The sequence below is a fragment of the Artemia sp. Qi Xiang Cuo genome, chromosome 19 (assembly GCF_049724085.1).
Source record: "Artemia sp. Qi Xiang Cuo chromosome 19, ASM4972408v1, whole genome shotgun sequence".
Taxonomy (NCBI): domain Eukaryota; kingdom Metazoa; phylum Arthropoda; class Branchiopoda; order Anostraca; family Artemiidae; genus Artemia; species Artemia sp. Qi Xiang Cuo.
The window spans coordinates 12583153-12633814 of NC_142812.1; the positions used below are offsets into that span (position 1 = coordinate 12583153).

At 33.1% G+C, this 50662-nt stretch overlaps 1 long non-coding RNA gene across 1 annotated transcript; it reads left to right on the plus strand.

The window, feature by feature from the left end:
• The first annotated feature begins 11717 nt into the window (after positions 1-11717).
• Positions 11718-40646, plus strand: LOC148940512 (uncharacterized). The gene is made up of 2 exons (XR_016143369.1): positions 11718-11804; positions 37029-40646. It is a non-coding gene; the product is annotated as an uncharacterized LOC148940512 (long non-coding RNA).
• The last annotated feature ends 10016 nt before the right edge of the window (positions 40647-50662 follow it).

A 50662-nucleotide genomic window follows, 5' to 3' on the forward strand; every position in this document is an offset into this window, starting at 1 on the left:
TTGGTTTTTCTAAATGGCGTCATGTATTATGTTAGTACATCATATAAGCATTTCTTATGACATCACATATGGCATCATATAAGTATTTTCTTATATGATGTTATGCATAGCATTAATAAGATTGTCGAGTTTCCAATGCAACAGTTATTTATATGATATAATGTCAGTTGGAAGACCCAAAATAACTGCAACTGCAGTTGCAGTTACTATAAATGATGATTCTTTGGAACCAACAACTGAACTAACGTGTCAAAAATAAAAATGAAAAGAAAAGACACAAGCGGTTACAATATATGCAAAAATGACAATTAGAGCGTGTTAAAAATGAAAATGAAGAGCAGCGAGTTAATGAAAATAACCTGGACAGCGGGAATCAAAACGTTTCAAAATTGAAAATGATAACGATGATGATTGATTTATATATATATATATATATATATATATATATATATATATATATATATATATATATATATATATATATATATATATATATATATATATATATATATATATATATATATATATATATATATATATATATATATATATATATATATATATATATATATATATATATATATATATATATATATATATATATATATATATATATATATATATATATATATCAGTATATATATATATATATATATCAGGCTTTTAAAGTCAAGGAGGTACTGGATAAAATAGATTTTTCTTTCACTTCTTTCCGTACATGAAAGGGGCTGTCCCCTCCTCAACGCCTCGCTCTTTATTCCGTATATGAAAGGGGCTGTCCCCTCCTCAACGCCTCGCTCTTTACGCTAAAGTTTGACTGTCTCACAATTTTTTTTTTAAACAATAAAAAACTTTAGCGTAAAGAGCGAGGCGTTGAGGAGGGGACAGCCCCTTTCATATACGGAATAAAGAGCGAGGCGTTGAGGAGGGGACAGCCCCTTTCATGTACGGAATAATTTCTGTTCGTTTTAAGTTTTAATGTCGCTCCTTACTTTCAGTTTAAAAAACTTGTTTTTTTTATTTAATTTCTGATCGTTTTTTAGTTAATGCAGCTTTTATTTGCATAAAAATTTTACTTTTCTTTTGCTAAATGAATGTCTTTACAAATTAACTTACGTAACTAACTTCTATATTCGTATATTTTTCTTCTGGCAAAAATTCAAAGTTGCAGATTTTTGCAGATATGAGCTTGAAACCTATGTAATAGGGTTTTCTGATACGCTGAATCTGACGTTGTGATTTTCATTAAAATTCTTCCACTTGTAGGGGATGTTTCCCCCTCTTTAAAAAATCGAGTAAATTTCCTCAGGCTTGTTGCCTTTGATGAGTAATACTAAACTTAATAAAATTTATATATTTAGAATCAGCATTATAAACACATTCTTTTGATACATTTATTGACATCAAAATTCCGTTTTTAAAAGTTTCGATTACTATTGAGCCGTATCGCTTGTTTTTTTATTGTTTTTTTTTTATTACGTATATGTTATTAAGTATATGAGGGGGTTCTGCCCTTAGTCAATACCAAGCTCTTTACGTTAAAAGTTAAAAAAAAATTTGATTCACAAACCCCTGAATCACACAGGCCGTTTAATTAGAATAGATAGCTCTTTTGAAAGCACTAAAAAATAACTGTAGCTTAAAGAGCGAGGTATTGACTTGGAGGAGAACCCCCTCACATACGTTATAATTTCTGTTCGTTTTAAGTTCTAATATTCCTTCTTACATTTCAGTTGAAAAACTTTTTTTTTTATTTAATTTCTGCTCGTTTTTTAAATAATGCTTGGAAATCCGGCGCCCCCTTCATAGAAATGTCCCTTACCCCAAAGAAACATCCTCTACGGAAATATTCTCCAGAGTAACTCCCTCCTCTAGCCCCCCTCCAGAAAAAATCCTTCCTGAAAATGGTTGTATACTTCCCAATAACCAATAAATAATGCTGGCAAGTCCGGCGCCCCCTTCATGGCGATTTCCCTTCCCCCATGAAAACTTCCTTCATGAACAGATCCTCCAACATAACCCTCGACCCACCCATCCCCCCCACTAGCAGAAAAAAAACCACCTGAAAACATCTGTATACTTCCGAATAACCAATACTATATGTTAACAGTGGGTAAAGTTCATATCTTTTAGCCCTCCCTCTGGGTACTTCGGGGGATTAACAAAATGGCTATCTCAAAATTTTGATCGGGTATCTTTGGTAAAAAAATAAGCGTGGGAGGGGGCCTAGTTGCCCTCCATTTTTTTTGGTCACTTAAAAAGGGCACTATAACTTTTATTTTCATTTCAAAGTCGCCCACACACTATATTATCTCACCACGGTGTAGATACGATCACCCCTGGGTAAAAAAAAAAAAAAAAAAAAACAAACACACACACAAATAAACACGCATCCGTGATCTTTCTTCTGGCAAAAAATGCAAAATTCCACATTTTTGTAGATAGGAGCTTGAAACCTCTACAGTAGGGTTCTCTGATACGCTGAATATGATGGTGTGATTTTCATTAAGGTTCTATAACTTTTAGGGGGTCTTTCCCCCTTTTTTGAAAATCAGCCAAATTTTCTCAGGCGCGTAACTTTTGATGGGTAGCTCTAAACTTGATGAAAGTTATATATTTGAAATCAGCATTGAAATCTGATTCTTTTGATATATCTATTGGCATCAAAAACCCGTTTTCTAGAGTTTCGGTTACCATTGAGCCGGGTCGCTCCTTACTTACAGTTCGTTACCACGAACTGTTTGACTAATAAGAATACGCTCGGTTAAGATACATCTGATTTATTAAAAAATATTTCATCATTTAAGATATTTGAGTTTTATTTTCATTAATAAGAACACACTCGGTTAAGATACAGCTGAACTATTAAAAAAATAATTGATCATTTAAGAAACTTGAGTTTTATTTTTTACTAATAAGAACACAATCGGTTCAGATACATCTGATCTATTAAAGAATATTTGATCATTTAAGAAACTTGGGCTTTATTTTTGATTAATGAGAATACACACGGTTAAAATGCATACGATTTATTAAAAAATAAATGATTATTGAAGAAACTTGAGTTTTATTTTTGACTAATAAGAATACTTTCGGATAAGATACGTCTGATCTATAAAAAATATTTGATCATTTAAGATACTTGGGTTTTATTTTTGATTAATAAGAATACACACAGTTATGGTTCACCTGATTTATTAAAAATATTTGATTATTTAAGAAACTTGAGTTATATTTTTGACTAATAAGAATACACTTATTGTTTCATCAAAATAAATAAAAAACAAGTTTTTTTAACTGAAAGTAAGGAGCGACATTAAAACTTATAACGAACAGAAATTCTTCCGTATATGAAAGGGGCTGTCCCCTCCTCAATGCCTCGCTCTTTACGCTAAACTTTTTTATTGTTTTAAAAAACAGAGTTGTGAGAGAGTCAAACTTTAGCGTAAAGAGCGAGGCATTGAGATAGTTTTTTTGTTCAGCTTGGTCGAAAAATATAATAACTATGTCTTTGAGGATGATTAATCCCCCACAGTCCCCGGGGGAAAGGGTGCAAGTTATGAACTTTGCCCAAGGTTTACATATAGTATTGATTATTGGGAAGTATACAGACGTTTTCACTGGGGATTTTTTCTGGTTGTGGGGGGGTGTCGGGTTTTACGTTGGAGGATCTTTACCTGGGGGAAGGGACATTGCTACGAAGGATCTACCAGCATTATTTAAAAAACGACCAGAAATTAAATTTAAAAACAAACAAGTTTTTCATCTGAAAGTAAGGAGCAACATCAAAACTTGAAACGAACAGAAATTATTACCTATATGATTTGGTTAGGCCCCTAAACAATACCTCGCTGTTTACGCAAAAGTTTTTTTTTAGTACTTTTATAAGAGCTATTTATTCTAATTAACGGCCTCTGTGATTAAAGGGTCATTCTTAAAGAATTGGAACAAAATTTGAACTTCAGCGTAAAGACTTTAGATTTTAGCGTAAAAACTTTAGCGAGGTATTGACTATGGGGCGAACTCCCTAATATACGTAATAAAATATACGAATATAGAAGTTCCTTACGTAAGTTAATTCGTAAGTAACGTATATTTATTACTAATAAAAACGTTCGTAAATAAAATTAAGCAACTTTTGAGAAAGCCATTTAACCAAAAAAAAGTAAAATTAGTATTCAAGTTTCGTTTTAATTATTCATGTACGTTGAGCCAAAATCAAAACCTGCATTAATTCAAAAACGTTCAGAAATTAAATAAAAAAACAAGTTTTTTTTAACTGGAAGTAAGGAGCGACATTAAAAATTAAAACCTACAGAAATTATTCCGTATATGAAAGGGACTGTCCTCTTCTCAAGGCCTCACTCTTTATGTTAAAGTTTGAAGTTTGAAGTTTGAAGTTGTTAAAGTTTGAAATTTCTTACAATTTTGTTGGGTATATAGATAATTTGTTTCCGAGGCCCAATTTCTAATAATAAAAATAAGTCAATCCCAATTATAAAATATGACATCATAATACACCCTAGACCACAATTAAATATATGTACAATTTTCAGCACGTTTAGAAGAGTTAAAACATGAACGAGAAGTACGATGTCAGACGACCGTCTTAGTGGATTAAGTCTCATATCTGTCCATAAAGAAAAAGTAAAATCTGAAGAAGAAGCGTATGTCGAAAAAGTGATTATTTTATTTGCCATGAATCCTCGCCGTTTGAAATTTTCCTGAGTCTTGGTTTATTTTGAATGTAAATAATAAGTTTTGTCATTTTTATATCTGTCTTTGTTTGTGTCTGTACTCAGGTGTCAATATCATGATGATAAAATAGGAAAAATTGTCACAGTCCAGTCTACAATTTGAAATCCTTCTCAAGATTGCAACCGGCTTAATACGACATATTTTCGAACTTTTGCAAAAGCTTTTACGCAAATCCATAGCTGCTTAATCGACAGTATCATAGGCAGCGCAATAGCGCTGCCTAAGTAAATAACGATGTTGACACAATGTATTTTTTTTTTCCATACCAGGGCACTTCGTATCGAAGGAGTTGTAGAAACTTCGAAAAGGGCTCATTCGATTGGAAATTGGAGTGGCTAGTGCCCTTTTTAATAGTCGAAAGTGATTGGAGAGCAACTAGCTCCCCCCCACGCCCATCATTCCCCCAAACACATCTAATGACAATTTTAAGATAGCCATTTTGTTCAGCGTATTTAATTTCCAGATAGAAAATATGTTTCTGGGGAGGACACTCCCCCACAGCCCTCAGGGCGAGGGTTTTAAGTTATGCCCTGGGGGCATATAAGAACGATGTTGGCACAATGTATTATTTATTATTTTTTCCTTTAGAGCAGGGCACTTTGTATCGAAGAAATTGTCGTAGAAACTTCAAAAAGGGCTTATTCAATTGGAAATTGGAGTGGCTTGTCCCCTTTGTAATAGTTGAAAGTGATTGGAGGGCAACTAACACCCCTTCCACGCCCAACATTTCCCAAAACACATCCAATGACAATTTTGAGATAGCCATTTTCTTCAGCGTAGTTGATTTCAGATAGAAATTATGTTTTTGAGGAGGACAATCCCCCGTGATCCTCTGGACAAGGGGTGTAAGGAATGCCCTGGGGGCATATAAGAACCATGTTGGCACAATTTATAATTTATTAGTTTATTCCTTTTGAGCAGGGCATTTTGTATCGAAGAAATTGTTGTAGAAACTACAAAAAGGGCTTATTCAATTGGAAATTGGAGTGGCTTGTGCCCTTTGTAATAGTTGAAAGTGATTGGAAGGCAACTAAAACACCCCTTCCACGCCCAACATTTCCCAAAACACATCCAATAAAAATTTTGAGATGGCCATTTTGTTCAGCGTGATTGATTTCCAGATAGATTACTATATTTTTCAGGAGGACACTCCCCCACAGCCTTAAGGGCAAGTATTGTAAGTTATGCCCTGGGGGCATATAAGGTTTTTGTAGAAGGCGTTGTGGTAGAAACTTCAAAAAAGGCTCATTCGATTGGCAATTAAAGGACTAGTACCCTTTTTAATAGTCTAAAGTGATTTGAGGGCAACTAACCCCCCTCTCTCACCCACAATTTTCCCCAACACATCCAATAAAAATTTTGAGAAAGCCATTTTATTCAATGTAGTTTTAAGTTCTGGAAATTAGGTCTTTAAGGATGACAACCCCCCCCCCAGTCCTCAGGGCAAGGGTTGTAAGTTATGCCCTGGGGGCATATGAGGTTTTTATAGAACGTGTTGTCGTAGAAACTTTAAAAGGGATCATTCTATTGGAAATTGAAATGGCTAGTGCCAGTTTAATAGTCGAAAGCGATTGAAGGGCAAGTAACCACCGCCCCCTCTTACGCCCACCATTTCTCCAAACACATCCAATTAAAATTTTTAGATATTTATTTTGTTCAACGTAGTCAAAAGTTCTGGAAATTAGGTCTTTTATGATGATAACCCCCTCAGAGCCCTCAGTGCAAGGGCTGTAAGTTATACCCTGGGGGCAATTAAGGCTTATGTAGAAAGTTGTTGTAGAAATTTCAAAAAGGGCTCATTTGTTTTGAAATTGAAATTGCCCTTTTTAACAGTCAAAAGTGAGTGGAGAATAATAAACCCCCCTCTCACTACCACCATTTCCCCAAACATCTTCAATCAAAGTTTAGAGATAGCCATTTTGTTTAACGGAGTTCAAAGTTCTGGAAATTATGTATTTAAGGATGACAGACCCTCCAGAGACCCCAGGGCAAAGGTTGTAAGTTATGCCCTGGGGGCATATATGGTTTTTATGGATAGAGCTGTCATAAAAACTTCAAAAGGGGCTCATTCAATTGGAAATTGAGAGGGCTAGTGTCCTTTTTAATGTTCGAAAGTGGTTGGAGGATAACTACCCACCGTCTCAGGCGCATCATTCACCCAAACACATTCAATGAACATTTTCATATAGCCATTGTCTTCAACGTTGTTGAAAGTTCTGGAACTCAAGTCTTTGAGGATTACAACCCAGTACTTACAGCCAGGATTGTAAATTATGTCATGAGAGGATGGAAGTTTTTATTGAAAACATTGTCTTAGAACCTTCAAAAGGGCTCAGTTGATTGGAAATTGAAAGGGCTAGTGCTTTTTTTAATATTTGAAAGTGATTGAAGTGATGGGAGAGCTACTAACGCTCCTCTCACGCCCGTCATTTTCACAAACACATCCAATCAAAATTTTGAGATTGCCATTTTGTTTGACGTAGTTGAAAGTTCTGGAAATTATGTCTTAGAGGATGACAACCACCCTCATAGCCCTTAGGGTAAGGTTTTAATTTATTTTCTGGGGGCATATTAGGTGTTTATAGAAAGCGTTGTCGTAGAAACTCAAAAAAGGCTCATTCGATTGGAAATTGAAAGGCCTAGTGCCCTTTTTAATAGTCAAAAGTGATTGAAAGGTTTGAAATTCTTATAGTAAAGATCGATGTGGGTATAATGTATGATTTTGTGTTGTTGTTGTTTTTGTTTAGACCAGGGCACTTCGTATTGAAGGAGTTGTCTTAGGAACCTCTAAAAGGGCTCATTCGATTGAAAATAGAAAGGGCTGATACCCCTGGTAATAGTCGAAAAATGATTGGAGGGCAACTAATCCCCCTCCCATGCCCACCCTCCGATTTGCCTTTATGTTTAAAAACTAAATGTTGCCTTAAGTTTAAATCAAAACGCACTGTGTTAATGCTAATTCCCAATTAGGCATCTCAGCAGTATCCCAAGAATGAGTATCCCAAGAGGGTATTATGTTCAAAATTCGGGACTAATTCTACTCTTAAAATTTAACCAAGTCAAAATAGCGTAAGTGTTTCCAAGCTATCAAAGAAATTAAGTAGATTTTTTGCAAATGGTATCAAGTGTTTCATTTCACGTGAACTAGAGGATGTATGAAACGAAATTAAACACTACTCTTTGTGTCCAGATTTTTAAAAGGGTGTATGTTGTTAAAAATTGCTGAAAATTTTTCTCCAGTATACAAATAGCAGGCCAAACTATAAAGTCTTAAAAAAACAAAAAGATTTAAAGTATTATTTTCTTTATACCTGAAAAGACTTTGTCAACATAAAACGAACAGAAATTAATTAAAAAAACTTTTTCCACAAAATATGTTTTTCAAAGAAAAGTAAAGAACTCCATTAAACAAAAAATGAGCAAAAATAAAATAAAATAATTTATCAAGCATGAAACCACCGCAAATCAGCATCGATAAATAAATGAAACCCAAAACGAACAGAAATTACAATAAATAACCGAGTCAAACTCAAAACGAGCAGAAATTAACATAAATTGGGCTCAAAACCCCTATATCTTCCAATGGCCAGAAAGTAATTTGCACTTTACTGAAAAAAATACAACTGAATGTGCATTGTCAGTTTAATATACATATACTGATATTTAGTAATCAAAATATTAATATTATTTGATTTATTAAAGTTATAAAAGTAAAAACATTTATATTTTTTTTCAGTAAAGTGCAAATTATGTCCTGGCCTTGGGAAGGCATAGGGGTTTTGAGCCCAACTTATGTTAATTTCTGCTCGTTTTGAGTTTGATTCGGTTATTTATTGTAATTTCTGTTCGTTTTGGGTTTCATTTATTTATCGATGCTGAATTACGGTAGTATCACGCTTGGTAGATTATTTGATTTTATTTTCGCTCAGTTTTTGTTTAATGGAGTTCTTTACTTTTCTTTGAAAAACTTATTTTATTGAATTGCCCAATTATTGAAAATAATTGGGCTCAAAACCCCTATATCTTCCAATGGCCAGAAAGTAGTTTGCACTTTACTGAAAAAAATACAACTGAATGTGGATTGTCAGTTTAATATACATATACTGATATTTAGTAATCAAAATATTAATAGTATTTGATTTATTAAAGTTATAAAAGTAAGAACATTTATATTTTTTTCAGTAAAGTGCAAATTATGTCCTGGCCTTGGGAAGGCATAGGGGTTTTGAGCCCAACTTATGTTAATTTCTGCTCGTTTTGAGTTTGATTCGGTTATTTATTGTAATTTCTGTTCGTTTTGGGTTTCATTTATTTATCGATGCTGATTTACGGTAGTTTCACGCTTGGTAGATTATTTGATTTTATTTTCGCTCAGTTTTTGTTTAATGGAGTTCTTTACTTTTCTTTGAAAAACTTATTTTGTCGAAAAAGTTTTTTAATTAATTTAATACTATGAACATGCCGAACAGGGCATTATCGAAAATTGTCTTTTTTTCAATGGTTCTATAGTGACAATAGCTTGTCAACGAGTTTGACATAGTAGCTAACTGATTAAAACTCAAAAATAAAACTTAACTGATCAATGATATACTTACCTGTATTGTTTTTTACCCCAAAATTTATTTCTCCTCCACTCTCCGCTATTCTGGTATCTGCCCCACCCCCTGGAAAATTTTCTGTGGGCACCCTTTGCCTGTTGTGTCAATTTTTATGTAATTTCACGGCATCAAATTCAATTTTACGTCTAATTCAGGCAAACTAACCGAAATTGGAAGTTGCGTAGCAATCTGAAAAATTAGGTAATCACAGGTACGTGAGATTTGCTTTCCATGTGAATACGTTGAGTCAACGTTTTTATTATTGACGCAGTTTCGTTCAGGGTTGCCACCGGTGACACTTTAGTGTCACTTCTGACACTTTTTTTTTAAATAGCGCTTTCCGGGACACCTGACACTATTAAGACACTTTCTAGGAAAAGTGGCACTTTTTTTGCTAAGTAGCACTATTTTACAAAAAAAGAATTTTTTCAGACAAAAAACCTGAAGGAAAACTGTCAATACAGATATGCATCGATATCCTTTTTCTATCAGATTCTTAACTCCGCGCGCGGCAATTATTGGGTGCAAGAATCTTTCTGTGCGGTGAAAAACATAAACTTGTTTTTCTCTATCTGTGTGTGAGAAATTGTTATATTCTTATTCTTATAACTGATAAGCGAAGATCACCCTTACCGAAGTGATCTTCGGTACGAAATACTTGGCAATGAAGAGGACAGAGACAGACATTTAACTGCAATGTGGTGGGGAAGCCTTCAATTGTTTTCAGTTGTTTAGCTCAACTATTTTGTGTTGTTGCAATAATTTGTAGGCTAATAGACGATAAGTCGGTCAAGCAGTTTGCAATTCTCGAGTGGGTCCAAATTCAATTTTTGTGTTTTATTAGTTGAGGGTTGACTACAATTCAAAGAAGAAAAGAGCAAGAAAAGCTAAGAGTGTATTTTTGCGCCGCTATCTTAATAGCTGTTACTATGTTAACCATTCACTGGGCCAGTGACTGTTTAACTTTACGCGTCTTTTCATCGATTTCCGTGACTGGAGCTCTTGAAGCCCAGTGACTGAAAAGCTCACTTGTGACATCACAAAACGACTCAGCAACGCAAAAACATCCACTGAGCTCACTGGTGTCCCACAAGAATATCTAGTGACCTCTTCAGTGACTGGGCAAGTGACACGAATATGCACTCTATCATTTCCGTTCATATTTTTCATTTTTTTTCCTTGAACTCTTGGCAATGGACAAATGAATATTTATACATAACCATCATACTAAAACAAAACTGATACCAAAACTTCCATTATCTTAAATCCTATGCAATCATTAGCAAAATCACAATCTAATATCACTTTTTTTTCTTACTTAAATTTATGTTACATCATTACATAAATTGAATTTGGACACACTTCCTCATTTTAGTTATTTCATTCCCATTAATTTTTGATTGCAAATGTGCTTTCACGCTGATACTCATAATGCTCGTTTTTTATAATAAAGGTGCTTTCATATTGATACTTAAAATGCTAGTTGACTGTTCCTATTGCCCTAGTCCCTGGAGACATCGTAAAGAAAAATTTACCGGGAGTAGCAAGAGTTCTCGTGAAACTTATTCTATTCAGGTTGTGATAAACAGATTAGATGATATAGCTGTCAAATTGTTTTTTCACTAGTTTTTGCCAAATAAATTATTTGAAAGAGTTAGTGTCTGAACCAGTATTAGTTGTGTTTATCATACGGTCATCAATAGCTATGATCTATGTTCGTGGCATTCTCTTCAGCATTTTCGGAGAAAAGAAAAGTTTCAAGCACCTGAATGCACTGTAATAATCCAGATAGTCCATTTTATGGAAACACTGGATGAAACACTCTCAATGTAGACGAGCATTGCTGTCCCTTTTTTCCGTTTTCCCAAAAGAAAAAAAAACTGAAGGTTTTTCCTCTTTTCTTTTTTCGTTCCTTTTTCACGCTATGAACAAAGACTGCTCAGAAAAAAAGAGAAGAAAGAATTCTGTGGGACAAGTTCTCATTTTATACAGTAAGCACCATTTGTGTTTTAGCGGGTTTTAAGGAGGGGGGCTGGAAAGTTGACAATAGTGGAAGTGCTGCGCAAAGCCGGAAATCAGCATCGACTAAGTAAATCAAAACTTCTTTTTAATAGTCGATAGATGGCATTAGATCCGACATTTCATGTTGGAGAATTTAAAGATGCGGGAAACCACGCAGGGGTGATCCCAAGCGGATTGGCTAATATTTTCAATTTAAAAAGCTTGCTAACATGAGCGCGAGTGAAGCGAAGCGTCACAAGCGGCAAATTTTTGGAAAATGACACTTTTTATACAAAGTTGACACTATTTTGCTACCCAAACTGCTACCAAAAAAACCGGCTGAGTGACAACCGTGGTTCCGTTCAACAGTAGCAAATATCTAAGAGGGATAAAATATAAAAAGGAACATTAGGATTCGAATTGATACTAGGATTGTACTGATATAAAGTAAGCAAATTAGTAAATTTTTCACAGTTCATATTAGTAACTTGCGAATAAAGTAAACATACCACTCGATGCCTTTTTTTATGCTCTTTCCAAATATAATAATCATTTTTGCTGCAAATGAATTTTATCCCCATCCCTATATATACCTATTCAGGGTAGCCTATATATTTGCACATTAGGGGGGTGGGGATCAAAGTAATTTCTGATGCAAATGAGACGTAAGTTTAAACTTTACCCCCACCCCCTCCTGATATGCAAATATATACCCTGAATTGGTACATATAGGGGTGGGGGTGAAATTCATTTGTGGCAAAAATGATTATTCTATTTAGAAAGAGCATAAAAAAAGGCATCGAGTGGTATGTTTACTTACAAATCTTTAAATTGGCCAACCAGAATTTTAAGCCTAGGAGTCCAGCTGGACATAAGGAAACATATTGAGAAAACAATTTTTAGTCCATAATATGCAGAATAATCCTAGTTTATACATTTTTCGGGGGAGAGCCTTTATCTTCACTTCTTTCCTTGTTTTTCCAATTTTTCTAAGAAATTCATGAATTTCTTAGGACCTATATATTCACATAATATATACCCCCACCCTACTAATGTGCAAATATATACCTAGAATTGCATTCTCAATCTAAGTATAACACTCATTTGCATCACAAATGAACTTTACTCCCATATTAGCCATATGGTGGATATCCTACTTTATTCTAGATTAGTAGTTGAAAAGGGCATTTAGAAGTCAAATCGAGCGGCGGCAAAACTTTGAAGTCTAGGTTATCTTATTGATTACCAGTTGTGTAATTTTGTTAAAATCCTGGGAGGGGGGCAAAGTTGAACCCTATTTCCTTGAATCAAGTGAAAATGACAGTGAAGATTCAAAAAAGAGCCACATAGTACTAAGGAGGTAAAGATACACTAAAGAAATTGACCCGTTTCTGTGAATGTTTGATTGATGCAGGCATATCTTAGTTTTTACAAGATTTTTGAATAAACTAAATTTCAACTGGGAGGGGAGGGGGGGGGGGTGAAAAGGGGTTCATGGGAGGGGAAAGGGATGTTTGGCAAACCGAAGTCTGGGTAGTGCAGTTGCCCCTCCTGCCCCATAGCAAATTACGCCACTGTTGTCTACACCTTCCTAAAGTGTCATATACTAAAAATGACAGTTTTTAGTGGCATATCTGGAGTAACCAAAAGTTTAAAATTGCGCTTAGTCCTAAAAGCAAATATAAACAGTAATTGAATGACTTTATGATAATAATTAAGAAATAATATTGCTGTTATTGTACCAGATTTGGAAAACGGATCTTGAACCAAGATTATCAGATACCCAAACCCGTAAAATATTTCAGGTGATCATCGAACATTTGTAAAAAAACTGGGTATTTCAGGGAACCTGGACCCGAAGGCTGACACTCCTTGGTATATGTCTGCTCTCCCTCCTTGAAACTAAGACAAAACTCAAATTTCACTTAATTTGCTGGTAAATTTTTCACAGTTCATATTATTGACTTACAAATAAAGTAAAGGACATCCACCATATGGCTAATATGGGAGTAAAGTTCATTTGTGATGCAAATGGGTGTTATATTTAGATTGAGGATGCAATTTTAGGTATATATTTGCACATTAGGGGGGGGGGGGTATATATTATGCAAATACATAGGTCCTAAGAAATTCATGAATTTCTTAGAAAAATTGGAAAAACAAGGAAAAAAGTGAAGATAAAGGCTCTCCTCCTGCAAAATGTGTTAAATAGGATTATTCTGCATATTATGGACTAAAAATTGTTTTCTTAATATGTTTCCTTATGTCCAGCTGGGCTCCTAGGCTTAAAATTCTGGTTGGCCGGTTGGCTAATCTAAACATTTGTATATATATCCACTGTCAAATTAGCCATCTGGTGGTATCCCATATTATCCCATACCATATTATGGTATGGTATCCCATATTATGGCATATTATGGTAACATCCACCATATGGCTAATATGGGAGTAAAGTTCATTTGTGATGCAAATGAGTGTTATTTTTAGATTGAGGATGCAATTCTAGGTATATATTTGCACATTAGGGGGTGGGGATATATATTATGTGAATATATAGGTCCTAAAAATTGTAGAATATAGGACTAAGAATTGTCTTCTTAACATGTTTCCTTATTTCCAGCTGGACTCCTAGGCTTAAAATACTGGTTGACTGGTTGACTAATTAAAAGATTTGTATATATATACACTGTCAGAATAGCCATCTGGTGGTATCCCAAATAAAGTACGCTTCGATGATCAACTGTTTTAAATTGAGCCTTCAAACATCATTCTGTGATAAGCCCTGTTTGATAGTTATAATGGTGGCAATTAAGGGGAGCGGATGTCCTTGCCCTCTTAGTTTTTCCCCTGTCTAGAATTTGAAAAATACTTTTTTTAGTCATTTCATTTGAAAAGGCACTTGTTTTTTTCATTTGAAAAAACAGGGGAAACAGCCAAAAGTGCAATTTCTGGGAATATGGCAATTTCTGATGGCGTTATCAAGTCAAATTTATAAAAAGCAATTAGGTATAAAAATCAGCTTTTAAATGAGTCCTTAAACAGCTCTATTGTGCTCCAGTGCCCCGCTAGGGACTAATAAATTAAAAGAAAAGAAAAAAAGTGGCATTGACAGTTCCAACGGTGTACATGTCGTTTTGATCTATATATATATATATATATATATATATATATATATATATATATATATATATATATATATATATATATATATATATATATATATATATATATATATATATATATATATATATATATATATATATATATATATATATATATTCGCATAAAAAACCATCTAGATAGGTCTGTGAGGTCTGAGAACAACCGTTAAGAGCCTGAATTTTGGTTTTTATAAATGGTGTCATGTATTATGTTAGTACATCATATAAGCATTTCTTATGACATCAGATATGGCATCATATAAGTATTTTCTTATATGATGTTATGCATAGCATTAATAAGATTGTCCAGTTTCCATTGCAACAATTATTTATATAATATAATGTCAGTTGGAAGATCCAAAATAACTGCAGTTGCAGTTACTATAAATGATGATTCTTTGGAACCAACAAATGAACTAACATGTCAAAAATAAAAATGGAAAGAAAAGACACAAGCGGTTATAATATATGCAAAAATGACAATTAGAGCGTGTTAAAAATGAAAATGAAGAGCAGTGAGTTAATGAAAATAACCTGGACAGCGGGAATCAAAAGGTTTCAAAATTGAAAATTTTAACGATGATGATTGATTTATATATATATATATATATATATATATATATATATATATATATATATATATATATATATATATATATATATATATATATATATATATATATATATATATATAGTTGTATTTGGAAGACAACACATAGAAGTAGTTGACAAAATAAAGTATCTTGGTTTTATTTTCCATAGTAATGGTGGATGGAGCTCCCACATTAAAGAAGCGTTTAATAGGGGAAGAGCTGTAACATTTTCACTTTTCCGGAATAAAATTAGTGGAATAAAGAATTTGTCTTTGCATAAAAGGTTTTTTTTTTATCTAAGATGATGCCGATTCTCCATTACGGGGCAGAGATTTGGGGATATGGGAATGCTGTCCAGTAAGAAACTGTTCAGCTAGGTTATTTTAAGAGATTGTACGGGCTGAATAGAATGACCCATACTCAGTTTCTTAATGGAGACCTTGGACTGTGGTCTCTTAAAAGTTACAGAATGGTCCAAATTGATAAAATTTTGGCTAAGGGTTGTACATCTACCCAGTGATAGGCTACTGTTTTGCTGCATATGAAGAATTACTTCAGTTACGAAGGAAAAGATCTTGGGCTTTTAAATTCAAGGAGGTACTGGATAAAATAGGTTTTTCTTTCACTTGGAATGATGGCCTTGGACAAACTAGTCAACAATTACAGTTGGACAAGGAAGTAAAGCGGATGCTCGAGGACCAGAAGACACAGAAATAGGACGAGGAGATTAAGAATTCGGAAACTTTAAGATATTATAAAGGTGTTAAGATAGTATATGGGCAGGAATTCTATTTTAAGTTCAATTTATCGGCTAGATACCTTACCTATTGGATGCAGCTAAGATCTAATTGCCTTCCGATTTGTTCGAGATTGAAGGTTTTTCAAAGGAGGAATAGTGTCCCGGATGGCAGGTTTGCTTGCCCTCTTTGCCAAGATAAGGAGGAAAATTCAGAGCATTGTCTGAGTCGCTGTCGAGGTCTTTTGGGGGTAAGGGAAAATACGTAACCTAACCTAGGGACCTTTCTCCCCTAAACCCCAAAAAACTAACATTTTAAAATTTTAGATGTTATGAAAAAAATTTGGATGTTTTTTTTTTTACTAATACGAGCACGCTTGGTTAAGATACAGCTGATCTACTAAGAAATAATTGATCATTTAAGAAACTTGGGTTTTATTTTTGACTAATAAGAATAAATTCAGTTGAGATACATCTAATCTATTAAAAAATATTTGATCTATTAAGAAACTTGGGTTTTATATTTGGTTAATACTAATACACTCGGTTAAGATACATATGATTTATTAAAAAATATTTGATCATTTAAGAAACTTGGGTTTTATTTTTGGTTAATAAGAATACACTCGGTTAAGATACATCTGAACTATTAAAAAATATTTGATCTATTAAGAAACTTGGGTTTTATATTTGGTTAATACTAATACACTCGGTTAAGATACTTATGATTTATTAAAAAATATTTGATCATTTCAGAAATTTGGGTTTTATATTTGGTTAATAAGAATACACTCGGTTAAGATACATCTGAACTATTAAAAAATATTTGATCTATTAAGAAACTTGGGTTTTATATTTGGTTAATACTAATACACTCGGTTAAGATACATATGATTTATTAAAAAATATTTGATCATTTCAGAAATTTGAGTTTTATTTCTGATTAATAAGAATACATACAGTTAAGATACATCTGAACTATTAAAAAATATTTGATCTATTAAGAAACTTGGGTTTTATATTTGGTTAATACTAATACACTCGGTTAAGATACATATGATTTATTAAAAAATATTTGATCATTTCAGAAATTTGGGTTTTATTTCTGATTAATAAGAATACATACGGTTAAGATACATCTGAACTATTAAAAAATATTTGATCTATTAAGAAACTTGGGTTTTATATTTGGTTAATACTAATACACTCGGTTAAGATACATATGATTTATTAAAAAATATTTGATCATTTCAGAAATTTGGGTTTTATATTTGGTTAATAAGAATACAATCGGTTAAGATACATCTGAACTATTAAAAAATATTTGATCTATTAAGAAACTTGGGTTTTATATTTGGTTAATACTAATACACTCGGTTAAGATACATCTTATCTATGAAAAAATACTTAATCATTTAAGAAACTTGAGTTTTATTTCTGACTAATAAGAATACATACGGTTAAGATACATCTGAACTATTAAAAAATATTTGATCTATTAAGAAACTTGGGTTGTATATTTGGTTAATACTAATACACTCGGTTAAGATACATATGATTTATTAAAAAATATTTGATCATTTCAGAAATTTGGGTTTTATTTCTGATTAATAAGAATACATACGGTTAAGATACATCTGAACTATTAAAAAATATTTGATCTATTAAGAAACTTGGGTTGTATATTTGGTTAATACTAATACACTCGGTTAAGATACATATGATTTATTAAAAAATATTTGATCATTTCAGAAATTTGGGTTTTATTTCTGATTAATAAGAATACATACGGTTAAGATACATCTGAACTATTAAAAAATATTTGATCTATTAAGAAACTTGGGTTGTATATTTGGTTAATACTAATACACTCGGTTAAGATACATATGATTTATTAAAAAATATTTGATCATTTCAGAAATTTGGGTTTTATTTCTGATTAATAAGAATACATACGGCTAAGATACATCTGAACTATTAAAAAATATTTGATCTATTAAGAAACTTGGGTTTTATATTTGGTTAATACTAATACACTCGGTTAAGATACATCTGATCTATTAAAAAATATTTGATCATTTAAGAAATTTGGGTTTTATTTATGATTAATAAGAATGCAAACGGTTAAGATACATCTGAACTATTAAAAAATATTTGATCTATTAAGAAACTTGGGTTGTATATTTGGTTAATACTAATACACTCGGTTAAGATACATATGATTTATTAAAAAATATTTGATCATTTCAGAAATTTGAGTTTTATTTCTGATTAATAAGAATACATACGGTTAAGATACATCTCAACTATTAAAAAATATTTGATCTATTAAGAAACTTGGGTTTTATATTTGGTTAATACTAATACACTCGGTTAAGGTACATATGATTTATTAAAAAATATTTGATCATTTCAGAAATTTGGGTTTTATTTCTGATTAATAAGAATACATACTGGTTAAGATACATCTGAACTATTAAAAAATATTTGATATATTAAGAAACTTGGGTTTTATATTTGGTTAATACTAATACACTCGGTTAAGATACATATTATTTATTAAAAAATATTTGATCATTTCAGAAATTTGAGTTTTATTTCTGATTAATAAGAATACATACGGCTAAGATACATCTGAACTATTAAAAAATATTTGATCTATTAAGAAACTTGGGTTTTATATTTGGTTAATACTAATACACTCGGTTAAGATACTTATGATTTATTAAAAAATATTTGATCATTTCACAAATTTGGGTTTTATATTTGGTTAATAAGAATACAATCGGTTAAGATACAGCTGATCTACTAAAAAATAATTGATCATTTAAGAAACTTGGGTTTTATTTTTGACTAATAAGAATATAGTCGGTTAACATACATCTGATTTATAAAAAAAAATATTATCATTTGAGAAACTTGGATTATATATTGGGTTAGTAAGAATGCAGCTCGGTTAAGATACAGCTCATCTATTAAAAAATATTTGATCCTTCGAGAAACTTGGATTTTATTTTCGACTAATAAGAATACACACGGTTAAGTTACATCTGATTTATTAAAAATATTTGATCATTTAAGAAACTTGGGTTTTACGATTGATTAATAAGAATACACACGGTTAAGATACAACTAATTTATTAAAAAATATCTGATCATTTAAGATAGTTGGATTTAATTTTGGATTATTAAGATTACACAAGGTTAAAACACATATGACCTATTATAAAATATAGTTCATAATTACAGAAATTTCAGTTGAATCTTTGATTATTAAAATAACATACGGTTAAGATACATCTAATCTATTAAAAAATATTTGACCTATGAAGATACTTGGGCTTGTATTTTTGACTAATACTAATACACACGGTTAAGATACATCTGATTTATTAAAAAATATTTGATCATTTAAGAAACTTGGGTTTTATTTTTGACTAATAAGAATGCAAACAGTTAAGATACATCTGAACTATTAAAAAATATTTGATCTATTAAGAAACTTGGGTTTTATATTTGGTTAATACTAATACACTCGGTTAAGATACTTATGATTTATTAAAAAATATTTGATCATTTCAGAAATTTGGGTTTTATATTTGGTTAATAAGAATACAATCGGTTAAGATACAGCTGATCTACTAAGAAATAATTGATCATTTAAGAAACTTGGGTTTTATTTTTGACTAATAAGAATACACTCGGTTAAGATACATCTGATTTATAAAAAAAAATATTATCATTTGAGAAACTTGGATTATATATTTGGTTAGTAAGAATGCAGCTCGGTTAAGATACAGCTCATCTATTAAAAAATATTTGATCCTTCGAGAAACTTGGATTTTATTTTCGATTAATAAGAAGACATAAGGTTAAGATACATCTGATATATTAAAAATATTTGATCATTTAAGAAACTTCGGTTTTACGATTAATTAATAAGAATACACACGGTTAAGATACATCTGATTTATTAAAAAAATAGTTGATCATTTAAGAAACTTCGGTTTTATTTTTAATAATTAAAATTATACACTATTAAGAGACATCTTATTTATTAAAAATATAGTCGATAACTTAAGAAATCTCAGTTGTATCTTTGATTATTTAGATAACACACGGTTAAGATAGATCTAATCTATTAAAAAATAATTGACCAATGAAGATACTTGGGCTTTTATTTTTGATTAATACTAATACACTCGGTTAAGATACTTATGATTTATTAAAAAATATTTGATCATTTAAGAAACTTGGGTTTTATTTTTGGTTAATAAGAATACACTCGGTTAAGATACATCTGAACTATTAAAAAATATTTGATCTATTAAGAAACTTGGGTTTTATATTTGGTTAATACTAATACACTCGGTTAAGATACTTATGATTTATTAAAAAATATTTGATCATTTCAGAAACTTGGGTTTTATTTTTGGTTAATAAGAATACACTCGGTTAAGATACATCTGAACTATTAAAAAATATTTGATCTATTAAGAAACTTGGGTTTTATATTTGGTTAATACTAATACACTCGGTTAAGATACATATGATTTATTAAAAAATATTTGATCATTTCAGAAATTTGGGTTTTATTTCTGATTAATAAGAATACATACAGTTAAGATACATCTGAACTATTAAAAAATATTTGATCTATTAAGAAACTTGGGTTTTATATTTGGTTAATACTAATACACACGGTTAAGATACATCTGATTTATTAAAAATATTTGATCATTTAAGAAACTTGAGTTTTATGTTTTACTAATAAGAATACATACGGTTAAGATACATCTGAACTATTAAAAAATATTTGATCTATTAAGAAACTTGGGTTTTATATTTGGTTAATACTAATACACTCGGTTAAGATACATATGATTTATTAAAAAATATTTGATCATTTCAGAAATTTGGGTTTTATATTTGGTTAATAAGAATACAATCGGTTAAGATACATCTGAACTATTAAAAAATATTTGATCTATTAAGAAACTTGGGTTTTATATTTGGTTAATACTAATACACTCGGTTAAGATACATATGATTTATTAAAAAATATTTGATCATTTCAGAAATTTGAGTTTTATTTCTGATTAATAAGAATACATACGGCTAAGATACATCTGAACTATTAAAAAATATTTGATCTATTAAGAAACTTGGGTTGTATATTTGGTTAATACTAATACACTCGGTTAAGATACATATGATTTATTAAAAAATATTTGATCATTTCAGAAATTTGGGTTTTATTTCTGATTAATAAGAATACATACGGTTAAGATACATCTGAACTATTAAAAAATATTTGATCTATTAAGAAACTTGGGTTGTATATTTGGTTAATACTAATACACTCGGTTAAGATACATATGATTTATTAAAAAATATTTGATCATTTCAGAAATTTGGGTTTTATTTCTGATTAATAAGAATACATACGGTTAAGATACATCTGAACTATTAAAAAATATTTGATCTATTAAGAAACTTGGGTTTTATATTTGGTTAATACTAATACACTCGGTTAAGATACATATGATTTATTAAAAAATATTTGATCATTTCAGAAATTTGGGTTTTATTTCTGATTAATAAGAATACATACGGCTAAGATACATCTGAACTATTAAAAAATATTTGATCTATTAAGAAACTTGGGTTTTATATTTGGTTAATACTAATACACTCGGTTAAGATACATATGATTTATTAAAAAATATTTGATCATTTCAGAAATTTGAGTTTTATTTCTGATTAATAAGAATACATACGGTTAAGATACATCTGAACTATTAAAAAATATTTGATCTATTAAGAAACTTGGGTTGTATATTTGGTTAATACTAATACACTCGGTTAAGATACATATGATTTATTAAAAAATATTTGATCATTTCAGAAATTTGGGTTTTATTTCTGATTAATAAGAATACATACGGTTAAGATACATCTGAACTATTAAAAAATATTTGATCTATTAAGAAACTTGGGTTTTATATTTGGTTAATACTAATACACTCGGTTAAGGTACATATGATTTATTAAAAAATATTTGATCATTTCAGAAATTTGGGTTTTATTTCTGATTAATAAGAATACATACGGTTAAGATACATCTGAACTATTAAAAAATATTTTATCTATTAAGAAACTTGGGTTGTATATTTGGTTAATACTAATACACTCGGTTAAGATACATATGATTTATTAAAAAATATTTGATCATTTCAGAAATTTGGGTTTTATTTCTGATTAATAAGAATACATACGGTTAAGATACATCTGAACTATTAAAAAATATTTGATCTATTAAGAAACTTGGGTTGTATATTTGGTTAATACTAATACACTCGGTTAAGATACATATGATTTATTAAAAAATATTTGATCATTTCAGAAATTTGGGTTTTATTTCTGATTAATAAGAATACATACGGTTAAGATACATCTGAACTATTAAAAAATATTTGATCTATTAAGAAACTTGGGTTGTATATTTGGTTAATACTAATACACTCGGTTAAGATACTTATGATTTATTAAAAAATATTTGATCATTTCAGAAATTTGGGTTTTATATTTGGTTAATAAGAATACAATCGGTTAAGATACAGCTGATCTACTAAAAAATAATTGATCATTTAAGAAACTTGGGTTTTATTTTTGACTAATAAGAATATAGTCGGTTAAGATACATCTGATTTATAAAAAAAAATATTATCATTTGAGAAACTTGGATTATATATTTGGTTAGTAAGAATGCAGCTCGGTTAAGATACAGCTCATCTATTAAAAAATATTTGATCCTTCGAGAAACTTGGATTTTATTATTGATTAATAAGAATACACACGGTTAAGATACATCTGATTTATTAAAAATATTTGATCATTTAAGAAACTTGGGTTTTACGATTGACTAATAAGAATACACACGGTTAAGATACATCTGAACTATTAAAAAATATTTGATCATGTAAGAAACCTGGGTTCAATTTTCGAATACTAAGTATAGCTACTATTAACAGGCATTTGGTTTATAAAAAATATTTGTATATTAAAGAAATATGAGTTTTATTTTTGACTAACACATAACAAAATACTCGGATCAGACATAGCTAATCTCTTAAAGAATATTTGATCATTTAAGAAGCTTGGGCTTTATTTTTGATTTATAATAATACACACGGTTAAAATGCATCTGATTTATTAAAAAATAAATGATCATTTAAGAAACTTGGGTCTTATTTTTGACTAATAAGAATACTTTCGGTTAAGATACGTCTGAAAAAAATATTTGATCATTTAAGAAACTCGGGTTTAATTTTTGATTAATAAGAATACACACAGTTATGGTTCACCTGATTTATTAAAAATATTTGATCATTTAAGAAACTTGAGTTATATTTTTGAATAATAAGAATACACTTATTGTTTCATCAAAATAAATAAAAAACAAGTTTTTTTAACTGAAAGTAAGGAGCGACATTAAAACTTATAACGAACAGAAATTCTTCCGTATATGAAAGGGGCTGTCCCCTCCTCAATGCCTCGCTCTTTACGCTAAAATTTTTTATTGTTTTAAAAAACAGAGTTGTGAGAGAGAGTCAAACTTTAGCGTAAAGAGCGAGGCATTGAGATAGTTTTTTTTTGTTCAGCATAGTCGAAAAATATAATAACTATGTCTTTGAGGATGATTAATCCCCCACAGTCCCCGGGGGAAAGGGTGCAAGTTATGAACTTTGCCCAAGGTTTACATATAGTATTGATTATTGGGAAGTATACAGAGGTTTTCACTGGGGATTTTTTCTGGTAGCGGGGGGGGGGGGTCGGGTTTTACGTTGGAGGATCTTTACCTGGGGGAAGGGACATTGCTACGAAGGATCTACCAGCATTATTTAAAAAACGACCAGAAATTAAATTTAAAAAACAAACAAGTTTTTCATCTGAAAGTAAGGAGCAACATCAAAACTTGAAACGAACAGAAATTATTACCTATATGATTTGGTTAGGCCCCTAAACAATACCTCGCTGTTTACGCAAAAGTTTTTTTTTAGTACTTTTATAAGAGCTATTTATTCTAATTAACGGCCTCTGTGATTAAAGGGTCATTCTTAAAGAATTGGAACAAAATTTGAACTTCAGCGTAAAGACTTTAGCGAGGTATTGACTATGGGGCGAACTCCCTAATATACGTAATAAAGATATACGAATATAGAAGTTCGTTACATAAGTTAATTCGTAAGTTACGTATATTTATTACTAATAAAAAAGTTCGTAAATAAAATTAAGCAACTTTTGAGAAAGCCATTTAACCAAAAAAAAAGTAAAATTAATATTCAAGTTTTGTTTTAATTATTCATGTACGGTGAGCCGAAATCAAAACCTGAATTAATTCAAAAATGTTCAGAAATTAAATAAAAAAACAAGTTTTTTTTAACTGGAGGTAAGGAGAGAAATTAAAAATTAAAACCTACAGAAATTATTCCGTAAATGAAAGGGACTGTCCCCTTCTCAAGGCCTCACTCTTTATGTTAAAGTTTGACTCTTTCTCACAACTCTATTTTTCAAAACAATAAAAAACTTTAGCGTAGAGAGCGAGGCATTGAGGATGGGTCAGTCCCTTTCATAAACGGAATAATTTGTTTTCGTTTTAAGTTTTAATGTCGCTCCTTACTTTCAGTTAAAAAACGTGTTTTTCTATTTAATTTGTTCAATAGCGACACGGTTGTAACGCTCGATATTAATATACTAATAAATCAGGTGCTAAAACCGTCTGCTGTTGCATTACACAGTTAAAATATCTATACTGTGCTGTATGTTAATCTGTCAGGGGAAGGGGGAGTAAGGTGAAGCAATACACTTTTAGGAATGAGAATAGTACTTTTGATTGTCTTAAAGTAGTTTTCAGAATTCTAGGACTTTACTTAAAAAAATACAAATGAATGTGCATTGTCAGTTTAATATACATATACTAATATTTAGTTATCAAAATATTAATATTATTTTATTTATTAAAGTTATAAAAGTAAAAACATTTATATGTTTTCAGTTAAGTGCAAATTATGTTCTGGCCTTGGGAGAACTTAAGGGTTTTGAGCCCAACTCATGTTAGTTTGTGCTCGTTTTGAGTTTGACTTGGTTATTTATTGTAATTTCTGTTTGTTTTGGGTTTCATTTATTTATCGAAGCTGATTTCTGGTAGCTTCACGCTTGGTAAATTATTTGATTTTAATTTTTGCTCATTTTTGGTTTAATGGAAATCTTGACTTTTCTTTGAAAAACTTATTTTGTGGAAAAACTTTTTTTAATTAATTGTAAAAATAGACGGGCTTCATCTTCACATTTTTTGTTTAATAAACAGGGCTTTATCTTTAGGGCTTCTGCACCTTCACCTTGCTTTTTTTCTAATACATTCGGTGCTGCAAATATTTCGGGCTTTACTTTAAGGACTTCTACACTTTCACCAAATTTTGTTTAAATAAACATCTTTCAGTTTAACAGAAAATTTCGCCTTGTGCAGCTTTATAGAATTTTGTTCTAATAAAGCCCTTTCGTTATGAAAAAGAAATGAAAGGAGAGATGAAAAAGCTACTACCGACATATTTTCAGAAGTCCAGGATACAAAACTCACAAAGACAAAACAATAAGCGTGAGTCACACTTAAATAAAATCAAAGTGACATAAAACTGCTAAAATCAGGGTGAGCTAAAAAATAAAACAAACACAAAAGACCTTTCCACTAATTCTCGAGTGCCCATGGCTTCACATTTTTAGCTATACATATTTTATTATTAGCTTTAGTATGACATTATTAGCTTTAAATATGACATTATTAGCTTTACATATGATCATATGCTACAGGTTTACCATAAAAACAATTGCTAACCGGCTTCAATTTATGCATAGAAATCAACAACGTTTTTAGTCAATCTAGGTAATCCTGGATTTAATATGGAAAATGAACAGATATTAAACAAAAAAAAGAAAGTTTCCTCAAATGAAAGTAAAAAGTGAAATTAAAACGGAAAAAGAACAGATATTTGAGCATATAAGAGTGGGCTTCCCTTACCTCAACGCCCTGTTCTTTACGGTGAAGCTTTATAGTGTTGTAAAAATACTTTTCGTTCTAATGTAACGACTTTTGTGTTTGAAAAAAATTTACAAGGAATTAAAAAAAAAACACAACTTTAGCGTACAGATTTTAAACATGAGAAGATGAATGTTGGAATAATTTCTGTATGTTTGAAGATTAAATGTCAATCGTTATCTAAATCCAAGAAGGTTTTTTATTTACTAATTGATAAGAAGCAGCACAAATTTGTTTTAGAAGGGGTGTCGATTTCGGATAGATTGTTTTTCAAATGATATCCCACTCTCTCCCTTCAGTATAAAGTTTGTTCTCGAATATTACGCTTGGAAACTTTCTTATCCACATAAAATTTCCCTTGCGGAAAATCCCCCTTCCCTACATAAAATTCTCTCCTTTCCTTCTAAAAGTAGCTCCATATATTGTTCAATCACAAATACTTCATGTGAACAATGAGCAAATTGTGTAACTTGAAGCCCTTTCCCTAGGAACTCTACGTGGTCATGTCAACTCCAAAGTCATAATTATTGTATTTTTCAAATTTGTTAAATCTACTGACTATCTAAAAATATTGATCGGATGTCTTTGGAGAAAAAAGGCTTGGTAGGGGGATCAGCTACGCTTCACTTATTTTGTATGCTTAAAAAGGGCACTAGAACTTTTAATTTGCGTTCAAATGAGTCCTCACTCAAAAATTTGAGGACGATTAGTTAGTAGGGATCTAGGTATTACTCCGGGACGAATATAATTTATGCATGTTTTTTGGTCTGTTTGTTGATGTTAATTTGATGGTTTTTTGATGTTGTTTTTCATGGTTATTTGATGTTGTTTCTGTTGTGTTTGTTGATGGTTGATGATTTGATGTTTTTATCATGTTCTGTTCTGTTTGATAGTTATTTGATGCTGTTTTTCATGGTTATTTGATGGTGTTTCTGTTGTGTCTGTTGATGGTTGATGATTTGATGTTTTTTTCATGTTCTGTTCTGTTTGATAGTTATTTTATGTTGTTTTTCATGGTTATATAATGGTTTCTGTTCTATTTGTTGATGGTTGTTTGATGATTATGAGTGTTGGTCAATTTGTTTATTGTTTTCATGGTTATATGATGGTTTATGTTCTGTTTGTTGATGGTTGTTTGATGATTATGGGTCAATTTGTTTATTGTTTTCATGGTTATATGATAGTTTATGTTCTGTTTGTTGATGGTTGTTTGATGATTATGAGTGTTGGTCAATTTGTTTGTTGTTTTCTTGGATGTACACATAAGTCCACCAACAATTGCTGGATGTTTCTTGGATGTAAATATTTTCATGGTTATATGATGGTTTCTGTTCTGGTTGTTGGATGATTGTTTGATGATCATGAGTGTCGGTCAATTTATTTGTTGTTTTCTTGGATGTAGACATAAGTCCAACAACAATTGCTGGATGTTTCTTGGATGTCAACATAAGTTCAACAACAATTGCTGGATAATTGATTCTAAAAGGACAGGATCACGTGTCTCTTTCTAGGCCAATCAGGGGATTTTTCGAAATGTATTGATCCACCAACGGGACAGGATTGCAGTGAATATAAGGAAGGATTTTTGCTATACTTCTCATTGGTGTCAGAATTGAATTCAAGGAGCGAGAACAGTTTGACCTTATTCATTAATATATATTATTAATAATGATTGGAATATTTACACTATTAGAATTTGATTGCGGAGTTGTTAGCAATGATACAAGAGCACCAAACATTGCGGTGGAAATCACGAGAGGGTCACGGCTTTGTCTGGAATGGCATGAAGTATATGCAAGATATGTGATATCTTTGAGCAAATTTAAAATGGAGGATCAATTATGCTTCGCTGCAAAAGTTAATATAACAAATTTGAATAGACTTCAAAGTGCTTTAAATGCAATAGTGAAGCATATCGAGGACAATAAGCTATATCGCTAATCGTACATGTACAATATATATTATTGTTGTAATTATACAATAAAATTGTTTCGAAATCGAAAATGTCACCCCTTTGGTAGAGTATTCTTGAAGTAGAACGATTCATTGTTAGTCTAGAGTCAACAGTGAGAGTGATAGGATTGAAAAATGGATAAGTTTGAGAAAGAGAGAATTAGATCGAATCTTGTGATTATGGAAAAACATTTGATTCTGGCTGATGATTATCTCGAGTTATCCATTCAACGGAAGATATTCTCACAGGGAACACTTGACAATATAATGAAAAGTGATTCACCCCCCCCCCATTGGACTATTGTATGAAACTTTTACGATATGACTCAAATGCTTATACTCAATTTATTGATATCTTTATTGAAACAAAGCAGAATAATATCGTGGATATACTTTTGAAAACATTTCCATAGATTCAATATAGATGGCTCCCCCTTCGAAAGAGGTAACGTCACAGAGTTACTCCTCTCCCATTCCCCTCTGAATTTATCAAACGAAGATCAGTTTCTTTTTAGCTGTGAGAGAGTTGACATCGGAAACCAAAAAAAAAAAAATGTTCCATGCATGTCCACTATGCCTGTACACTCTAGGCAACTTGTCACCATCTCAGAATTGTACAATTATTGATGACTATAATGAAAAGTGCAAATTATGCAATCCATGTAAATTACATAGAGGATATGCAGTACAAATTAAAGGATGTAATTCACGTCTTGAAGAGATTTGTGACTCTCACCCTAGAGGACATCTCTGCCCCAATTGCCACTATGACAAATGTGATCAGTGGGAAAATACTTACCCCGGTATGATTGGAAAGAACCCCAAATGTGATTTTAGTTTATTTCTACGATATTGGTATCGTCGTGGATTCAAATTATTTTGGAAGAAACAATCTACTCTGCAAGCCAATTATTGAGGTGATAAAAAAATTTGGTTTCCATTTAATCATTGTAAAAACACCACATATTGTGACAGATAGTCTTGCGATGTCCATTTGGTAGCTTGTGAGACGGATTCATCACGACAAAACACTGTGTGGAATATTGAATAAGATAGACAGATTGAAACACGTCAATTTCACAATATGAATACAAATAGTATCATTGACTATACAAAGAGATACGACAAGAGTGAAGTTGCATAATACTGTAGAAAATGGAGCCCTGACTTTGCAGCCAGTCAAGATCAATATACAGCGATTTCAAATTATTTGCAAGCATTGGTGCTTCTTGATAGTTGCCAATGCACAGAAGAAGAAATCAAATGAACAGTAAAGACATTGTTATTGAATGTATATATTTTACATTGATTAATAAACAAATTCAAATACATTTTTTAGCACTTTAGTCTTAGGGCACTAAAATCAATATTATACAGGTCTAAGAGGATATTTTCCACCATAAAGTCGTTCAGACGTGGATTGTCTACATAAATGTTAAGAAACTGCTTGTAAGTATAGCCGCGACATCGGAACACAAAATATAGTAGTGCATGGAAACCACATGTCTTAGTCGTCAGATCCTGCACTCTCTTCCGATTTTAAATAATAGTTTTGCCAGTACTCACAATCCAGATGTTGATATGTGAATTGTAGGATTTATAGGCTAGTCCGAGAGGATAAAAAACTTAAATTGTCTCCATAGCTTTAATGATGCACAACAAATGGCATGTATGCAGAGTAGACGGACTGCTATTAACAATGATTATGGTATTGTTGGCACTTTGAATTTTTCCAAGCTAGTCCGAGGGCAGACAATAGGATCTGTATTTGGAAATGTAGGGGGTCCATATTAATTACATTGATTAATTGACTGGTGTTCATGGTGCAAGGTCTAGTAGAACATTGCCTTCGGGAGTAATTTCCCAATAGGTTTCAAATTGATTTAGCGATATTAGTGCAATACTCTCTGCTAATGGGTCGGCAAATGTACACTCTAAATGCGCACTCCCCGTTCGTACTATACTCATATCTTGGGTGCCAGACAAATCCAATACAATGATACCATATGTTTTAGCAAACATTTCTTCGGTTTAGAATTTGCTTATTGCCAATAAGACTTTTGGGGAAGTTTGATGCGCTTAGCAAGGTGTATAGATTATTGTCAAACGATAAATCTCCTTTACGATTCGTCACCATATCACAAATTAAATCAACTAGATTATAACTTTTTATTGATTATAACTTTTTATAATTTATTATAACTTTTTATTATAACTTTTATATTTTATTTTTTATTAACTTTTTATTAAATCAACTAGATTATAACTTTTAAAAGTGCATGCCCATATCATTAACCAAAGATAGACTGTATGGGCTCAGCGATTGCTTGGTCACTGATCTATTGACACAAGGGAATATAAAATCCTTGACAGAATCGTGAAGTTCCAGTCGTATGTGCCCGTCAATTTTAAAGAACAATCCTTGTGGCCCATTGTCCTCGACGGTGTGAATGTCGGGGATCTCACAAGGATTCTCAAGCCATTTATAATTTTTACACGGCAAAGAGTAGTGAGACATTGCCGAGGGGTATAATGAGTTCATGTCAAGGAAAACTGCAGTAGACCTAACACCGGTGTCTGGTCCACTTGAACCTTTTGCCCAAACACGATCTCCGTGGAAAATATACCCCCCCCCCTAACCGATCCTTCTAAAAAGAATTTTTCTCTACAACACTGATAAACCCTATTTCCTTCCGACTAATTTTTAAAATCAAGTCGATCACCAGATGTGATGTGGAAAAATAGTACCCAATATCTAATCCAAACTGAATAAATTTGGTCTGCGTTTTTACAGACAATATCTAATAGAGTTAAAACGTCACTGGCCAAGTATAGTTTACAATAATTCCACCCATTTTTACAGCCCCCCTTAGCCCATACCCTCTCGGCAAATTCATATTCCTCTGCAGTGCATTCACTATTGGTAAGTGAATTATAAAAAGCTTCAGTTGGAGGTAGTTTCTCCTCGCTTAAACGTGCACCAGAACAGTAATAGTCATATGCATATTTGCCCTTACAGGTCAGTATGTCATACATTTCACTGTCTTGAAAGCGCTGTTTAAGTAGAGAAAAACTATAAAAATTGTCACTTTTCTGCACTTGAATCAATTGACTCAATGCCTTGGGGAAAAAACTAAATGAATCTAAAAATCGGATTTTATTCCAGTACGTATACCCGTTATTCACTACCTGCCATTTCAACTCGAGAAGCACCAGCTTCTCAGCTGATTTGGGGATAATATTGTAGGTACACGAATTGTTTACCCATGGACTATCTACTCTCTCTCCCTCCCTGTGCATACGTCCCAAAGCCGGTAAAATTTTATATCATAATTTAGATTTTGAATTAAAACCGGTATAAAAAACTATTGGCTGAAATTCACATTGCACGATTGATGTGCTACACCTCGAAAATTGCTACTCCCTGATGTTATTTCCTGCCACAAGTGATTATGGTACCTGACTTTCCCCTTCCCCCTCTTTTCCCCCTAGTCCCTTTCACCTTAGCCCTCTCTTCAAATTCCCCCTTAAAAACCCAGCATATTTTTTTATTTTTAATTGCCAGACAATCTTCTGTGGACAACAACATTGGGTAATGAGTATTTCTCCAACGAAAAATAGCTCCATTTGCAGTGACAATTAATTTATGTAATGCATTGATCATACACTTATTCTCGTCGAATGTCTCGACTATTTCTAACAACTGCACTGTTCTAGAGTTGTTTCCTTTGTGCTTGGGCATAGGAAACCGCAATAGCTTGATGTTCTTATATTCGATTCGTCAATCGAGTGTCGTTCACATCCACTAGCCTAGCTTCACAATCTAAAGCGATCTTATTGCTTTGCAGGAGCGTATTTTGAAAATTTTAAATCTTAAAATGGTCCTGTCACCTGAAACTGTTTCTACTGATTGATAGCCATGTCGCCTACAATGCTTCATATGATTCTGTAACTTTAAATCACTACTAAATTGGGACAGGCATGTTGGACAGTAGAAACGAACACCCCCACCCCTTTTTACCCTCCCCCAGAACTCTACTGATATCTGTAATTTGGTTAAAATGGCCAATTGTATTGGGTTCACTAGGTGGTGTATACTACAACCAAATCCAGTGCTTCACCATTTCAATTGACGGGCCCGTTACTGGGAAAAACGTCCCCTTTTTATCAGAACCTCCTCTATACCCAAATACAGTTTCACGTTGGATCACAGTAATACCGATATTAAAATGGGCATTGGCCCGTTCAAAAATATCAATTGACCTGAGCGTTACTTGAAATTTTCCCGCTAAACAAGAGAAATCTACAGGGGAAAAATCAGACCCCTCCTTCCCATGTACAGCCCAGTATTCCAAATTTCTTATTGTAGCGTTACAAAATGGAGGTCGGAAAGCTGATATGAGGAAAGCGTACATGAAACATTTTTGACCTGTTTCAAAACATATTCGTTGAACTCCCTGAAAACCCTCTAAATCTGGATGATATTTTAAAACTTTAGACCTTGCCCCTGCCCCTCCTGACCCACCTCTTAAAATAAAATCTTTTAAATTTACAAATATTAACGCTTAAATTTTCAATAAATTAAACCACAGACCCACTCCCGTTCTCATTTTAATTTTCGCAATACGTAATAATGTGGTCTATCCACTGCATAAAAACTGTTTCATAAATTTCCATATGAGGATAGACCACTAGCAGCTCGGTGTGTACATAATGATCGTACAGCTTGCTTTTGCCCTCGTTCAAATAAAATATTTAAAACAATTGATACCTTAATAGAGTCCCTACCCCCCCCCCCCCATAACTGAATTTGGTTTTCTAACAGTGCACGAATTTTTTCTACAGATACATGAACAATATCTATAGGGTCAAATATAAAATTCCCCCCCCCCCATAAATGTATTAAATTGATCCCCAAAGGTTGCAGCATAGACGACTATTGTATTTAATATCGAATTCGATTGATGAAAAACTGGTGGTCTTGTAAATTGTATATTGTTACCCTCCCCCTCTTGTATATTATCCCCCCTCCACCCCCACTGTGTTCAATAATATAGCTATGTAAATCCATCGAAGTCATTTCATTTGTTTGAAGTGGAACTATGTTCATGTAATCTAAGGGGGGAGGGTTCTCAGTTAACTCATTGGCAAAATCACATAAAATTTGCTATGTATTTGGACTTAGCAATGGTAAGTCCGAATCTGAACTACTTACATTACCTTGCTCTACTGTGCTATTATCTACATTGAAATTATCAATATCACAAGGTATTTCAACAGAGTTAACGATACCATGCCATTCGTTGATTGTTGATATTTCATTGTTCTGAATGTCACGAAACTCCATTGCCCCTTCAATGAGTTCATGACTTGTTTCTTCTTCTTCAACTGATGAGGGGGGAGACAACAAATATAGAACCAATCTAGTATAAAAGTAAATAATTTATTTTTAAAGTGTCTAAAACACCCTATTTTTAAAACTGGATTATTATTTACGTATTATTTGAAACAGGCTTAGTAGTAGTAGTAGTAGTAGCAGTATGCATATAGTAGTATTTGGTTAATTCACTGTTCCCTACTCTAACTACTCTATATATCCTGAAAGCTCCAATTTCCAACTTAAAATAAGATATTTACAATCTAAAACATGACATAGTAGGTTTTGATTTTGTTCAAACAACCCCCCCCCCCCAAAAAAAAAAATCATATTAATACTCTATCTGCTTTGGAAAAAAACGGGGTCTTTACTTGGTTTGGAATGGATAGTCTATCCCTTTCAGGCCATCTCCTGTCATTATACACAACTCATGCTGATAGAGAGTTGTTTTTATGATATCTGTAGAGGCAAGTAGAACCATTCGTTAATAAAGCAGTTTTTACTTGAGAAACAATATCGCAAAGATTTTGCTACTTACTATTGAAAATTATGACTGGAATATAGTGCCTTTTTTGGCTTCGCTAACCTAATTCAAGAGAACTTAGCAGGCTGAATGCATGCAATAATTAAACAATTCAAAAGGAGAACGTTATATTTCCTTTGAAAGAAAAAATCTATAGCGAGAAATAAAAATATAGAAACTTACAGTTAGGTCTACAGCTTACATGTTGGGGGCTGAAAGGACCACATTCTCGCCTTGCATTGATTGTGAAGGGCCCGGTAATGCGACCTTACAATCTTGTGTAACTACGGCAGCGATGTCACTGGCTTGCACAGATGAGCCAGTTGGGTTCACCATCGTATGAGCAGCCATTCACTCTTTCTTTAATTTTCTGCCAGGCTGCATTGGTGCATTTTTGGATTGGACTGTGGCAGGCAGCGTGGCAGGTCGATGGTATGGATCTTGTGTAGGCATCGCTTGTCTGTGGGGCCTCGGCCAGCGGCCATACTGTACAACTGACGCCTTCGCAGGGGTTTTATCATTAACCCTAGCTCTCTTTTCAGGAGGAGGAGGGCATTTGTCAGAATCGTCATTAAAAAGAAGAAAAAATTTAGTATAAAATAACGACCCCCTTTTACCGAAAAAAATTAGTACCCCTCTTCTACAGAATTTATTGTAAGGCATAATTATGTCTAGAAAGCATCTGCCATTGTCTAAAGAAGCCCCCCCTTATCAGCAAAGCAAAAAGTAAAATTTGCGAGAAATATACCACGACAGTCAGTAGCTCCCATTTTTAACATTTAGAGAAAAAATTAAGTACACTCCGTGTTGGAAATAAACCCGAAAAGCATAGAAATCCTATTTTTACACGTTTAGAAAAAAAATTATAAAACATGCTTAGAGACTCAACTCATATATTTGTACATTATTCCTCTAGGGTCAAAGGTTTACATAATTTAAAATGACCTGCACTTCAATAAACTTTCTCATAGTAAGTATGTGTCTTTTTCTTAACCCCCTCCCCCCATATAAACACTGAGTACTCAAAATGGAAAACAAATACTATATGAAACTATTTATTATAACTGACACCTGTCCCCCTAGCAATTCCGAGGATTTACTGTAGTCAATTTGACTGGAAAAAGCATCTTTTTAGTGAAACCATTTTTCTTGGCTATTCAGATAATAAGCTCAATCCGATTATTGTAATTGAAATATACATTATATGCATTTGACGGGTGCCAATAATTACCCCTATTTAAATCTTTACGGAAATGTTTAAGTCAAGTTAGCGGCTTAATGTCATAGTGGGAATCGGTATATTAATATCTTAGAGTTGACGGATGTAAGTTGTCACTTTTGCTAGGATACATGCAGACGGGTTGAAAATGCAGACGGGTGAAAAAGTCACCTTTTTCGAGAAATAGAATTATTTCCAATGAAAGAATTAAAATCGTTAGCGGTGGGGGGGGGGTTTACATGGTAAAATGAGTGTATTTTACGTTTTCTAACGACTGTAAATATCGCATAGTGGATATTTTTTTTTGTATTGGGGGGATGTACCAGAATTTGAATATGTTGGAGGGGGACTACAAAAAATGATTTTATTTGGAAAACCATAAGAAAATTTACTAAACAGAACTCACATTATTAATCGATGTAGCTAAAACTTTCATGTCAACAATATCTGATGTTCTCTCCATGATGTCTTGAGACTCTATGATAATTTAACCTCAACGCATGTCCATTATAAACAAAATCTCAAGGGCGAATTGTGATGTAAGGGAAACCTTACGTAACTCCCTGATTGACCAAGAAAGAGACACGTGATCCTGTCCCGTTGGCGGATCAATACACTTAGATTGGCCTAGAAAGAGACACGTGATCCTGTCCCGTTAGAATCAATAATCCAGCAGTTGTGGTTGAACTTATGTTGACATCCAAGAAACATCCAGCAATTGTTGTTGGACTTATGTCTACATCCATGAAAACAACAAATAAATTGACCAACACTCATAATCATCAAACAACCATCCAATAACCAGAACAGAAACCATCATATAACCATGAAAATGTCTACATCCAAGAAACATCCAGCAATTGTTGTTTGACTTAAGTCTACATCCAAGAAAACAAAAAAAAATTGACCAACACTCATAATCATCAAACAACCATCAACAAACAGAACAGAAACCATCATATAACCATGAAAACAACAAACAAACTGACCAACCCTCATAATCATCAAACAACCATCAACAAACAGTACAGAAACCATCATATAACTATGAAAAACAACATCAAATAACTATCAAACAGAACAGAACATGAAAAAGCACCAAATGATCAACCATCAACAAACACAACAGAAACACCATCAAATAACCATGAAAAACAACATAAAATATCTATCAAACAGAACAGAAAATGAAAAAAACATCAATTCATCAACCATCAACAAACACAACAGAAACAACATCAAATAACCATGAAACAGAACAATACCCTCTAATTAACATCAACACACAGACCAAAAACATGCATAAATTATGTTCGTCCCGGAGTAATACCTAGATCCCTACTTTAGTTTGTTATGATCATCCCTGAGAAAATGAATATAATAAACATGCAACCGGTATATTTCCTGTGGCACATAATACAAAATCCATATTTTTGTGGATAGGACCGTTTAACACTCGGGGGATTTGACAGAATTCCTATAAGAAATTTTTTTCATTGGCTCATATTTTCTTTACCAGCTAAATTTTGCATGTTGAAATGTTCTGGGGGAATTAATTGGGGACAGTTTGCTACCTTGGTGATCTTCAGAGAGGAAGGAACTGTCTAGAGGGAATTTGATGGGGGAGGGGTAGGTGCACTTTACTTTAGATGAAACTTCCACAGAGGAGTTTTTTATGCGGAGGGGGGTATATTTCATGGAGGATGAGGCAGATTTACGAATAATATTTTAAATAATGTATTTTAAATGATAATAAATTTCATTGGCTGGCTTCGGCTCGCCTTTAGTTTGCTTTTGACCAATAAATAAATTTGGGATGAAATCTAAAAAGAGGGATTTCAACACTTCCACGCGGAATAAATCGGCCGACAAGTAAGGCATAAAACACTTTTTTTCATTATGTCATGCTTGGACTAGGACTGGATACTGCACCCAGAAGCTTCATAACTCTATACCCTGAAATCAAAGTGGTTTTTCTTAGTTTTCGTTCATAATTTCAGTTTTTATTTTCAGGTGTTACGGTTCATATCTTAGTTCTTCAAGCACGCCAATGAGATATCAATCATGTCAATGGAATATTTGGAGAGAGCTCGACAAATGTTTAAATGAAGAGTACAAATATAGCACGACAAATATAGATGGAATATTCTTAACCCCCATGTAGAAATTGATAGTGGAATATGACCATCCCTTTCTGCAAATCACGGGTATGCCAGGGACTGGTAAGACCTACCGTTTGGTATTAAAAATGGTCCGTGTGTTCTTTGAACTTTGGCAGTTACACAGAGAACAAAATTCAAACGAAAAAGAATTAATCGTCGTTTATCATACTAACGAGAAGACAATACGATTTATTAAGGAAATGTGTCGGCGACAGGTCAAGAAACATATTGAACGAAAAGGGATAGATAATATGAAAGAAATTCCAAAATTAATGATATTTGTTGGTGGCAAGAATGCTCAGGATATTGATACCAAAAAATTTCTTGAAGTTCGTAAATGTGACACCAGAGCAAGATTTAAATTATTTTATGATAGTATAAATTATGTGGCAATTCCCATATGTGAGGGTAGAACATGGGAAATTGTTGAGGCAATGCGTCTGTCCAACTTCTGCTGATATACCTCGTATAGACATATCTAAATGTATGAAAATGTATACGCCTAAAGAAATACGTGTCCAGCCCTATGTATATCACCGAGTATATCTTACTGATAGCCTGAGATATACAGGCAGCATATACGGCCTTTTAAATCAACTTCATGCCAGGATCCTCGGTAAATATCCTCGGTACATATTTCAGTCCAGGATTTGGTCCAGGAACTCGAATTATTGGAGAAAAACTACAGATTATTAGTGTAAAGGACTACAGGACCATGGAAATTAAAGTGCATTAATTACTTTAAAAATTAGACAGAGGGAATAAAAAGAGATGAAATAGCCGTCATAAAAACTGAATCAAGGACGGATATGGTAAGGTCCATGGCAAGAGGCGTGGAAATTAAAGTGCATGAATTACTTCAAAAATTAGAAAAAGAGCGAATAAAGAGCGATGAAATAGCCGTCATCAAAGCTGTATCATGGACGGATATGGTAAAGTCCATGGGGAGAATTAAAGTGCATGAATTACTTAAAAAAGCAGACAAAGAGGGAATAAAGAGAGATGAACAAGCCGTCATCAAAACTGATTCATGGACGGATATGATAAGAGATGCATTGAGAAGTGATATGAAAGGGCAAGAAAGTCTCCATTAAAACACGCCTAAAATCTCCGAAATAAAAATAACTTAGAATTACTTTTTTAATTTAAAGATTATTTATCCTATAAGCAACTGATATAGCAAATTTGATCAATTGAGAATGGACATGAATGCATTCAGAATGTAGCAAACAGAAAGGGTCGATTCAGATCTATCCAGGATATATCCAGAATGAAGATTTTAAGGTAAGGGCAGCGAAAAATAGTAACTGAGGCTAAGGGTAAGGAAAAATAAAAACTAAGACAATGTATAAAAATAGTAAATAATTTAACCTTTGAGGTTCTACAAGGAAGAAAGATGATTTGCTCTCAATCATGATGATAAAAAGATGTGTCCCTATGACAATAATTGTATAACATATTTTGCTTCCTATTAGTGTTTCCTAGCTCAATTTCTTATTTCTGTACCTGTTATGTGTGTTTAGTTGTTATTTTCTTACTTGGGGCACAACAAAGTTCAGATAAAGTAATTGACTATATTTGAAAGCGTTCTTCCAACACATTTATTTGCAAAAAAAGCTTAGCCTACTAATAAATATCCCATAGTTTTCAATTACATCCAACACATTACTTTTGTAGAAACAATTTATACAATAATCTTTAGAAACATTTGTAGAAATGTATGCTTGTTTTTATTACAATAATTTCATTTTCCTTTTGAAAGAGTTCGAGCATAAATATTGGTAATGTAAAATTAAATGAAATTAATCTAATCTGAAACAAATTAAATTATAATGGATAATTGATTAATTTACCATATCCGTCCATGATTCAGTTTTGATGACGGCTATTTCATCTCTCTTTATTCCCGCTTGGTCTAATTTTTGAAGTAATTCATGTACTTTAATTTCCACGCCTCTCCCAATGGACCTTAAAATATCCATCCATGATTCAGATTTGATGACGGCTATTTCATCTCTCTTTATTCCCTCTTTGTCTAATTTTTGAAGTAATTCATGCACTTTAATGTCCACGCCTCTCCCAATGGACCTTATTATATCCGTCCATGATTCAGTTTTGATGGCGGCTATTTCATGTCTCTTTATTCCCTCTGTCTAATTTTTGAAGTAATTCATGCACTTTAATTTCCACGCCTCTCCCAATGGACCTTATAATATCCATCCATGATTCAGATTTGATGAGGGCTATTTCATCTCTGTTTATGCCCTCTTTGTCTAATTTTTGAAGTAATTCATGCACTTTAATTTCCACTCCTCTCCCAATGGACCTTACCATATCCGTCCATAATTCAGTTTTGATAACAGTTATTTCATCTCTCTTTATGCCCAGTTATTTCATCTCTCTTTATGCCCTCTTTGTCTAATTTTTTAAGTAATTCATACACTACAATTTCCATGGCCCTGCAGTCTTTTACACTAACAAACTGTGGTTTTTCTCCAATAATTCAGGCTCCTGGACTAAATCCTGGAACAAAACATGCACTTGCATATTTACCGAGGATCTTGGCCTGAAGTGGATTTAAAAGGGCGTGTATGCTGCCTGTATATCTCAGGCTATCAGTAAGATGTACTCGATGATATACACAGGGCTGGCCACGTATTTCTTTAGGCTTATACATTATCATACCTGTAGATATGTCTCCATAGGAGGTATATCAGCAGAAGTTGGACAGACACATTGCCTCAACGATTTCCCGTGTTCTATCATCACATCCGGCAATTGTCGCATAATTTACATCATCATAAAATATTTTTAATCTTGTTCTGGTGTCATTTTTACGAAATTCAAAAATTTCTTTCGTATCGTACCTGAGCATTCTTGCGACCAACGAATATTATTAATTTTGGAATTTGTTTTATATTATCTATCCCTTTTCGTTCAATATGTTTCTTGACCTGTCGCTGAAATATTTCTTTAATAAATCGTATTGTCTTCTCTTTACTATGATAAGCGACGATTGTTTCTTTTTCCTTTGAATTTTGTTCTCTGTGTAACTGCCAAAGTTCAAAGAACATACGGACCATTTTTAATATCAAACAGTAGGTTTTACCAGTCCCTGGCATACCAATGATTTGCAAAAAGGAATGGTCACACTCAACAATTAATTTCTACATGGGGGTTAAGAATATTCCATCTATATCTGTTGTGCTTATTTTTACTCTTCATTTAAACATGTGTCGGGCTCTCCCCAAATATTCCATTGGCATGATTGTTATCTCATTGGCGCGCTTGAAGAACTAAAATATGAACCGTAACATTTCCGCATGCAAAATTTACCTGGCAAACAGAATATGAGCCATTGAAAAACGTATAGGAATTCTTTCAAATCCCCCTAGTGTTAAATATCCCCTGGAAAATTCATTCCCGGAAGTTTACCTCTCCATGGAAAATTCTCCCTCTAGAAATACCCTTTAAGTGCAAAATAGCCCCGCCCCAAAATATGTCTGTATACTTCCCATTAACAAATACTATACGTAAATAATGGGCAAATTTCATAGGCTTACACGCCTCTCCCTATGAACTGTGAGGGGTCATTTTACCCCTAAAGACATACGAAAAAGAATCAATGTATCTCGTCCATAATAAACCAACTAATTAACATACTAAATAGAATATAAATTACTAATAATACAGCAGTTAATAAGAAAATTAACAAATTGAGCGAATTGAAAAAGTAAATTGAACATTTGGCTGTTACAATGACCACTTGTAGGGATCCTTTCAAGCAAATCATGGCAATGAATATATTTATTAGTAAAGCTAATAAATGTTAATAAAGTAAACAGTTACGTTATATTTCTTATTTCATGTTTTTTCCAATATTATGGTCGCCTTTCCTAAAATATACCCCCCCTCCATCCTGATTTTGATAGTCCCATAAATAACCCTAGGATACATACATTATTTTTTAGAATATGAATAACCATTCTTGCCCCCCCCCCCCCTCGTCCTTTTTTCTCTTTTTTTAGTCTCAAGTAATGTGAACAATTCAAAGCAAAACGATTGATTTTATTCCGATTCTTCTTTTGTCTCGTACAAGAAGAAGAAGAAATTTTGTTCGAATATTTCGCAGTATAAATTTGGAATTGAAGTATATATTCCTGGCTGCACTACTATTGTGGATTGGAGGTGTACAGTTCTGTGTAAAACGGGCCCGTAAGTTTATATGAAATTGAATAAAGAAAAGAAGGGGTTTATAAATTTGAATGTGAGGTGGTCATATCTTTTTTAAATAAGAGAAGTCGAGTCATTTCGAGTTTCGATTACATCAGTAGCAGCTATAAAATTACTCACTATAAGAAAGCTTGGGAAATGAGATTGAGGGGTCGTGATTGCAAGTTCAAATGCCTTAAATCTCTGAAATGATACTCTTGGTAAAGAAAAACAGTTCAACCCAAAAATATACATTTTCAGTGTTATAAAAACAACTTCTGTATATATCGGGCAAGTTGTTGAGCTTTTTTATCAGTTATATGGATAGTTACCGTTATGCTTCTGTTTACTTTCGATTCGCGTGGTTAGTGTGAACGCAACTTTTACGCTATGGACACAAATTTTCGAGTTGGCCGTTGTTTTCAAGAAAAATTATTGAGAAATTGGTCTAGAAAATAATTGAAAATTGCTGGAAATATTGCATTTTAATGAAATTGAATATTGTTGAAATAATTTTTTTTTCGGAGAAAAGTAGTAACAAAAGTGTTAAGCATGCTGGGCTTCACATATTATTTTTAAATGTTAGAGCACAGCAAATTGTGATTCTTATTGAAGATTAACGTAAACTTCATGGGCACTCGAGAATTAGTGGAAAGGTCTTTTGTGTTTGTTTTATTTTTTAAGCTCATCCTGTTTTATAGAAGTTTTATGTCATTTTCGTTTTACTCAAGTGTAACTTACGCTTATTATTTTGTCTTTGTGAATATTGTATCCTGGACTTATTAAATATGTCGGTAGTAGCTTTTTTATCTCTTTTTTAACACCGAATGGGCTTTAATAGAACAAAATTCTGTAAAGGTGCAGAAGCCCAAATTTTCTCTTAAACTGAATGATGTTTATTTGAACAAAGTTTGGTGAAAGTGTGGAAGCCCTTAAACTGAAGCCCGAATTTTATGTAGCACTGAATGTATTAGCAAGAAAAAGCAAGGTGAAGGTTCAGAAGCCCTATAGATGAAGCCCTGTTTATTAGAAGAAAACAAACGTGAAGAAGAAGCCCCGTCTTTTTTTTACAATCGAATGGTCTTTATTATAATGAACTTTGGCGAAGCTGCAGAAGCCCTAAAGAATAGAAACCCTCTCAATTTCCAATTGAATGAGCCCTTTTTGAAATTTCTATAAAAACCTTATATGCCCCCAGGGCATAACTTACAACTCTTGCCCTGAGGGCTGTGGGGGGAGGGGTTGTCATCCTTAAAGACCTAATTTCCAAAAATTTCAACTACGTTGAATAAAATGGCTATCTAAAAATTTGTATTGGATGTGTTTGAGGAAAAAGTGGGCGTGAGAGGGGGGTTAATTGCCCTCAAATCATTTTGGACTATTAAAAAATGGCACTAGCCATTTGAATTTCAAATCGAATCTGCCCTTTTTCAAGTTTCTACGACAAAGATTTCAATAAAAATCTTGTATGCCCCCAGGGCATAGTTTATAACCCTTGCACTGAAGACTGTGAGGGGAGTGTCCTGCTCAAAGGTATAATTTCCGGAACTTTCAACTGCGTGGAACAATTGGCTATCTCAACATTTTGATTTGATGTGTTTGAGGAAATGTTGGGCGTGGAAGGGGTGTTAGTTGCCTTCCAATCACTTTCGACTATTAAAAAGGACACAAGTCACTCCAATTTCCATTCGAATGAGACCTTTTCGAAGCTTCTACGACAACTATTTCGATACGAAGTGCCCTGGTCTAAAGGAAAAAAATAAATAGTACATTGTGCCAACATCGTTCTTTACTTTGGCAGCGCTATTGCGCTGCCCAAAATCGTATGGTTTTTATTAATTTTGGCGAAGCTATAGAAGCCCTAGAATTCTGAAAACTACTTTAAGACAATCATAAATACTACTCTCATTCCTAAAAGTGTATTGCTTCACCTTACTCCTCCTCCCCCCGAAAGATTAACATACAGCCCAATATAGATATTATAACTGTGTAATGCAACAGCAGACGGTTTTAACACCTGATTTATTAGCATATTAATATCGAGCGTTACAACCGTGTCGCTATTGAACAAAAAGATAGGGAATACGTATAGTGTGGGCTCTATTTATCTTGCTTACATCTTATCATGCACTATGTAAACTTCAAATTTCTACCGTTGTCCGAAATGCGGCATGTCAATTTGAGACCATCCCTTTTAACCTATATTTTTTTGGCAAACTTGTGAAGACTACATTCCTGGCGAAATTTTCAATTCCTTGTAACTCTTGAAACGCTTGTAAGCCCAAAAAGTTTAATTGAAAATTTTGTTATAATTTTTCATTTTCTATTGATTGGTATAAAAAATATCGACACATCAATGGCACTTTGTTATTACATTATTCAGCTAAAGAAGTAATGGGCTCTCAGGGATAAGATTAGCAAGTATCCTTCAACTAGTCAGTTATCTGCAACTTTATCTTAAATCTTGCCATAAGCTCATTTTATGTGAATAGATAGCGGAAGCTGTAAAGGTATCATTACAAAAAAATAGCGGTTAAATATGGTCTTGGTTAATAATAACAGGTTTCTTGGCTGCACAAAGCTTAATTTTGAAGATTATTCTGCAAAACAAAATTATTCAAAAATTTTTGGAAGCGAATTAAAAAAGTGAGTTTTATCTGTAAGAAAAAAACTACTAAGTATACTAATATCTTACAGAGAGATATAATTGTTTTGCAAAGATTAAACAACTAAAGTAATAAATAACGAAATATATAGATAATCAATCAAAGAAAGAAAGAAAAAAATAATATTAATTACTCATCAAGCCACAGCCGACATCCCACCAACGATAAACAAAAAAACTATTCAATTTTTTCAACCAGCAATGGGACAACAAGAGGAAAATGAAGACCGAAAAACAAAAAACATCAACTTAATAATAATAATAAATAAATAATTAAAATAGCTAATAACTATCCAAAAGGAAGAAGTTTAACTGATTTTTTGAAATTTCTAATGACAAATCATAATCGGAAGGAGATTCATATTGGTTCCATGCAGCAACCATACTATTTATTAGAGATTAGTTTAAAGAAAACTTTTTCCGAGGTAAGGAAAGAGTGAAGTTGAAACTTAAAACGAGCAAAAATTATTACTTCACAGCCTATCTAACAATCAAACTGATGTCAATAAAAATGTCAATAAAACTAATGCGAAATAATCAACTGGTGATATTTCCCTATGTTTGTAGGATTACAGAAAACTAGCGCTTTACTGGAAAAAAAACAATATAGGAATTTTAATACGGTAAAAGTAAACCTTTTAATTTGGCATGACTTCTGCGCAATGAGTTCAGGTAAATGATTGACTGTCGTCTTGGATCTGAAAAGGACATTTCATGATTATTTTGTACGCAAGTTATTATTAGTATTAGGACTACGAACTCGCTTTAGAATTTGTATCAGAACTTAAAATCTTCTGTTTTATATAGAGAAATAACTGGATTCCCAGAGTTCATATTATGGTTGATATGTTCTTCATTTCTAGTAATACTAGGTGAGACCAAGATGTTTCCTAATAAATCAATCCATTATTTTATATGCTGTGTAATGACTTTAAACTTATTATTTTTATGCCTAAGTTTTAAGATAATTTTAATTGTATACTGAAAGTTACTGATATCACAGCTCCTGTAGGACTATGAAAAGTGTTATTGAATAGTTTGTTGTTGTGACGCTATGTATTTACTCTTGACTCCTAAATCAATATTCTTGGTTGTATACTTGGCTTTTGTGTTTTCAGTAAAGCGCTAGTTTCCTGTAACCCTACAAACATAGGGAAATATCACCAGTTGATTCATTTGCATTTGATATATATTATATAGACTCTGATGTAGTAAATTTTGTCCGTTTGAAGTTTCAACTTTACTCTCTACTTCCTTTGAAAAGACTGTTTTTTTTTTAAATTAATCTATGCTCGTTTTTGATTAAAATTTAATTTAGAAGCACAACTGCTATGACCTTTTCTATTTATACGGAATAATTTCTGTTTGCCTTAAGTTTTAATGTTGGTAGTTAGTTTCATTTGAAAACTTATTTTCTTATATAATTTCTAATCACCTCCAATCTAGGGGAGATAAGACGCCTCAATCCTTATTAAGGACCTGAACTAAGAAGCCCTACAAGAATAGAAGGAAAAAAATAAGTTTGGAGTGGAAAAAAACATAGTGTCGTTTCTTTTTGTAAAAAAAATAAAAAAGAAGAAATAGATCTTTAATTCTTTTTTTAAAAAAAATAAAATTAGTCATACTTAACAAAGTAGCTCTAGGCGAGTAGCTTCGATACAAAAGTTAACTGAGCGCACAGGTTTAAATATCAACATACTTGCGGAAAAATTTGCTAGCTCAACAGAAATGTGCCTTTAGGCTTAGGGATTTATTTGACCTGTCCCTAAATAAAAAACCACTCATTACTTAGAAAGGAATGGAAATTTCAAAAAAGATCATTTCTAGTGTAGAAACGATAAATTCTATTACAAACTAAGTTTGTTTTCATTTTAAAAATTTTAGGAAGACTTACCTGAATTCTCCTACAGAACTGTTTTCATTTGTCTTTCTTCCTCTTTGGATGCAAAGTCATACGTATGGAGAGAATATTACGGTGGAATTATCAAGTAAATAATTTGAAGATGTAAGTATAGCAATAAGTAATCCTTCTTTTAATGTAAAACTTTGAGTGGTTCCAGAATCACATGCCTAAACTTCTCCAACCACTTAGTGGCAAGGGGCTGGGGTCAGGGGCGTAATTTGCTACGGGACACAGGGGGCAATTTCTCCTTCCAGACCTCAATTTTTCTCCAGACCGCAGTTTGCCCCCCCCCCCTCCCATCGGAAATTCAGTTTCTCCAAAAATGTTGTCAAAACTAAGATAAGCCCGCATAATTTAAAACATTTACTTCGACCCCTCCCCCCCCCAAGGATTTTAACAAAATTACGCTATTTGTTGGGGTATGGATTTAGAGATCTACTCAGAATGTCGTTGCAAACCATGAACTGGATGACCTTTATTCCCTTTTGAATCAAAATGCTTGACCAAATACCTTTTTGTTGTTCAAGGAGGGGGGTTGTAATTTACCATATCGATGTTTTCGACCGTGCTGATTTCAATGGTAGACTTTTCATTTTGACCTGACGCCATTTTTGAGGGGTTTCAGACTTTTTTTCGAAACAACCATAAATTTCTTTTCGCAATAAACTTTTACTTTTAAGACGAACCGAAATAATAGTTACCATCCCTGAATCGGTGTCAGATGGCGATTTTTTCACTAGGTAGTTTCTTCTAAACGCATTTTTTAACTTTTGGTTACTAATGGCTGTGGTTCACTCTTTACTAAGTTGCAGCTATCGCTGTAACCATGAATTGATAAACACCACATAGATATGAGCAAAAGCTTTCAAATGAGCCATTAAATATAACTCTTAAAATTTCTGGTAGCCCACTAGCCCCAGCTTTTCTACTTGAGACATGGTACCAAAAGTTCCGTTTTTAGTGCCATTTGGAAGTTGCTGATGGTAGAATTTATCTGAAGGACGTAGATATGAGCAAAATCTTCTATATGAGCTATATAAAATATATCTACGATGTTCTTGTAGCCTGCTAGTGCCCTTGAGAAATGATACAAAAAGTGCCATTTTAGTGACATATTGCACTTGTAGATAGTGGAAATTATGAAAACACGTAGATATAAGAAATAGATTTTGAATGAGCCATTAAGCATCTCTCTTGATGTTCTGGCAGCCCGCTAGGCCTGCTGATGCTATGGGCTGTGTTTCACTACCGATGCGTGCGATACCGATACGCCCGGTACCACGTACGACCCTTCACCAGGGACTATGGAGGGCCATATCATCATCAAAACCATATTTATTGGATTTTTGAGCTATTTTAAACAAAATGGCTATCTTGGAATATTTATAGGACGATTTGGTGGGGAGGGGACCTTTGGGAGGGAGGGCTAGCTGCCCTCTAATCTTTTCGGTCACTTAAAAAAGGCAATAGCAAATTTAATTTCCGTTCAAATGAGCCATTAAACATTTCCTTATGATGTTCTGGTCACCCGCTAGGCCTGTTGAAAAAGCTACGATAAACGGTATCAAGGAGGCACACTTGTGCCTCTATAAAGAGGCGACCCACCACAATGTTAAGCGATTTCAGGTCCTAGAGGTCGCAGAGAGACGGCGGTAATTGCATTTTGTAGCCCAAGCTCAAACTAAGAAACTTGCAAAATTTCATCCTCCTCCGACTTTATCTTCATGGGGTAAACTGGGCCGGAAGTTTGGACCCTCCCACCACAGCCCCCCGTTAACGTTGTCCGATTGGGCTGAAATTTAAAGGTTAAGCTTTCCTAGGGCCCGGGAGCTTATCCTCGAAATTTCAGCTCAATCCGATCACTCCTTCCCTGTTTTCAAAAAACCAAATATAGCCACTTAAAATTCATATCTTTTTTTTTTTCTTAGCCATGCCTACAGGCCCCAGTTGGCAACGGCTCCGGTTGAATGAGGACTCTTTCGAAGCAGAATTCGACCTGTTAGGGCCTTTTGATATTTTCAAACCGAAAAAATTATCCCCCGAATTTACATTTACGAAAAATCTCGTTTTCCTATATTAGCCCATGTTAATTTTTCCCTCCACAACCTCCCCGTTAACTTGGTCTGATCGGGCTGAAATTTTGAGGATAAGCTTTCCTGGGGCCTGGGAGCTTATCGTCGAAATTTCAGCTCAATCTGATCACTCCTTCCCTGTTTTCCAAAAACCACATATCAAGATTTTTGGGAATTTGCTTGCGTCGAAAATACCTTCTATTTGCTAAACAACAATTACTATTGTGTTTGTATAGTCCAGCGGCTGAGACTTCAGACTTTCAGGCGGAAAACTCGGGTTCGATTCACCATCAGAGCAACTTTTTTATATACTTTGAAAAGAAACTCAGTTTCTTTTTTAAATTATTTGAAAAAAATTACGTTTTCTAAAGAGTTAAAGAGGCTGAGTTACAAGGTCGACCCTTAAAACGTACAGGGATTAGGAGGCACAGTTGGGGGGCTGTTAAAGAGGCTGAGTCACAAGTTCGAACCTTAAAACGTACAGGGATTAGGAGGCACCCTGTACGACGTGATTTGAGTATTCAGGAATTAAAAGCCTTAACACAAGAATGTTCAAGAGCGGGGGGTTTGGGGGCGGCAGCCCCCCAACTTTAACTCCTGACACGATCAGCTAACAGTTAGTCAAGCAATAATAAGTAATAAACTGTACAAAAACGTGCAGAAATTATTTGAAAAAAACTACGTTTTCTAAAGAGTTAAAGAGGCTGAGTTACAAGGTCGAACCTTAAAACGTACAGGGATTAGAGGCACAGTTGGGGGCTACCACCCCCCAAACCCCCGCTTTCGCAGCCTTTAAATATAAAAAAATTTCTTTAAACTGAAAGTAAGGAGCGACATTAAAACTTAAAAAGAACAGAAATTATTCCGTATATGAAAGAGGCTGTGCCCTCCTCAACGCCTCGCTCTTTACGCTAAAGTTTTTATAGTTTAAAAAAGAGTTGTGAGAAAGTCAAACTTTAGCGTAAAGAGCGAGGCGTTGAGGAGGGCACAGCCTCTTTCATATACGGAATAATTTCTGTTCTTTTTAAGTTTTAATGTCGCTCCTTACTTTCAGTTTAAAGAAATTTTTTTTTATATTTAAAGGCTGCGAAAGCGGGGGGTTTGGGGGTGGTAGCCCCCCAACTGTGCCTCCTAATCCCTGTACGTTTTAAGGTTCGACCTTGTAACTCAGCCTCTTTAACTCTTTAGAAAACGTAGTTTTTTTCAAATAATTACAAACTAAGTTTGTTTTCATTTCAAAAATGTTGGGAAGAATTACCTGAATTCTCCTACAGAACTGTTTTCATTTGTCTATCTCCCTCTTTGGATGCACAATCTTACGCATGAGGAGAATATTACGGTGGAGTTGTCAAGTAAATAATTTGAATAAGTAAGTATAACAATAGGTTATCCTTCTTTTAATATAAAAATTTGAGTGGTTCCAGAACCACATGCATACACTTCTCCAACCCCTTAGCGGCAAGGGGTTGGGGTCAGGGGTGTAATTTTCTATGGGACAGAGGGAGCAACTTCCCCTTTTAGACCTCAGTTTTGCTATAAGAAACTTGTTCAAAAATGCTTTCAAGAGCTTTAGGAACTTCATTGCCTCTCTTTGACTGCAATTGAACTGCATATGCATAGTAACTAAAAACACTTGTTGCAAGTAAAATATACTTGTACGGTCTATTATGAAGTCTTTGAATCTCGGCTAGAGTCAAAAGATCTGCCGGTAATACATGCAAGGGGGAAAAGGCTTTAGTTATTCGATAGTCACGACCTCTGGTCCTATGATTTCGATGAAGAGTGTAGCTGGGTTCCTTCTGTAAAAACTCTCTTGCTAGCTTCTTTTCAACTCTTGCGACTTGAGCAAGTGTAGTGGGAGAACTTAAACTTACCATTTCTCAAATATTTTCATAAAAACCTTCCAAATCTTGATCAATTTTGAACGTAATCGTGGTGTGAAGAGCCCGCTACCCCTTTGCGTATTAAATGAGGTGGCAAGACGCCTTCGTTTAATACCCTTACCAGTCCAACTTGGCGTGCTATCATTATATATGTCTCGTGATATATCTCCCAATTCCCTTCGTTTTAAAACATGTTTATTCCCAATAAGACTTTTGGGAAAATTTGACAACTTAAAAAATTTATATTAATGACTATCAAAGGATTCAAGTCTTTTACGATTTGCAATCAAATCTAGTAATAAATCAATTAAATTGTAACTCTTGCCCTGGATTATAACTTCATTCTTTTTCTCGTCAATTTGTTCATTTTCAGCGAGATAAGTCAAGAGTCTTTTACTTTGCTCACGGTAGGATGGGGGAAATAAGTCTACAACCCTTGTTAATAAATATTTTTCTGTTTTTTGGCTTTTTCACAGCTTCAAAACTTTCAGTAGTTTCAGAAGGATGACCAATTATATTTAATTGAGCGGTCTTTCACGGCAAGGTTTATGTTTTTTTGCATGTCGAAGGACAGTTTGATGCAACATTAATTTTTCATCATCGGCAATTGTTTCGTTGTTAATAAATCTATCAATATTTTCTTCAAAGTGCTCTTTTGGTGAAAGAGCAAGTTCAAGTGGCGTCAATTTATATAATTTAGCCATTTCTAGAGAATAGTGTTAACAAGTCTGGTGATTATCGGCAGTAACA